Source organism: Haliotis rufescens, unplaced genomic scaffold (assembly GCF_023055435.1).
Source record: "Haliotis rufescens isolate VD_foot unplaced genomic scaffold, xgHalRufe1.0.p SCAF_7, whole genome shotgun sequence".
Taxonomy (NCBI): Eukaryota; Metazoa; Mollusca; class Gastropoda; order Lepetellida; family Haliotidae; genus Haliotis; species Haliotis rufescens.
In genome coordinates this window covers 21,002,492-21,074,580 of record NW_025964361.1, presented here as the reverse complement: position 1 = coordinate 21,074,580, position 72,089 = coordinate 21,002,492, and the positions used below count along the sequence as shown (strand labels likewise).

Below are 72,089 nucleotides of genomic sequence, written 5' to 3'. Positions count from 1 at the left end.
AAAGGCAGATGACATAATTGTTTGTTTTTTTAAATGTTAAGGGCTTACACAGCATTGTATCGATGCAGGAGACGGTAAATTGTGGTTATGTTAACGTTGAAATGACGGGCAACATCTTGGACAGACTTCAGCTTCCAAACGTCCGATAGCCTGGTTTCTCTGCATTTGAGTTAGGCGTGGCATTGTTGACCAAGGAGTGGTAGGTCCAAGAATCGGCCACAGTTTTATACCCACTACAGTTCGTGGCAGTTCGTGCATTTTCGATTTCGCGAGAAATGGGTGCATGATACCCACATATTCATTGAAATGGTGCGTTTTGGCGATTCGTTTTTTATGTTGCGTTTTTACTCGGGGCTTCCAAAATGCAACCAAAACTATTGATAACACCATCAGGCTTCACTACATGCTAAAACTCGTATCAATTTATGGTTCCGTGTTTGTTACCTATTTGCTTCAACCACTTGCGTTTCTTTTGCGTGTGAGTATACATCATATTCTGTTTCACTCATGGGGTACGATTGAGATCGTTGTGCCCAAACACCGTTCCCAACAAAGTTCTATTGCATGTGACCGTTATTAAGTAGGATTTATTTTCAAAATATTATAGCAAAATGTCTCCTTGTCTTATAAGATCAGCCTTGACACAAGCGAGTACAAAAAAAATGTTTCAACTCCGATGAAAGTCCCATTCGCTGTCTTGGCTGCGTATAGAGTGGGCAAGGGCCCTGAACTGATGACGGGCCTAACCAGCCCTGACTGCCAGGATCACACAGACCCTCTTTGCTGCATTTTTTTATTTTAATCTGTACATCATCATCATCATCATCATCGTCGTCGTCGTCGTCGTCGTCATAATAATAATAATAATAATAATAATAATAATAATAAACCGTCAATATGTGATTTTGCACCAAAATTTAGATGTGAAATGTAGAATATGCAATGAATTTAATGAGACTGTCCAACACATTGTCAGTGGATGCCCAGCTTAGGCGCACAAACACAGTATCTTAAGCGACATGATAGAGTGGCTCGATCATTTTATTTACCGTCTTCGCAATGCTTGTGGTTTTACATGTCCACTTTACAAATTCCAATATTTCAGAACAACATATATTTTTTCATGGGTATGAAAGTTTCCTCTTTTTATGACTTCACTGGAGCATTGGTTATCTGGGTCTGTTAAATACAATCAAATTTGTAAAAATCGACAATGGCCAAATATATATCCCATTTCTGTTATCTGTATTCATTGCGGTGTGAAACTGACAATCTTCAATTTACAACAAACGCATATTGCCAAAATTAACTTAAATATGCAGTATTATTGATCGAAGTACTCATATCCTGACGCGCATTCTGATTGGCTTGCGTCGTTTCGACGCATGGCGGCCTTCGAGAGGGGTCAAGAGCCTTGAGGTAGGTTACGGAAACATGCGAGTGGTGACGAATGCCGAAGTTCTCTGTCACTGGTTATCGTTGAGGTGTTCTCGGTCTTAAAAGCTGCAGCTTATGTTTCAACCACTAATGTTAGCATAATGCAACAACCGCAAGCCTTAAAATCGAGCGGGATGCACTATATCTACTGAAACCGACGAGTTGCGGCGGGAAATGGCGTCACCGTTGCTTAAATATGGCAACAGTGACCGTTTTGTTTGACTGCGGTATGTTGTTAAAAGTCGTATGCTGAGCAACAGGTGTACATGTGGTCAAAAAGATGTTCGAGGACTGTTCACTCCGTGGTCAGAGACATATATAATTCATAGAGCACCAACGCCCGCCTCGAACAACGTTTTAGTTTATAGCATGCTTTTCGCTTTCGCATTTTAGAATTTGATTTGCGAAGTTTATAACACAGCCAACCGTACTGTCCGAAACACTCCTACAATGTGTCAAGGGAGTCTGAGGTATTGACTTTCACAAATATTCGTTAATAGCATATGTTGAGACAGTCTAATAATATACTGAGGTCACTGTCAGGTTGTGCAAGTCGTACTATACCTCCAGTGTAGACTAGTATGCCAACTATTTCTCGTTGATGGTGACACCTATATAGGTGATAAAAGTCGCTCATATAAAAGGCCGCCGTGCTTGAATCATCTCTTTAGATCAAGCATATACATGTACCCTTTTACGTTCGCTTCCAGCAGTTAAGTCAAAATCTTTCACCGTCGATCACTGCAGCTGTACGCTTTTCAAAATCAACGAATTCAGAACCTGTTAGTAGCATTTTTAAGAGACATTCGTGTTTCTGTAAATGATACAATAACTGCAATATGTTCTGTTGTTGGTCGTCCTTTTCTAAGTACGATTTTGATTACTAAATTCCACATCTCACGTACCTGGGCAGTCTCTCATTTAGGACACTGCAATATGTTTGGTATGGAAAACTTGGAGATAATTCCTGTGTAAGGTAGTACAGACTTGCGACATGGGTTTCCAGTCGTATGGTTCACTGGGATACACCTGATATTAAACCATATCGGGAATATATTTGGACATATTTTATGGGTGTTATTTGTTATATACCAAGTCATGAATAGATATGTTATTAGTCTTTATGCAATAAATAATTATAAATTTCTTCCGCAAAGTTTGCCCCAGTTTGCATTGTGACGGATTATGAATTACTTAATTATCAATATGTGGTCTTTAAATATTAAGATGGATACCAGTGTAAAACTAGCTCCCAAAGTTCAATGCCGACAAACGTAAATCCCATGATAATCTGAGAATGAAATGTCTAGATCGAAACCGCAAATAAACGCTTTCGAAAATATCACTTCAAAATGAAATATAATAGTTTAGCTTCTTTCACGTTCATTTCTTGGTTAGTTAGTTGCCGGGCTGCTTGTTTCCTTGTGTAAACTTAGAGACCCTGACTTTAAAAAAACAAAACCATTAAAAACTCGTTCTTCAACCGTACGTACAATATGTTGTCTTCCGTAGTTGACGGTGGTATTAGACATGTGTTCTATATTTACTCCTTGCACATAACGCCACCTACGCGTTAACATGTCCTGTTTGAAACCAGATTAGCATTCATAACAATGGAGCTGTGCCTCACATAGCAGGAAAACATAGTCAAACTCATACGTGTCGCACAGAAGGGTGTGTGTTGCCCACTGAATAGCCCTGTATGAGTGAGAACCCCTTGTCTCGGGTAGTGTATGATAATGTATACAAGAAGTTTATTTTAACTTGCTGATCTGTGCGATTATTTGATTAGGAAGATGATATTAGTGAAAAGCAAGCTCCAAAGGTTGAGAGTTAACAAATCATATGATAACGGACAATGGAGGGAACAAATCCTATGATACGGACAATGGAGGGAACAAATCCTATGATAACGGACAATGGAGGGAACAAATCCTGTGATAACGGACAATGGAGGGAACAAATCCTATGATAACGGACAATGGAGGGAACAAATCCTGTGATAACGGACAATGGAGGGAACAAATCCTGTGATAACGGACAATGGAGGGAACAAATCCTATGATAACGGACAATGGAGGGAACAAATCCTGTGATAACGGACAATGGAGGGAACAAATCCTATGATAACGGACAATGGAGGGAACAAATCCTGTGATAACGGACAATGGAGGGAACAAATCCTGTGATAACGGACAATGGAGGGAACAAATCCTATGATAACGGACAATGGAGGGAACAAATCCTATGATAACGGACAATGGAGGGAACAAATCCTATGATAGCGGACAATGGAGGGAACAAATCCTGTGATAACGGACAATGGAGGGAACAAATCCTATGATAACGGACAATGGAGGGAACAAATCCTGTGATAACGGACAATGGAGGGAACAAATCCTGTGATAACGGACAATGGAGAGACAAATCCTATGATAACGGACAATGGAGGGAACACATCCTATGATAACGGACAATAGAGGGAACAAATCGAAACCGAAAATAAGCGTTCATGTCAGTCAATTCAGGTTAATACGTGTATATTGAATTATGATATATTGTTCCTGGGTTTCTTTGAAATGATAGATAGAAATGTATCGGTGAACATGTACATAATGATGTTAACAGTTAATGTTTTGTTCATTGTGTACTAAGAACAGTATTGTAAGCTACCAACAGGATCTATCTCGCCTACCTGTTTGTTACACTGTTGACAAGTGAAGGATACATGGTACAGGAGTATACACTGTAGTTACAACTTGTAATAACAAGATCAACGTACATGTGTCAATACTCAGCTGTCTGCTCCCTGCCTGTTTCCTTGCAAATAAGTTAGCTCATATGACCTACAACTTACTTGTGTTCCGTGTGTTTCTACTATTTATGGCGCTGTAATCAGGAGATTTAAAACGGGAGATAACCCGTGCCTCTAGTGAGATTTCCAACCTCCATTATTGAAGATACATAAATGTGTTATCGTTGCATGTTCTTTATGCGTGAGTGATACGAGATCATTTTATTAAGAGCAAAATATGCTAACGGAAAAAAGTAACTGTGCTTCACATAAGGTGGTGTAAATGTTGTGTTATTGGAAAGAACAACGTGATATTTGGTCATTTGTCTGAATTCATTCAATTCAAATTCATTGACAAAACCCATACCTGGTAAAAGGAGACAGAGGGCATTGCCTAAAAGTCGGGCCGGGCCGGGCCAAGACGGGCCAAAGTGTTATTGGCTAATTACTTCATTATCGGCCATCATACCTACATATAATTGATGCAACATACACACATGACATTAATGAACAATCACCAAACAAAAAAGCGCACAATAATTAAGTAATTCGGAGTAAATCACTTTAAAACAAGAAAGTGGAGCTGAGTGTAAGCGTCGCTGATCTAGGTAACATGTAAAAGAGCAATCGTTAAGCGAAATAAGATCAAATACTTCTAGCTATCGTGATACAAATTTCCATCTATCGGCATACCGTTTCTATTTATTGGAACGTACTATATCTAAGTAAATACCACGTTAGACCGTGTAGATATAGTACGTTCCAATAAATAGAAACGGTATGCCGATAGATGGAAATTTGTATCACGATAGCTAGAAGTATTTGATCTTATTTCGTTTAACGATTGCTCTTTTACATGTTACCTAGATCAGCGACGCTTACACTCAGCTCCACTTTCTTGTTTTAAAGTGATGTACTCCGAATTACTTAATTGTGGTGCGCTTTTTTGTTTGGTGATTATTCATTAATGTCATGTGTGTATGTTGCATCAATTATATGTAGATATGATGGCCGATAATGAAGTAATTAGCCAATAACACTTTGGCCCGTCTTGGCCCGGCCCGGCCCGACTTTTAGGCAATGCCGTAAAGTCACAACTTCACAACAGAGCAATGCGCTTCTTCCTGGGTGTCGACAGAACAGAACAGAACTTTATTACGCTCAGGCCGAGACCCTCGGCATATGAGGTGCAAAATGACAGTGAAATACACATTATAATAGCGGATATGTGGTTAGCCGGAAGATTTTACAATTTGCATTACATATTTACATAATTTACTAAGGTTTTTTTAATACAGATATCTCTTTACAAGTGATAAGGTCTTTGAAATTTAATCATATTAGGTCTTTTAGAATATGTAGGTGGGATATACAAAATTCTTTCTTTAGTAAAATATGGACATTTAAAAGTATAGTGAAATTCATCTCCAATATCATCAATTGGTAAGTGGTGGCATGAAGTACGAAATAAAACTAGAGGGGTAGCTTTATTTAGGGGTAGGGACGTCAGATAATTTTCTAATTCAAATTGTGGTTTCAAGAGAGAATAGACTACACTCTTTTTTTAATTTTCCACCTCAGAGCTCCAGGTTTGTTTAGCATGATCAGTTAAAATAGAGTGAGCCGTTGCTTTGAGCCAGAAAGATGACACAGGAGACTGTGACAACCATACATAACTTAAACCAATATTGTTTAGAACATTTTGAATACATGAAATCCAGTCATAGTTGTAAAAACCTGTATTATGGATGTTATATACAATGGAGTAAATGATTGAAGATATTTTGCTGGATTTATCTGTAAGTAATTTCTACCAAAAGGTTAACATACGGGTTTTAACATCAACAGATAACGGAACTCTACCTAGTTCACGGTAAAGCATGCATAAAGGGGTACACTTTTTTAACAGGTAATAATTTTCTTATGAAACAAATATGTACATTTTCAGTTTGTTTTAGATTAACAAAACCCCATAATTCACAACCATATAATAAGGTTATACCATTGTGTCAAAAAGATAGAATTGGCATTGAATTGATAAATTAAGGTTTCGGCCTTTACGTAGTACGAAATACATGGATTTTGTAGCCTGTTGACATAGATTAGCAATGGATGCTTTAAAAGAACTCTTTTTATCAAATATAACACCAAGATATTTGTATTCAGTGACATATTCTAAAGGAACACCATGGAGATAAATATCTTTACTCATATCATTTTTATTACCACCAAATATTAGAACTTTAGTTTTATCAATATTGATAGTTAATTTCCAAATTTTGCAATATGATTCAAAATGCTTGATAGCTTTTTGGAGATTCGTTATTTGGGAAGCGAGAAGGACAGTGTCATCGGCATATAAAAGAGCAAACAATGTGTGTGTGTGTGTTTGTGTGTGTTGTGAAATCAGATGCTTATATAAAGCATACGCACCCGCACTCCTCACACACACACACACACACACACACACACACATACACAGACACACACACACACACACACATACACATGTGTATGCACGTCGCTACACAAGAGTAGACTGAAAAGTAAGCTCTGAGCTTAACTATGATGGACTGCGTTGATGGAGGTGGTTGCTAATTATGTTTCAAAGTAATCATCTCCCTCCCCAAGGGCCACACACTTCTGGCAATGACGCTTGAATGTCTAAATTCTACTGGTGTAGAAGGCGTACTCCTGGCAGTGAAACAACTTCTCTAGAGTAGAAATTTGGATAATTCTTGTCGGACAGTTTTTTTTGGGGGGAAACGGGGAAATCTAACGGTGTTAACTCTGATCAATATACGGAGGATGTTCAATGAGTTTCACAGCCAGTCATGTAATACAGCCATGGCGACAACGGTCTAGTGCACACGTTAATTGTCCTGGTGAAGCAACACACCTTTGGTGTTTTTTTCACGACGTTTATCATTCATATTCTCGCGCACTTGCCTAAGCAAATTAGCATCATAATGGCCATTATGGCCAGAAGGATTCTTTTGGAATCCCAGACAACCGGAGCCATCACCTTTCCAGATTATGGAACAGACCTCGGAGGAAGAGACGTTTGTCTTTTGGCTACTGTTCAGTTTCTGATAGCAGTGAACCAAAATTTCATCCATTGCTATAAATCACTCTACAAAATCAGCTTGATCTGCATCAAAACTATAGTCAAACACCGTTGTGTCGAACCTACGGTTGTTTCGAGGTAAAATATTGGTCCCTGTGTATTCCTTTATTATTCATCATCTTTGGTTGTGTCGAACCTCGGATAACTCGAAGTATGTACGCAGGTCTCTTCAACTTCGACACAGCGGTGTTTGACTGTACGTAAATTCTCAGGAGCGATGATGAACCTGGACTGTTTCTGATTTGGAGTCAAACGCCTTGGAGTTCTTAAACCATTGCCATGCCAAGTTCATTCCTCAGAATGTTCTCAACTCTCTCATGAGAGAGGGCAGCTGTGTTAGCTATGTGACGTATGGCGACTCGTCGATAATCCATGCGCATATGATATATGTTATCAATATTTGTCTTAGTGGTGGCAGTAGAATGTCTTCCTGATCTTGGGTCATCATGTCCGAATGGATGACTGTTGGAGTTGGAGATACTTGATGACAGCGCAATAGCAAGCCTACTGGCCGCCTGATGACTGAAACGTCTTACTGATGTTTGTCTTTTTGTTTGTTTGTTTGTTTGTTTGTTTGTTTGTTGTTTAACGCCGCAATATTCCAGCTACATGACAGCGTCTGTAAATAATCGAATCTGGATCAGACAATCCAGTGATTGACATCATGAGCATCGATCCACGCAACTGGGATACGAGAACTGAGATGAGAGTCAGCGAGCCTGATCACCCGATCCCGTTAGTCGCCTCTTTCGACAAGCATATTCACTTTTTACAGCAGCCATTGGTTGCTGAGCACCTTTTCTAACCCAGATCTTTACGGGTCGACTCCATATGACATGTACGTTATATTGTATCATACAATTTAAGGTAGGGATTGTAAAATTATAGCATTATTTGTCAGAACAAATGTAAGGAAGGCCATTGATATATGCAGTATGCCTAGAGAACTAGTTTCAGTGATGAAAACAAACATTACGGTTGACTACAGCTGTATTATATGGCCTCAAATCAATCAAAGAAGTAAACTCCTATAAACAATGTCATTAGGCCAGTTAAAGAATGGTGTCATCGGTGCAAAATATTCATATGCCCATAGCAGGGCGTACATAAATATCTTCAAGAATGACATCGTTAATTTAGAATAAATCAATAATGTAATTATCACTTCTGGCTGTTTGGAGCAGTCTTGAATTATTTAGGGTGAAACATTTTAATAACCTCACTTTCCATTTTCTGCCCAATTAAGTCGTGTCGGTGTACGGGTTGGAAGTTCGTATATATCTATTTTCTATTTTTGTCATAACCTCAAATAAATTAGGAGGCCGAATTAAATATTCAATAACATCGATCATTTCCATACTGTTGTGGCTTGTGGGTGAACCTTCCACAGTTTGCATCAGTCCTTGATACTTACATATACTAGCCTTAACATTATACAATGTAGAGTGAGTTCATTTAAGTATTTAATTAATGACTGTAGTAAACAATTGAGTATCTTCATCACTTGAGGAGTGATTGTGGCCGTGTTTACCAGGTGTGAACTTCTCATCTTATTGTTTAATGTGTTATTCTTCTTTCTGACGCCACTGAGGATTTCTGTGTTTCCTGTAATATAAGATTTAAAGTTTATTTAGGTCAAGCAATTATTAGCATAACGTTCAGATATATCAATCTTTAATTTATCAATTATGATCATCATTTATGATTACACATTCACAATGGATCAATTCGTTTACCTTAACTACATATGTGTATCCAACCGAGTCAACGAGTGTTTTCTTCCCTTGCTGTGACCCAACATCTACAATGGTCCATTTTGGAGGCTCATTTGTGTCGACTGAATCGGCAATGGTATCATCAGCAAGTGATCTAAAATAAAATAAATACATTTATTAACAACATTATTCGTTATCCGTCTCCTGACCCTCAGAGTTTTATATATACTTCGCATTTTATCTGGCTTCAATTAATTTACCTTGATCTTTATTCAGAAATATTTTTATCCTTTATTAATTGAGATCTCATCTTGATTACCTCTTTTCATAAAACAAGTATTTACACATTGATTGGAAACCATGTTTGAAGTGAGTCTTTTTCGATAATCCTACTTAATTTAATCTCTTAAAACAACATTAAAACAACATCAAAGCGAGTGTACAAATCATTAAGTGTCATATAATTCACTTTATGTTATCATGCTAAGTAAGGGTGACCAGAGGACGTTTTCTCTAAACATATCGGACGTTTTCTCTAAGTACAAAGGACTTTTTCTCCAACGCGGCGGCCGTTCTCTCTCATTGACCAGCGGCCGTTTTCTCCAGTTCCCTTTTAAACTTACACAGGATCAACAAGTGCGAAAGTTTGATAATAACCGATCCAGTCGTTATCCGGAGCAATGGTTGTGTAAACATTTGTCACTGGAAGAATGGTTTTCTGGTTGCGTTAAGGTGAAGACACCACGTTCATGGAGTGTGTTCAATGGTTATCACCAATTATTGGCGTGAAAACTGAAGCAAAACACACACGGTCTGCTGATTTATAATCGAATATTGATTTGATATCTTCAAGCTCACTGAAACACCAGCCAGTCACCACAGTTGAGACAGAACACGGATAAAGACTAAACACTGTTACACCGAGCCAGTCACCACAGTTGAAGTTGAGGCAGAACACGGATAGAGACTAAACACTGTTACACCGAGCCAGTCACCACAGTTAAAGTTGAGACAGAACACGGATTAAGACTAAACACTGTTACACCGAGTCAGTCACCACAGTTGAGACAGAACACGGATAAAGACAAAACACTGTTACACCGAGCCAATCACCACAGCTGAGACACACCAAGGATAAAGACTAAACATTGTTATACCGAGCCAGTCACCACAGCTGAGACACACCAAGGATAAAGACTAAACACTGTTAAACCGAGCCAGTCACCTCAGTTGAGACACACCACGGAAAAAGACTAAACACTGTTACACCGTGCCAGTCACCACAGTTGAAGTTGAGGCAGAACACGGATAAAGACTAAACACTGTTACACCGAGCCAGTCACGATAGTTGAGACACACCAAGGATAAAGACTAAACGCTGTTATACCAAGCCAGTCACCACAGTTGAAGTTGAGGCAGAACACGGATAAAGACTAAACACTGTTACACCGAGCCAGTCACCACAGTTGAGACACACCAAGGATAAAGACTAAACACTGTTATACCGAGCCAGTCACCACAGTTGAGACACACCACGGATAAAGACTAAACACTGTTACACCGTGCCAGTCACCACAGCTGAGACACACCACGGATAAAGACTAAACACAGTTATACCGAGCCAGTCACCACAGCTGAGACACACCAAGGATAAAGACTAAACACTGTTAAACCGAGCCAGTCACCACAGTTGAGACACACCACGGAAAAAGACTAAACACTGTTACACCGTGCCAGTCACCACAGTTGAAGTTGAGGCAGAACACGGATAAAGACTAAACACTGTTACACCGAGCCAGTCACCACAGTTGAGACACTCCACGGATAAAGACTAAACACTGTTATACCGAGCCAGTCACCACAGCTGAGACACACCACGGATAAAGACTAAACACAGTTACACCGAGCCAGTCACCACAGCTGAGACACACCAAGGATAAAGACTAAACACTGTTAAACCGAGCCAGTCACCACAGTTGAGACACACCACGGAAAAAGACTAAACACTGTTACACCGTGCCAGTCACCACAGTTGAAGTTGAGGCAGAACACGGATAAAGACTAAACACTGTTACACCGAGCCAGTCACCACAGTTGAGACACACCAGGGATAAAGACTAAACACTGTTATACCGAGCCAGTCACCACAGTTGAGACACACCACGGATAAAGACTAAACACTGTTACACCGAGCCAGTCACCACAGTTGAAGTTGAGACAGAACACGGATAAAGACTAAACACTGTTATACCGAGCCAGTCACCACAGTTGAGACACACACGGATAAAGACTAAACACTGTTACACCGAGCCAGTCACCACAGTTGAGACACACCACGGATAAAGACTAAACACTGTTATACCGAGCCAGTCACCACAGTTGAGACAGAACACGGATAAAGACTAAACACTGTTACACCGAGCCAGTCACCACAGCTGAGACACACCACGGATAAAGACTAAACACTGTTATACCGAGCCAGTCACCACAGTTGAGACAGAACACGGATAAAGACAAAACACTGTTAAACCGAGCCAGTCACCACAGTTGAGACACACCACGGATAAAGACTAAACACTGTTACACCGAGCCAGTCACCACAGTTGAGACACACCACGGAAAAAGACTAAACACTGTTATACCGAGCCAGTCACCACAGTTGAGACAGAACACGGATAAAGACTAAACACTGTTATACCGAGCCAGTCACCACAGTTGAGACACACCACGGATAAAGACTAAACACTGTTACACCGAGCCAGTCACCACAGTTGAGACACTCCACGGATAAAGACTAAACACTGTTATACCGAGCCAATCACCACAGCTGAGACACACCAAGGATAAAGACTAAACACAGTTATACCGAGCCAGTCACCACAGCTGAGACACACCACGGATAAAGACTAAACACTTATACCGAGCCAGTCACCACAGTTGAGACACACCAAGGATAAAGACTAAACACTGTTAAACCGAGCCAATCACCACAGCTGAGACACACCACGGATAAAGACTAAACACTGTTACACCGAGCCAGTCACCACAGCTGAGACACACCAAGGATAAAGACTAAACACTGTTAAACCGAGCCAATCACCACAGCTGAGACACACCAAAGATAAAGACTAAACACTGTTACACCGAGCCAGTCACCACAGCTGAGACACACCAAGGATAAAGACTAAACACTGTTAAACCGAGCCAGTCACCACAGTTGAGACACACCAGGGATAAAGACTAAACACTGTTACACCGAGCCAGTCACCACAGTTGAGACACAACACGGATAAAGACTAAACACTGTTACACCGTGCCAGTCACCACAGTTGAGACACACCACGGATAAAGACTAAACACTGTTACACCGAGCCAGTCACCACAGTTGAGACACACCACGGATAAAGACTAAACACTGTTACACCGAGCCAGTCACCACTGCTGAGACACACCACGGATAAAGACTAAACACTGTTATACCGAGCCAGTCACCACAGTTGAGACACACCACGGATAAAGACTAAACACTGTTACACCGAGCCAGTCACCACAGTTGAGACACACCACGGAAGAAGACCCAGCTGGTGGCAAGATGGCCTCAGGACCAGCACACGGAGTTCTCTTGGCCGCCCTCTTGTTGCTGGTACACAAACACCTGTGTAAGTATGTTCAGTGTATTCATTTGTTTGCACTCAGCAATATGCCAGCTATATCACGGCAGTCTGTACATACTAGTAATCGAGTCTGTACCAAACAAAGTAGTGCTTGACATGATGAGCAACGAACCAGGACACAACTGTACGATGACACGCAATCAACCAAATCACCGAGCCTGACAACCTGACCCATTTCTACATATATTCTAACACGGTACCATTGGGGTACCAGAGGAAGGTCGGGGGCCGCGTCATGCCAAAAGACGTTGAAAGATGGTACTTGTTGTTACCTGCCTGGCGCTCGGCTTTAAGAGGTTAAAACAAGGACTGGTCGGCCCGGAGTCAGTATACTGTGTCTGAGTGGGGCATTCGTGTTAAATTCTCTCTCTCTCTCTCTCTCTCTCTCTCTCTCTCTCTCTCTCTGCCTCTCTCTCTCTCTCTCTCACTCTCTCCCTCCCTCTCTCTCTCTCTCTCTCTCTCTCTCTCTCTCTCTCTCTCTCTCTTTCTTGATGTCGTAATGTGCCTTAGCATTACGACGTCGTTGGCGTTTGATTACTTTGACATGATGCCGTCCTATCACATCCAGCTGAACATGTAACACAGATAAATAACAGCCACATCTTGACAACATACTACATTCAGCACACTTTGAATACATCCAGTGAGCGATGATTCCTTGCCTTGGCACTGTTTTCTTTCGTTTTGTCATGTTCTGACGGAATGACGTGTGTCATCGCTAATTTTCAGATCCGGGGTAGAATAGGTCTTCAGAAACCAATGCTTGCCGTAAAAGACGACTATGTTTGTCGTAAGAGGCGACTAACGGGATCGGGTGGTTGATGCATGTCATCGTATCCCTATTGCGTGGAACGATGCTCATGATGTCAATCACTGGATTGTCAGATCCAGACTCGATTATTTACAGACCGCCGTCATATAGCTGGAAAAATGAGTTGAACAACAAACAAACAAACTAATTTTCAGTGGCCCATTCATATAGTTTTCGCAGCTATTTTGCCGTTTACGCCCAAATGAATATGTTTCGGCGGACAATAAAGATTTGTTATTCCCTTCTATTGACGTTTTGTATTTCCTTCTAGCCTCCTCCTCATCCTCGCTTTATGCTGTAACCTGGCACAGATACATGTGGAGACGTGGTCTGAAGACGTGTCACCAGAATGGGATGAAATACCTCGACACCCGCTCCCCAAAGGCTGTTGAGAACATAAGGCAGTACTTGGGAAAATTCACGTGAGTTGCTCGCAGGGGACACTGGGGAAACGCTCGTCCATTCAATACTGGCATTTGCATGCGCCACATAAGACATTATACAAAACAATTCGGGTCTCTCATATCTCGTAAACGAATTATGTTTCATAAAATCTTATTTCATATCATTCTCTACAAATTTAATTAACGTATTATATTCTCGAAAAATGAATTAGGGGATATTTGTACATATCAGAAAATTTAAAGAGGTATCTAGTGATGATAATGTAGGAATGAGAAAAAAAGGACAGAACATGTTGGCGGTGTGTTAGAAAAGGTGCAAACAACTAAGAAAGACGATGCCCGTTTGAGATGAATTGGACAATAAAGGGTCATGCCCCCAACGATTGGTCAAACATTCGTATATATAGCATTTCCCAGTGACAATTTGAGGGAGTCTGGCCCAGTTCGGCTACGGATTGCCTTTGACGTCGGCGTACACTTCTCCCGATCATGCCATAGACCTGCCCTGTGGGGGAAAGGTCGGGAATCAGGGCTGACCATTGCATTCTGGTGCTGACTTACTGCTGGAAGTAGGCAGTTACTAACGTCTCAAAATACAAAACGTGGACCAGTATGGCTCGTGAATGGCACAACTACTGGCGCTAGTATGTTGTCTCGGTAGTGACCCTTCCACGGATAGTATCCAGTGGCGCTGTGACCGATATCACTGCAAGCCGACCCCTAATTTGTTGGTATGACGTCCGGGAGGACGCGTCTAGACAAATCCATGCCTATCTAGAAAGTCAAGAGTGACTCTTGATTCTTCTGGAATTATTACACGAGACCATCAGCGATTTCTCCAGTTTCTACTGATACGTGTTCATTCCAAATTTGAAACGCGAAGGTGAACCCAAACGTCGGGACGTACAGAACTGAATGGTGAAATCAGTAAATAACCACACAAGATCCATAAACAATCAACAAATTATTTTGAAATATACAGGATTTGGATTAAAATCACAAAAGGCAAAACAATGGGTTAAAATATGTGTCAGCAGCAATAAATAATAGGCCCTGTTACAAAATACAGCACGACAAAAACCTTTCCATATTCATAAGAAACATCTGCTAAAAACAGCGTCCATTCACGTTTCCGAAGCAAGTGCACTGACGAATGTCCATTATTTGTGATAACTGAATACTTTGAATGAAGCACGTACTCCGTTCTCAGTCAATGAATTGCATTCGGGACAATCCGAATAGCGACACGTGCACCAGGCTGCTCGTGCCCCTCTCAGGGCCATTTTTGCGACCGTGTTCCGTCTTAGCGCAAACGGGCATGCATAAAACAATTGTCAACTCGTTGCGTAATGGTTCACATATATTTCCCCATATATTGTATATATTTCAGATGCAATTTAAGCACATCGGGACATGCGAAATTATACAGTATGATTAAACGCATTCAACTGTGTCTTGGGTATATTTTTAGATACAAGACATTTGTAAAATCAAAAACTTTTTCTGATGGATTCTTTGACGAAGAATTACGCGCATTCTGATTGATTTGTCGTATTTTCGCAAAAAACATTCACCGATAGGGGGACGAGTCTTCTTGCATGTTACGGAAAGGGGCGTGTGGTGACGAATGAATGAATTGGTGTTGGAAACAGGCAGAAACAATATGTGTTTTCGGAGAATTATCCCGGGCAAGTTCATGAGGCTCAAGTCAAGTCGTATAAAAAGAAGGCATCGCCCTTGCCTGCACTTATATGGGTACAACCAGCATTCTCGAACATGCCTGGATGCGCCGCGAATAATGTCGTGTTTTCCGGAAGTGAATAAACAATAAACAAGTAAATCCCACACAACGAACCTCTCTAAACCGAGAGTAAGCACTGAGACGGAGTCTGCACAATCAGCAACCAAGGGAGGTCACTTGTACCCCAACTCAACGTTATACGAGCGATGCAAACAAATAGCTGCCACAATAATCATTTATCACCTGGAATACGTTTACTACATACACTGCCTCATAAGAATGCACTCTAAACACTTTATGGTTCTAACTAGAATATGTCAATTTGTTAATGATGGTGCAACACGTGCATGGTCACCAAGCATGCAGAGGATTTCCAATTTCCAACCTGGTGGGCTGTCGAAAGTGAACATCGATTTGATTGGCTATTTGGATTCGTTTTCATAAAGAATGGTTTCTGATTAATCTATTCTGGACTTATGTCCTCATTTGATGTCCTCAGAAACCTGTTCAAATGTCTGCTACTCACAAAGTGAGACACATTGAATTTGAATATATTAGCAACCTGTCGCTGACTTCTACCCGTTAGAAGCATGCCCTCCGGCGTTTACCACGTTGTAGACGACGCATTCCCAATCTGATCTCAAATAGTGCATTACAGCAAGAGTAGGGAGCCTACGTGTCGCTGTGGATAATGATAATCAACAATACAAATGGCTCAGAGCGATTTAACGACCTTCCCAAATGATAATGACCCCAAAGCTCACGTGTATGAAGTAAGTTTATGGTCCGCGTGCAATGTTTCGGTGTGTTGTGTCGTTACGTTTTGGTTCCGAAACCGTTCGATTTCTTGCGGTCAGTTTCGAAACTTGTGAAGACCGATGACTACATTAAGTAAGACATTATCGACGAGTGGGAGATGTATATCGTATTGTAAAACACCGCAGGGAGAATATACCGTGATGGGCGCAGCCCCGAGTGGTTTATTTTCCCTGCAGTGTTTTATGATTCGACAAACAACGACTCTGACTCGTTTGTATCTTATATGAGTCATCAACATTATGCACAGTCTCTTTAAGGACGTTAATAAAATGTGCAAGCTTTACTCCTTGAATACAATCCGACCACGGCAATGTCTAGCATATCCAATCTAAGGAGAGGGGGGTTACGTTTGATATTTCTCGGATATTCTCACAATTTGATTATTACGATTATCTGTACCTTTTGCACAATACAGATTATCACATGTCTCTCACTTTATGGTGCGATGGTTCGACTACTGCGTTCATCTGCGTTGCCCAGCTACGTCGAACTCACAATACACTTCCCTCTCAAAAATAATGTCGGCCAGTTTACGACGTCCTCAAGTTGAGAGCGCATTTTCGAATCTCCAGAAATGACGTCATAATAGAACAATGTTTTATCGTGAAATAAACCTAGGTTCGTTCTTCATTTGTTCTTTGCGATTTATCTCGTAGCTATCTTATATATTTAATTATTTCCAACATTTTGGGGGAAAGTTTACATGCGATCAATTCGTAAGTAAGCATGCAGAGGTTTTACATATTAGCTATATCCCAAACACCTGGTTTCAAATACTCGCTATATCCCAAGCACCTGGTTTCACATACTCGCTATATCCCAAGGACTGGTTTCATATACTCGCTATATCCCAAGCACTGGTTTGAAATACTCGCTTTATCCCAAGCACTCTTTTTACATACTTCCTATATCCCAAGGACTGGTTTCACAAACTCGCTATATCACAAGCACTGGTTTCACATACTCGCTTTATCCCAAGCACTGGTTTCACATACTCGCTTTATCCCAAGCACTGGTTTCACATACTTGCTATATTTTAAGGACCGGTTTCACATACTTGCTATATCCCAAACACTGGTTTCACTTGCTTGCTATATCCAAAGCACCTGGTTTCACATACTTGCTATATCCCATGCATCTGGTTCACGTGCTCGCTTTATCCCAAGCACTGGTTTCACATACTCGCTATACCCCAAGCACTGGTTTCATATACTTGCTATATCCCAAGGACTGGTTTCATATACTCACTATATCCCAAGGACTGGTTTCATATACTCACTATATCCCAAGGACTGGTTTCACATATTTGCTATATCCAAAGGACTGGTTTCACATATTTGCTATATCCCAAGCACTGGTTTCATATACTCGCTATATCCCAAGGACTGGCTTCACATACTCGCTATATCCCAAGGACTGGTTTCATATACTCACTATATCCCAAGGACTTGTTTCATATACCCTCTATATCCCAAGCACTGGTTTCACATACTTGCTATATCCCAAGGACTGGTCTCCCATACCCAAGGACTGGTTTCACATGCTTCCTATATCCCAAGCACCTGGTTTCACATACTCGCTATATCCCAAGAACTGGTTTCACATACTTGCTATATTCCAAGCACTGGTTTCACATACTTGCTATATCCCAATGACTGGTTTCACATACTTGCTATATCCCAAGCACCTGGTTTCCTATACTCACTATATCCCAAGGACTGGTTTCACATACTTCCTATATTCCAAGCACTGGTTTCATATACTCGCTATATCCCAAGGACTGGTTTCACATACTCGCTATATCCCAAGGACTGGTTGCACATATTCGCTATATCCCAAGGACTGGTTTCATATACTCGCTATATCCCAAGAACTGGTTTCACATACTTGCTATATTCCAAGCACTGGTGCACATACTCGCTATATCCCAAGCAGCTCGTTTCACATACTTGCTATATCCCAAGGACTGGTTTCACATATTCGCTATATCCCAAGCACCTGGTTTCACATACTTGTTATATCCCAAGGACTGGTTGCACATACTCTCTATATCCCAAGCACTGGGTTCACACACTCTCTATATCCCAAGCACTGGGTTCACACACTCTCTATATCCCAAGCACTGGGTTCACACACTCTCTATATCCCAAGCATTGGGGTTCACATACTCTCTATATCCCAAGCACTGGGTTCACACACTCTCTATATCCCAAGCACTGGGTTCACACACTCTCTATATCCCAAGCACTGGGTTCACATACTCTCTATATCCCAAGCACTGGGTTCACATACTCTCTATAACCCAAGCACTGGGTTCACACACATACACAGCATGCAGTTGACACACAATTTATCAGGCATTTAGTTTAAACAACCACAACAAATCAATGATGTATGTCACATATTCAGTATATGTATCAAGCACTGGGTCCACGCACTCGCTATAGATCAAGCATTTACCTAACGCATTCACTATAAATCAATCACTGGGTTCACACACTCGCTATTGATCAAGCATTTACCTCACGCATTCACTATAAATCAATCACTGGGTGGGGCGGTCGGGTAGCCTAGTGGTTAAAGCGTTCGCTCGTCACGCCGAAGACCCGGGTTCGATTCCCGACATGGGTACAATGTGTGAAGCCCATTTCTGGTGTCCCCCGCCGTGATATTGCTGGAATATTGCTAAAAGCGGCGTAAAACCATACTCACTCACTCACTCACTCACTCAATCACTGGGTCCACGCACTCGCTATATATGAAGCATTTTTCTCACGCATTCACTATAAATCATGGGTTCATACACCGATGGAACCCTTCAAAAGACCGTCAATTGTTCACCTAAAAATACACGGGAACACGATGGTCAAAATAGGAATTGCACCAGACATCACTGTTGTCCCTAATGTGTCAAATAATTCGAACAAATAACTTTGTTATAAACTATGTTAGAACCGTGAGACTTTCAGGTTTATACTTCTCATGCTGCAGAAAGTGGTTTAAGAAACCAATACAATTCTATTAAGTTTATAAACTTACCTAGAACTATGGGTGTATCTGGTTGAAGTAAAAATAACCAATGCTGTAAACATGTGTTCTTCCGAAAACGGAAGTGCATAATATTATTTTAAACAAATGTTTTGTGTATAGTTTGTCTGGTTCTAAGTGCACTGACAGGAGGTATTTGTTGACTTGACGTGCTTAGGCTCTATGTCTAAGCTAGCTGAAACGAAAAGGAGCACTCACTGGTTCATTGCTTTTGTTTTCTGAGTAATCTAATGTGAACCCTGCGAGTAATGGTAAGGCGGTGTTTGGTGTCCCTGCTTGCAGGGTATTGTCTGGTTGTTGGTTGTTCAAAACACACGTTCAAATTCCATGTCTCCATGGATTATATATCAGTGCGTAATTCTTCAATTCATTTGCCTTTATTAGGACACGGCAGTTCTGGTCAAGTCTGCGTTACGACATTAGAGAAGCTTCGTTCTGGTGGGAGGGATGGGGAGGGACTGTCAACGTTACTGAACTTCAGTGGGCGATCGGCCAGCCAGATCTCTCCTCCAAGTACGAGTGTGTCACCCTGACTCTTGCGGGAGATGTCGCTGTGTATGAAATGTCAAGCTGTTCAAACTTCTCGACCGTGCTTTGTGAAGGAGACGGTAGGCCTATTGCATCATGATTAGATGTTTTGCCTCGTAGATGGCAAGACAAACAGCAGATGGCATTCTGTAATAGCATGTCAATTTCCTTTACCGAAAGTAGATATTTTAAGGATGGTAATTATTGTTATTAATAATGAATCAGTGCATCTATTTTTGTTATGGCTTCCCAATAAGAGAGTACATTATGTGACGTTATTTCTAGTAGTAGTACAGGTTCCGTGTGAACTTGAGCCACGGGGAAAAGGTCTATTTGCGCCCAATTCTTTGACAGATACCAACAGGCTGTAAGAACATTCGTAAAACGTTAAATTACTTTATAAAGAATATATAGTATTTTTAAACAAAGAGCATAATCTATTATATATGATCCACTCAAAGAGTCAATAAAACAGCCGCTATAAAACAGTTCATGCGTGCGTGCGTGCGTGCGTGCGTGCGTGCGTGTCCCGTGTGTGTCGTGTCTGTGTGCTGCGCGTGTCTGTTTCTGACTGTCTGTCTGTCTGTCTGTCATTCACATTCATTAAAAGAGAATTTGATCCTCAAAGAGCATTAAAATCCTTTGAAATATATAGTTTATAATACATCTATTATTCCACAATTTGGCATCTCTATGGGCCGACCAATACATGTGACTTGGCCAATAATTGCAGCAAGACAAAATGTAACTTGTTTCTCCAATGCTTCACTTCTTAGATTTTGTCTGAAATGATTGTGTGCAGGGCATTCAATACAAATAGTGTTATACAGTTTCCGGAATCTTATCACTACCATGATGGAAAAGATGTTGTGGACAATACTTCGGTACGCGTTTATCCCACAGTGCCCTCCCTTCTCTTCCATTGCCGAACTTTGGACAGACTTTCTTGGCCTAGTTCTTCCTGATAAAATTGCTCGATCAGCAGCCATTGAATCAATAAATGTTATAGCATCCTGGTTATATATATTTACACATCGCTGTGCCTCCAGGGCGGTACTTACTCGGCTGCAAATATTGAAAGGTTATCATGGAGATGGAAAACTTATGCTGTTGGGATCGCAGGTCTCCCCAAAGGTTCCGCAAATCCCATTGTTCAAGATAACCTCAGTGAAAAATGTGTGTTTTCAGAAGTAAAGTCATTGGCTTTAATCGCATTTGGGTTCATGAATTGTTAGCAATGCTGTTAGGTTCTGCGCGTTATAGAGAAGATTTAAGTTAGGAAGCTGCTTCCACAAGATTAACATGAAGAAAGCCAAGTGTGTCTGCTGGTCGATCCTATGTGGGAAAGGATTTTACAATTCGACTAGTCACAAATAGGATATTCAACACAATGATTCAATACAATAGCTGATTGAATTGTTTGATAGTTGATTGGATACAATTTGCAGATATAGGTTTGAGCTAATATAGCAAGATAGCAACCGACGGTGGAAACATAAAGGTATTATGTCACATGTAATTTGCAGAGATAAAACTGGAGTTGTTGGAAATTGAATGGATTGACTGGACAACGTCAGATCTTAATAAACGACGCTTTGAATGACATTTAATGGCTGTGCCTGCGGTGAGTTAGACCTTGTAATTAAGTTTTTACGTTGATTTACTTCTCTGCAGAACTACCACAACCTGCATCCGAGAAAAGCAGTTTCAGGAGTTTTTCAAAAGGAAACAGACAGAATGGATTTTGTGAACCTAATCAGAGTAAGAGTTCCGTGTAATATATATATATATATATATATCACCCCCACAAAATCAGAAAACAAAGCAGAATGTTACAGAATGTTCGTGTGGTCATAAATACTCACTGCAGATAACTTGAGTAAGGAATTTCCAGAATAGACATCTGCCGATTCATAGGGTCAGTATAAATAGAAGCCACAGTATCTTATCTTTGATTATTGAGTTTCGGAATATTCAGAAGACAGATAATAAATGTTAATAAACACTGAGGCATTTTATGAATCCAGATTTATACGATGGTTTATAATAATAGGTACACTGCAGATGGCATATGACTTATTGTCTTTCTTTAATAGTATCACTGCACTATGTTGACAAGACATTAGCCACCTATGTTGAAGATCCAGTATACTGTATAGAGTGGCGTCTGTGTTTTTCAGCAGGCACTCCAGTGTGCACCTTCTACCACAGCCTAGAGGAGGAGGTCCAACTCCTGGAAATGTGCCGAGTTGACGTGGAGGAAGACTGCTTACTCATGTGTCTGGGGATGTCTCAGTGTGTCCACGTTGTCCACATCAGGAGCTCCACCCACCCCGGAACATGTCTCATCCACGGGAAACTAATCCCATAAGACCATAGTGTTCCGATCTCACCATGTGTTAAATCTGCTGCACGCATGGCATCCCTAGCTTGCAGTCATTAAAGCATCGCGTGAAACATGTGAAATACGTAACAACCGTTCTTAATGTTAATGTAATTGTAGTGTTGATTATACTTCCTTTTATTTCACACGTGATATAAACTTTCAACTTCTGTATTATTTGTAAATCCACGTGTCTTAATCTGCATCTTCTCTAGCTTTCTACAAGAACATACCCAACACACAGTTACCTCCACCTTTCATACTATAGAGGAAGGTTTCATGTCAAGGATTCATGTCAAGGATGTAGTTTTCAACATATTTGCTATTGGGGGCTTTGTTATTAATGAGCTTATTATTCATTGTTTATTTATTTGTATTGTTTATTAAATTGGATTTTTTTCCTTTGGAGCGTTGTTTTACGTCAATGAGTAACTTCGTCATTGTCAGTTCATCACACTAGACACGGTTGTGTACATTGAAATGACTTGAAGGCAAGCTAATACGTCGATTTTGAGATGAATGGGAAAAAAACAACTTTGTAATATCATCTTAACCTATGTTAATTACGACTCGCCATGCCATCTGATTACTGTATTTACTAGTAAAGTTACATGTTCCAGAGAGTTTATTCATCGTGAAAATACTGGGTTTTTCCTGTTGACGGATATTTAGAGATGTTTCAGCAATCTGAAGTCTTTCGCTGAATCAGTTTCAGAAATGTCTTGGCATCATTAATGTTTAGTGAAACCTATCAAAGTATCAAATTTACAAAATCGTAACAATAAATTATTTTCGGTTGTAGTTAATTTATTTGATTTCGAAAAACTTTTACACTCACAAATGAAATTGTTGGCTATTACCACACTTGGATGCTATCTTGATGCATGTAAACGCTAAAGAAAGAATGTCAGTAATACCTTACACTGGCACCCCCCTCTTTTCCATAATACCTTACTCTTGCACTCCCCTCTTATCCGTAATACCTTACACTGGCACCCCCCTCTTTTCCCTAATACCTTACACTGGCACCCCTCTCTTATCCATAATACCTTACACTGGCACCCCCCTCTTATCCGTAATACCTTACACTGGCACCCCCCTCTTTTCCCTAATACCTTACACTGGCACCCCCCTCTTATCCGTAATACCTTACACTGGAACCCCTCTCTTATCCGTAATACCTTACACTGGCACCCCCCTCTTATCCGTAATACCTTACACTGGCACCCCTCTCTTATCCGTAATACCTTACACTGGCATCCCCCTCTTATCCGTAATACCTTACACTGGCACCCCCTCTTATCCGTAATACCTTACACTGGCACTACCCTCTTATCCGTAATACCTTACACTGGCATCCCCCTCTTATCCGTAATACCTTACACTGGCACCCCCTCTTATCCGTAATACCTTACACTGGCACCCCCCTCTTATCCGTAATACCTTACACTGGCACTCCCCTCTTATACGTAATACCTTACACTGGCACTCCCCTCTTATCCGTAATACCTTACACTGGCATCCCCCTCTTATCCGTAATACCTTACACTGGCACCCCCCTCTTATCCGTAATACCTTACACTGGCACTCCGCTCTTATCCGTAATACCTCACACTGTTCCTTCAGTAATACCTTACACTGGCACCCCTCTCTTATCCGTAATACCTTACACTGGCACTACCCTCTTATCCGTAATACCTTACACTGGCACCCCCCTCTTATCCGTAATACCTTACACTGGCACCCCTCTCTTATCCGTAATACCTTACACTGGCATCCCCCTCTTATCCGTAATACCTTACACTGGCACCCCCTCTTATCCGTAATACCTTACACTGGCACTACCCTCTTATCCGTAATACCTTACACTGGCATCCCCCTCTTATCCGTAATACCTTACACTGGCACCCCCTCTTATCCGTAATACCTTACACTGGCACCCCCCTCTTATCCGTAATACCTTACACTGGCACTCCCCTCTTATACGTAATACCTTACACTGGCACTCCCCTCTTATCCGTAATACCTTACACTGGCATCCCCCTCTTATCCGTAATACCTTACACTGGCACCCCCCTCTTATCCGTAATACCTTACACTGGCACTCCGCTCTTATCCGTAATACCTCACACTGTTCCTTCAGTAATACCTTACACTGGCACCCCTCTCTTATCCGTAATACCTTACACTGGCACTACCCTCTTATCCGTAATACCTTACACTGGCACCCCCCTCTTATCCGTAATACCTTACACTGGCATCCCCCTCTTATCCGTAATACCTTACACTGGCACCCCTCTCTTATCCGTAATACCTTACACTGGCACCCCCCTCTTATCCGTAATACCTTACACTGGCACCCCCCTCTTATCCGTAATACCTTACACTGGCACTCCCCTCTTATCCGTAATACCTCACACTGTTCTTTCAGTAATACCTTACACTGGCACCCCCCTCTTATCCGTAATACCTTACACTGGCACACCCCTCTTATCCGTAATAGCTTACACTGGCACCCCCCTCTTTTCCCTAATACTGTACAATGGCACCCCTCTCTAATCCATAATACCTCACACTGTTCTTTCAGTAATACCTTACACTGGCATCATTGTTATTTCAGTAATACCTTACACTGGCATCGTTGTTATTTCAGTAATACCTTACACTGACATCATTGTTATTTCAGTTATACCTTACACTGGGATCCCTGTCCTTTCAGTAATACCTTACACTGGCATCATTGTTATTTCAGTTATACCTTACACTGGGATCCCTGTCCTTTCAGTAATACCTTACACTGGCATCGTTGTTATTTCAGTAATACCTTACACGGGCATCATTGTTATTTCAGTTATACCTTACACTGGGATCCCTGTCCTTTCAGTAATACCTTACACTGGCATCATTGTTATTTCAGTTATACCTTACACTGGGATCCCTGTCCATTCAGTAATACCTTACACTGGCATCGTTGTTATTTCAGTAATACCTTACACTGGCATCATTGTTATTTCAGTTATACCTTACACTGGGATCCCTGTCCTTTCAGTCATACCTTACACTGGGATACCTGCCCTATTAGTAATACCTTACACTGGGATCCCTGCCCTTTCAGTAATACCTTACACTGGCATCATTGTTATTTCAGTAATACCTTACACTGGCATCGTTGTTATTTCAGTAATACCTTACACTGGCATCATTGTTATTTCAGTAATACCTTACACTGGCATCATTGTTATTTCAGTAATACCTTACACTGGCATCGTTGTTATTTCAGTAATACCTTACACTGGCATCATTGTTATTACACTGGGATCCCTGCCCTTTCAGTAATACCTTACACTGGGATCCCTGCCCTTTCAGTAATACCTTACACTGGGATCCCTGTCCTTTCAGTAATACTTTACACTGGCATCGTTGTTATTTCAGTAATACCTTACACTGGCATCATTGTTATTTCAGTAATACCTTACACTGGCATTGTTGTTATTTCAGTAATACCTTACACGGGCATCATTGTTATTTCAGTTATACCTTACACTGGCATCGTTATTTCAGTAATACTTTACACTGGCATCATTGTTATTTCAGTTATACCTTACACTGGGATCCCTGTCCTTTCAGTCATACCTTACACTGGGATCCCTGCCCTTTCAGTAATACCTTACACTGGGATCCCTGCCCTTTCAGTAATACCTTACACTGGCATCATTGTTATTTCAGTAATACCTTACACTGGGATCCCTGCCCTTTCAGTAATACCTTACACTGGCATCATTGTTATTTCAGTAATACCTTACACTGGCATCGTTGTTATTTCAGTAATACCTTACACTGGCATGATTGTTATTTCAGTTATACCTTACACTGGGATCCCTGTCCTTTCAGTAATACCTTACACTGGCATCGTTGTTATTTCAGTAATACCTTACACGGGCATCGTTGTTATTTCAGTTATACCTTACACTGGGATCCCTGTCCTTTCAGTAATACCTTACACTGGCATCGTTGTTATTTCAGTAATACCTTACACTGGCATCATTGTTATTTCAGTTATACCTTACACTGGGATCCCTGTCCTTTCAGTAATACCTTACACTGGCATCATTGTTATTTCAGTTATACCTTACACTGGGATCCCTGTCCTTTCAGTAATACCTTACACTGGCATCATTGTTATTTCAGTTATACCTTACACTGGGATCCCTGTCCTTTCAGTAATACCTTACACTGGCATCGTTGTTATTTCAGTAATACCTTACACGGGCATCATTGTTATTTCAGTTATACCTTACACTGGGATCCCTGTCCTTTCAGTAATACCTTACACTGGCATCATTGTTATTTCAGTAATACCTTACACTGGGATCCCTGCCCTTTCAGTAATACCTTACACTGGCATCATTGTTATTTCAGTAATACCTTACACTGGCATCATTGTTATTTCAGTAATACCTTACACTGGCATCGTTGTTATTTCAGTAATACCTTACACTGGCATCATTGTTATTTCAGTTATACCTTACACTGGGATCCCTGTCCTTTCAGTAATACCTTACACTGGCATCGTTGTTATTTCAGTAATACCTTACACTGGCATCGTTGTTATTTCAATAATACCTTACACTGGCATCATTGTTATTTCAGTTATACCTTACACTGGGATCCCTGTCCTTTCAGTAATACCTTACACTGGCATCGTTGTTATTTCAGTAATACCTTACACTGGCATCGTTGTTATTTCAGTAATACCTTACACTGGCATCATTGTTATTTCAGTTATACCTTACACTGGGATCCCTGTCCTTTCAGTAATACCTTACACTAGGATCCCTGTCCTTTCAGTAATACCTTACACTGGGATCCCTGCCCTTTCAGTTATACCTTACACTGGGATCCCTGTCCTTTCAGTAATACCTTACACTGGGATCCCTGTCCTTTCAGTAATACCTTACACTGGGATCCCTGCCCTTTCAGTTATACCTTACACTGGGATCCCTGTCCTTTCAGTAATACATTACACTGGGATCCCTGTCCTTTCAGTAATACCTTACACTGGGATCCCTGCCCTTTCAGTAATACTTTACACTGGGATCCCTGTCCTTTCAGTAATACCTTACACTGGCATCATTGTTATTTCAGTAATACCTTACACTGGGATCCCTGCCCTTTCAGTAATACTTACACTGGGATCCCTGTCCTTTCAGTAATACCTTACACTGGCATCCTTGTCCTTTAAGATGCCTTCCTCTAAACAGACAACTAAGCTACTCTATTCAAAAATGAACCCTGAATTTGGAACATTGATTTGGTCCTTTCTTTATGCAACTATGTGAAATACTCTCATTGACAAAACAAATTGGGGGCTGTTAAACCATCAGCGCTATTGGTTTATAAGTATGATAAATCATTGAGTTTATCCAGGCTTGACTATCATTGCCAGGGTCTGATGTCTGCTGCAAATTGTCATCTTCCTAAAACTGATCACATTATCAGAGGCTTATCGAATATGCATGACTGTGGCAACTATAAGAGGTCTAAGGCTCAGAAATGTTACTGAATCAAGTTGTAGACTCATGTCTCAAATACTATCTCAAAATGAGGGTTAAAAACAAATACCATTAAACTGATGTTGCAGTTGATGACAGAATGCCATAGGTGTTTGTTCTCGTGGCAAAGTCCCTTTAGTTTGGGTGTTCAGAAACTTGCTTCACAGCATGAAGTTTCAAATAGTAACCAAGTTGATTCCTCTTCACTTAGGGATACTTCTGCGGCTTTTCTCTTCTTGGAAACCTGGACTTTGGTATGATCTGAATTCTGATCATAGTCAACAAAAGATTGACCCAAATGTTATAAAAGCTGTTTACTTATTCGTCAAGGGATTCAATGTTCAGGTATGATGACTCCATCTCAGTTTCTGCAGCTGAAATGTTAAGATGGGTAAATGCATGTGACCACCTGCAAATAGCAGCAGTAGAATCTGGTACCAAAGGATGAAGAAACAACATTGAAAGAGAGCTCTTAAAGCTGGACACATATCTGAACTAAAAGCATATTACAAGGATTCCATCGCATGTTGGACTACTGGGAATAAAATTGTAGCTCAGTTTGCAAAATCTGGCTCAATAATTCCTGAACAATATCCAAATTTAAACCCATACTAAAGGGTGAAGAGACTCCCAAGAGGGTAAAACATTATTTAACTGAATGCCTAGGCCACACAAGAAGTACAATTCTTGAGAAAGAAAACACATTCTTGTGGTTCTTGTGGTTCAATTCAGAAGAGAAATTAGTCTGAATCAGGCAAAGTTCATACAATACAGATGGCCAGTATATATTAATGTTACTTTTTAACTATTCTGACAGTCTAATCTGATTTTTTAAGGAATGATTTCTCACTTTTCTGAAATGAGTTGTGTCTACTACGGTTCTGTATGCATAAATTTATTTATGAATCAGAGCAGTCGATCAGCACCTTTTTCAACCACCACCAGTACACACAAAATCACAACTAAAATCAATGTAATCTCATTAAAACTGTACAATTGATCAGGCTAAACATTAGCTCTACAAGCTAGTAACCAAAGTATCAATAGTAAAATGTAGAAATATGAAATCAAGTTGAAGGTACATTTATATAAGATGGTTTCCATGCTTCATTAAATATTTTGTTGAACTGAGCAATTTCACATTTCAATGATTGGTGCAGCAACGCATTTAACTTATCATATATATATAACACAACAACATATAAAAACAATAAACCATGGCAATATATATTCTCCACAATATCTTTATTATTGCTCACGCTGTCAACCAGTGATTTCTCTAGTCCTGCCCAACCTAGCAATAGTTACTGCAGCATGGTGGTTATATTGCCCACTCGCAATATTAATTAACGTCATAAAATTATTGTGAAAATATTATTCAAATATAGTTATGTGATCGTTAAAAGATTTGTTAATGCTACCACAAAACGATCAGTAGTTCATGACATGCAGGATTTCATTGCCCTATGCTTTTCCTCAAGCCTCTTCTTTACTGAAATACTGTTCAAAGTGGTTGACCCAGTTCACTCATATATGTCACTACAACAGCGCACAGTTCCCATCACACCAAGGCAGCATCAGTCCACACTCTTCATACATGCGATGTGTTGGTCTGTCAGTCTCTCCAGCCTGAGGATGTTGTCTGTCAACACCCTGGCATCCCCTACAGACACACCGGTGTCGACACATCTGTGTACAGCAGCCTGCTCTTCACGGAACCTGTGCTGGAAGTCAGTTAGTTGGTCCTGCTGCATATCACCAGCCACCGAGGCACTTGAACTCATCAATGCCTTCACAGCCTGGTTGCTGTCTTCCAACAGTGTCTTCACCATCATGGAGAGTGCCTTCACCTCCTGACTCAGGCTGGACACAGTATCATTGACAGCATATTGAAGGCCTGCATCCTCGCTGTGTGAGATGATGACATCGTCAGGGAGGTGTGATGAGAGGTAGTCCACAAGCAGCTCCAGTTGGTTACAGTCTCTGAAAGAAAGTCATCAGGATGAAGAAACAGTTGGAGAATGTCTTACAGAATGATGGTGGAAGGACGGACAGTTACCTGTATAAACATAATTAAATACATCAATTACATCACACAGAAAAAGAAAAAGAAATAAAGTGACAGCACACACACATCCTGACATACTGTAGAGGAGGACACCTGACACATCACACCTACCTTGTCCAGACACAAAGATGGACTTTAGTCTGTGACAGCACACACACAGAGGTGATCCGACATACTGTAGAGGACAGCTGACACATCACACCTACCTTGTCCACACACAAAGATGGACTTAAGTCTGTGACAGCACACACACAGAGGTGATCCGACATACTGTAGAGGACAGCTGACACATCACACCTACCTTGTCCAGACACAAAGATGGACTTTAGTCTGTGACAGCACACAGACAGAGGTGATCCGACATACTGTAGAGAACAGCTGACCCATCACACCTACCTTGTCCAGACACAAAGATGGACTTTAGTCTGTGACAGCACACACACAGAGGTGATCCAATATACTGTAGAGGACAGCTGACACATCACACCTACCTTGTCCACACACAAAGATGGACTTTAGTCTGTGACAGCACACACACAGAGGTGATCCGACATACTGTAGAGGACAGCTGACACATCACACCTACCTTGTCCAGACACAAAGATGGACTTTAGTCTGTGACAGCACACACACAGAGGTGATCCGACATACTGTAGAGGACAGCTGACGCATCACACCTACCTTGTCCACACACAAAGATGGACTTAAGTCTGTGACAGCACACACACAGAGGTGATCCGATATACTGTAGAGGACAGCTGACACATCACACCTACCTTGTCCAGACACAAAGATGGACTTTAGTCTGTGACAGCACACACACACAGAGGTGATCCGACATACTGTAGGGGACAGCTGACACATCACACCTACCTTGTCCAGACACAAAGATGGACTTTAGTCTGTGACAGCACACACACAGAGGTGATCCGGATACAGTGCAGAGGACAGTTAACACATCACACCTACCTTGTCCACACACAAAGATGGACTTTAGTCTGTGACAGCACACACACAGAGGTGATCCGGACATACTGTAGAGGAGGACAGTTGACACATCACACCCACCTTGTCCACACACAAAGATGGACTTTAGTCTGTGACAGCACACACACAGAGGTGATCCGGACATACTGTAGAGGAGGACAGTTGACACATCACACCTACTTATCCAGACACAAAGATGGACTTTAGTCTGTGACAGCACACACACAGAGGTGATCCGGACATACTGTAGAGGAGGACAGTTGACACATCACACCTACCTTGTCCAGACACAAAGATGGACTTTAGTCTGTGACAGCACACACACAGAGGTGATCCGGACATACTGTAGAGGAGCACAGTTGACACATCACACCTACCTTGTCCACACACAAAGATGGACTTTAGTCTGTGACAGCACACACACAGAGGTGATCCGGACATACTGTAGAGGAGCACAGTTGACACATCACACCTACCTTGTCCACACACAAAGATGGACTTTAGTCTGTGACAGCACACACACAGAGGTGATCCGACATACTGTAGAGGAGGACAGTTGACACATCACACCTACCTTGTCCACACACAAAGATGGACTTTAGTCTGTGACAGCACACACACAGAGGTGATCCGACATACTGTAGAGGAGGACAGTTGACACATCACACCTACCTTGTCCAGACACAAAGATGGACTTTAGTCTGTGACAGCACACACACAGATGTGATCCGGACATACTGTAGAGGACAGTTGACACATCACACCTACCTTGTCCACACACAAAGATGGACTTTAGTCTGTGACAGCACACACACAGAGGTGATCCGGACATACTGTAGAGGAGGACAGTTGACACATCACACCTACCTTGTCCACACACAAAGATGGACTTTAGTCTGTGACAGCACACACACAGAGGTGATCCGACATACTGTAGATGACAGTTTACACATCACACCTACCTTGTCCAGACACAAAGATGGACTTTAGTCTGTGACAGCACACACACAGAGGTGATCCGGACATACTGTAGAGGAGGACAGTTGACACATCACACCTACCTTGTCCACACACAAAGATGGACTTTAGTCTGTGACAGCACACACACAGAGGTGATCCGGACATACTGTAGAGGAGCACAGTTGACACATCACACCTACCTTGTCCAGACACAAAGATGGACTTTAGTCTGTGACAGCACACACACAGAGGTGATCCGACATACTGTAGAGGAGGACAGTTGACACATCACACCTACCTTGTCCACACACAAAGATGGACTTTAGTCTGTGACAGCACACACACAGAGGTATTCCGACATACTGTAGAGGAGGACAGTTGACACATCACACCTACCTTGTCCACACACAAAGATGGACTTTAGTCTGTGACAGCACACACACAGAGGTGATCCGGACATACTGTAGAGGACAGTTGAAACATCACACCTACCTTGTCCAGACACAAAGATGGACTTTAGTCTGTGACAGCACACACACAGAGGTGATCCGACATACTGTAGAGGACAGTTTACACATCACACCTACCTTGTCCACACACAAAGATGGACTTTAGTCTGTGACAGCACACACACAGAGGTGATCCGGACATACTGTAGAGGAGGACAGTTGACACATCACACCTACTTATCCAGACAGAAAGATGGACTTTAGTCTGTGACAGCACACACACAGAGGTGATCCGACATACTGTAGAGGAGGACAGTTGACACATCACACCTACCTTGTCCACACACAAAGATGGACTTTAGTCTGTGACAGCACACACACAGAGGTGATCCGGACATACTGTAGAGGACAGTTGACACATCACACCTACCTTGTCCACACACAAAGATGGACTTTAGTCTGTGACAGCACACACACAGAGGTGATCCGGACATACTGTAGAGGACAGCTGACACATCACACCTACTTATCCAGACAGAAAGATGGACTTTAGTCTGTGACAGCACACACACAGAGGTGATCCGACATACTGTAGAGGAGGACAGTTGACACATCACACCTACCTTGTCCACACACAAAGATGGACTTTAGTCTGTGACAGCACACACACAGAGGTGATCCGGACATACTGTAGAGGACAGTTGACACATCACACCTACCTTGTCCACACACAAAGATGGACTTTAGTCTGTGACAGCACACACACAGAGGTGATCCGGACATACTGTAGAGGAGGACAGTTGACAGGACACAGACAGCCTAGTGAGACAGCAAGCTGAAAGTCTGTCTGAGCCTCAATGATGCCTGCAGTATGGGTGAGGTCTGTGAAGACTGATGTCAGCAGCAGAGTGGTGCAGGTCTGGACAGCTGACAATGATGCCTGTATTATGTCAGGATCTGAAACATCAGAGCAACTGCATGAATGACAAAGCATGTTTCTCTCTTAGTCATGTGAATCAAATTCATCCACAAAATAAATAATTTCAAGTGGTGCAGCTGAATAACCTTGGTACTCCAGAGTGGCCTTCAGTAACTTTCACTGCTTTTGAGAAATATGTTCTCAAATTGAACAAACTACAAGCAGGCCAGTGTTCAAGAGATCGCTGGTGGCTATTCACAAAGATACCAGCCCAAGCAGATAATCTTCATCAATACTTGCAGCTTTAAGAACTGACCTCCGAGACTAGCATCTCCATCTCGGAGGCAGTGCAGTTAGCCTTGCGGGGCTTCTTTTTTTGTGTGTCCTCAAATACGTCTTCCATTTCCTTGTTTGTCGTCTGCAGCTGGGAAATCTCTGTGACATCTCTGGGAAACACCCTGCTTTTCTATCTCCAACACAAACAAGTTCTGTGTCAGAGTTACGATAGGTTTCATAGCTCTGTTTGATCTGCGACAGGTTTATGATAGTTTCAAAAATGTATCTTATCTTAAACTTAAGATAACTTATCTGTGAACGTAAGTGTTAAGAATAATCTCAGCTGAGATCTTTTCGAAAATCTAGACCCAGTTTTAATGCAAGCCCACTCCCCGATCTACAACAATGACACTAAGATGAGCTGCCACAACCACACAAGGTTGGTACAGAAGGTAATTTAAGGTAAAGTATACTTCCTCCTGCTCCTGCAGCCACTATACACAGGGCTGGCCAGTGATACAGATCATATGGTGAAAATATGTTTACAGGGAGCAAGAAGTATCATCAGACACTGACAGTGATAGTCACAGATCAAGTTTAGAGTAAGTACTATGCCAGTGTCAACTAATACTGCCCAAAGAACAAGCCATCTGCTACTGATAAAATATCATCCATCTTTTTGTCCATACAACTTTTAGTTCTGATATGATCGGTGTTTTTATGCTCTATAATCTACTTACAGCTCAATATGAAGTGTCAATATGTATTCATCACTATTGGTTAATTTCTGTCATGTGACTGACATACACAAAAATCTGGTGACAGACAGGAATCTACCCTTTAATCATTGTTTATCTTGTCTTTATTTTGACAAACATTTTTATATTCATTTCAGTTTCTTGTTTTTTGTATTTTTTTCCGCCTCCATCCATCCAATTTGGTTCAAAGAATCCGTAATACAAGAAAAAGAAACATGTGTCTGGCCTTAGCATGTTCTGTAAACAAACATTTATCATAGTGCCTAATAAAGGACAAACAATTTCATGTCCAACCAAACGTACATCAGTTTCAGTTGCTTTTCTCTATTTTTAGTATACTGGGACTGCATGTTTTTAAGCCTTGGGATCAATTATGGATTTTGCCTATTGAAGTTGAGTAACATTTTATCCAAATTTAAACCAAGGGCTTAAAAACAAAAATGGACGAATGAATATCCAATGTGTAATGAAACACTACTCTCAAATGGAATGAGAGAGCAACACTTTAACATAAGAAAGGATTTTCTTTTTCAACTAGAAAATTATGAGTCAAGAACACCTATGATACCTGTCAAATATGTAACAACAAACCAAAATCTCAGTTATGCATGTCTGCCATATGTGTTTAAAATGTCCCACTGAATATCCAATAAATCACCTTGATTACGGAGCAAATGTTCCTTGTAAACGTGGAAACCTCGAACAGTGCTTAAGGTGCAATATTGATGCAAAATGGCCATATAGAAGTGTGCAACAACACTTGTTATCTGGTATGGGAGATCAATCACTTTTTCAATTTAATTTAAGCCCATGGGCTTACAATTGTTTTATTTTCCCGTTTGAAAGTGCAAGGGCTAAATAGGAAGGGGCTTAAATATGCACAGCCCAAGTACCCTAGATGGTTTAGACAAAAATTCATTTTCCTGAGTCCTTGTGTCACAGTTGATGTTACCTCTCACACTGCCACTTGTCAAATCAGGTGCAATTGAATATGTCCCCTTGAGATAATCCTTTGTTGTCATGGACACAGATCCACAACAAATGGTCCGTTCTCTATGACTTCCCTCCATCACCTGATCTCCAGACTCCGGACCAGTAGGACCATGTTCCAAGGTGGTCAGGAACACCCACAGCTTCCAGCCATCTTGTACCCCAGCCTGCTCTCCATCAAAGCTGACTGTTAAAGTCTTTTTGTCACCTGGTCTCAGTGGCTGTCCCTTCTGCTGCATGATAGGCAGAGTTAAAAGCGGGCTGAGTCTCAGCCTCTTAGATGCATGTTTTTCAGGTGTTCTTTTCTCATCTGTCTGCTCAAAAGACTCATGTGGCAGCCATTTTGATTGTGATGACATACTTCTGGTTTCAGTCATTGTTGAATGTTGAACCAGTGACAAAGTGCAGCAACTCAGAGTTCTGCAACAGGGTAAAAGGCAAAATGATTATGAAGCAAAAATGTCATGTGTAAAACTGTGAACATGGTCAATGAGGAATGACATAGTCAGTTTCTGCAAAATACTTTGACATGTATATCCCTGCCACAGTTTTGAGAAATAATTGATTGTGACAATAGTATTCAAAGATTGATAGAGTGAAAACTTCAAAGACAAATGGAACAAGAGTTTGCCACTAATGTGGCTATATCCTCTGCCCCTGTTACAGAATTTATGACGTAATCAAATCTAAACAAACCCTAACCTTTTTTAACCAAGGTGGAACTTGTCATGGAAATTGTTAAAAAAAGAAGAGTTTGGAACCTAAGTTTATCTTGTTGCCATGGAAACGTAAAAAATAAAAATTTCTTAAATTTCTAAATAGCAAAAGGTACCAGTTCAGCATGTACCTGACAGACCTGCAAAGTTTCATGAAAAAATATTGGTTTATGACGGTTTATGAGTTATGCTCCGGAAACGAAAAGTGACGGACGGACGGACGGACCCCGTTTCTATATCCCCCCAGGCCACAAAGTTAAAAAAAATTCAAAGGAGCCACTTGGCTCCTAAATTATTTTTTCAAGGAGCCAAATAGAATTTCAAGGAGCCAAGACAAAATGTAAGGAGCCAAAAGTAATGACTTGTAATTTAACTGCATAACAAAAAAAAAAAATCCATTAGTTTGAATAATCAGTTTTAAATCATGAACAACAACTGTTGACGTGTTGTTGAAGCTTTTGAGTTTTTCAGACAAACAAGCTTTAGAACATTGTGTCAGTAACATCATCTGACAGTTTACCGGTGCCAGTTGCAGGTTTTGGTTCATCGAACGTGTCGATAGACGACGAAACTTCCGTGTCAGCTTCGCCATTCAAAGCATTCCGTATTATCTTGAGTATACTGCGCATTTAGTTCCAAAAAAACACAGCTGTGTAGAAGGGGGTGCGCATTATACACGAAATAATGAGTTTTGATGTTTTTCCCCCCATGGAAAGACATTACCGTGAGAACGTAACACCGGAAATACCATGTCAACAAATCCATACTGAAGTACGCAAACAAATCATGTAATTACACTGTCTGACTATAAAAAGTGTTCTTTGTATATCTGGACTTATGTTAGTAACTTATTTCATTAATTTTATTCAAAATTACTTTTAATATTGTTTTAATTTATTTCGGCGAAATCGTGTGTGAAGCGATCGGAAGATCTAACAAACGGTTATTAAGAGAAACCACGGTCAGATTACCGCTATTGATGCCTTGAAACGAACTTTCGTTGACAGAGAATGGATACATTTGTCATAAATGCCATACTTTGACTCGTTAAAGGTCATATTTGTTTTTGTTGGACGATTCTATGTCAACACGTAATTCACGCGATCACGTGCACGGGAGCCTTGACGGTGACTGGTCAGACTGTGTGTTCCATGTAAAACCATGTAATACCCGGTAATATATAGCAATCAGCTGCTTCGCTTACGCTTAGGGTTATTATTATTTCAAATATGTTTGGTAAAAGCTGCATCTAAATTAACAAGATATTGGAATATATTATTCCTGATAAAAAGAAGAAGATTCAGATACATTTTTTGCCGATCCTTGCATTAAAACCCTGTAAAGTTATATCATTGGGTGTGACTTGACTGAATCACCGGTAAATTCCAAGAAATTGTGTGTACAGCTGATTGCTGTGTCCGGCTTAGTTTACGAGAAGATACACATGGTAATCTTAATCCCTGGATATAAAACAATGCCTAGCAGAACAAAAAAATACAATTTAAACGGTAAATCAACATGTCTGGTGATTTTTTTATCTATGTGTTTATCCCTTTCAACACCGTAGGCCGGTTTTCCGGCCAAGCCGTAGTCACGTCAAAATAGTTTATATTTGTATGGACCTACCTATAATATCATTCATTTATTAAATCTATTACATTTCACAATGTCTGAAATACGTATTCCATATCAATTTATCATTTTTTTATCAATAAATAAAAAAATTATTCACTATTTCCCGCGATGTTATTGAAAATATAATTCTCGGACACACATTTCAACAACGGGTCCACATCGAACATGTCAAAGAGCAAAATAAAGACGTTTTAAGCAAATCTTTGATATATTATACAAAGTAATAAATAAATTCAACAAAAATATATCTAAAAGTAATCAAACTTACATCTAAGTTATTATTTCCATCTTTTCGTGCGATCGCATGTAATGTAAGTCAAATGACATCTCAGCTTTCGTCGCCTTAAATTCTCGGCTCGGACACGATGTTTAATGCAAAAATATATGCATGAAAAATCTGTCACAGCTCGTAACCTAGCACGATAGATTCACGAAGTTCCATATTTTTAATATATATATATCGTGATTTCCTGCCTTTTAGTTCAGAATAACATGATTTAACAAAAATCTTTCGCCAACTTCTGAAATTTATCAAACACGAGCTTGGTATCACCGCTGAAATTTGATTGGCTGCCTGCCTTACAAGTAGTTAGAAATGTAGACAGTGATAGTAATTTCCAATATTACTTGCCTCCGGACAAGTTTAAGTAAGTGATTTTGTTGCCCAACCTCGTATTTCTACTTTCCCCGAGAGTCGGGAAATGGCAAATTTCCACCCCTGTTTCCCCCCCCCCCCCCCCCCCCAAAAAAAATAAAAATAAATACTGAATCTGCTAGAGAGGGGTGCGCACTATACTAAAGAAAATACGGTATTCATCATTTGCCGATTGACAACGATTTGTTGTTGTTTTGACTTGCGCAAATATAGAAAAATACTTCGTGTTTTTGAACGGCGAAACGACCGCCTTAGCTGTCACCTGGGCGGATGTCGTACAGCGCATGCGTGGGTACTAAACTCTTAACATCGTTAGTGCATTACTTAATAACGGAAAGTGCTTCCTTCATTCCAGGTATGGAGCTTCATATCGAAAGCGAAAACAGAACACATGGCCAACAGTGATCTTGTCGATGTTATTATGTTCTGATATCGAATTTTTTCACAAGTTACGCACTTATATTAAAAACGATCTTTTTTAATATCTTATGACAAGAGATATTTAGTCGCCAAACTTAATTAAAGACAAGGAGCCAGTTGGCGACTGACATGAAAATACCAGTCGCAAAATACAAAACTAGATCGCCATGGCGACCAATTTAGTCGCAACTTTGTGGCCTGCCCCCGCCAACTTTGTTGGGCGGGGGATAAAAACATTATCATAAATCTAAATCTGAAACCTTTGAAGCAATATAGTGAATGGACCTTGCTACAGATCCTTTGGACATGGTGCTCAGGTAATTTTATAACTGAAAAGAAACACTGCATGTTCCTTATACTTTGCCTTTGCATGTGTTTGTGACAGGTGCCACCAACAGGACAGTGATTCATAAACCCATGCTCATGATATAGTCAGAATCGTACAATCGACTCTGGTTTTTATGCAGAGATTTGTATTTGATATGGAAACAATGACTAACCTGTTGGAGGTATTGTGTACATCAACTCCGATGACACGATGGCAGCCCACAGATGTCTGCCAGCTGACTGTAGTCTTTATGCCTGGAGGCTTCTTGCCTGTCATGTTGGCTGTCAATGAACCATCGTCTTTCAAGGTGGTTAGTGGAACCTATGGGATAAACAACATCCTTTTCAGCAGGGCTTTATGAAGGCTGTCCTTGTAACCAATATTTGACTGTGACCAAGTCACCAAGTCTGACACACAATCAACCAAGTCACCAAGTCTGACACACAATCAACCAAGTCACCAAGTCTGACACACAATCAACCAAGTCACCAAGTCTGACACACAATCAACCAAGTCACCAAGTCTGACACACAATCAACCAAGAGATTTTGACACACAATGTAGCCCATCCTGCCCATGAGCGTCTTCCACGTCTTATGTGTACAGCCCACCCTGCCCATGAGTGTCTCCCACGTCTCATGTGTACAGCCCACCCTGCCCATGAGTGTCTCCCACGTCTCATGTGTACAGCCCACCCTGCCCACGAGTGTCTCCCACGTCTCATGTGTACAGCCCACCCTGCCCATGAGTGTCTCCCACGTCTCATGTGTACAGCCCACTCACCCCACGAGTGTCTCCCACGTCTCATGTGTACAGCCCACCCTGCCAATGAGTGTCTTCCACGTCTTATGTGTACAGCCCACCCTGCCCATGAGTGTCTCCCACGTCTCACGTGTACAGCCCACCCTGCCCATGAGTGTCTCCCACGTCTCATGTGTACAGCCCACCCTGCCCATGAGTGTCTCCCACGTCTCATGTGTACAGCCCACCCTGCCCATGAGTGTCTCCCACGTCTCATGTGTACAGCCCACTCACCCCACAAGTGTCTCCCACGTCTCATGTGTACAGCCCACCCTGCCCATGAGTGTCTCCCACGTCTCATGTGTACAGCCCACTCACCCCACGAGTGTCTCCCACGTCTCATGTGTACAGCCCACCCTGCCAATGAGTGTCTTCCACGTCTTATGTGTACAGCCCACCCTGCCCATGAGTGTCTCCCATGTCTCATGTGTACAGCCCACCCTGCCAATGAGTGTCTTCCATGTCTCATGTGTACAGCCCACCCTGCCCATGAGTGTCCGCCATGTCTCATGTGTACACCCCACCCTGCCAATGAGTGTCTTCCATGTCTCATGTGTACAGCCCACCCTGCCAATGAGTGTCCGCCATGTCTCATGTGTACAGCCCACCCTGCCCATGAGTGTCCGCCATGTCTCATGTGTACAGCCCACCCTGCCAATGAGTGTCTTCCATGTCTCATGTGTACACCCCACCCTGCCAATGAGTGTCCGCCATGTCTCATGTGTACAGCCCACCCTGCCAATGAGTGTCTTCCATGTCTCATGTGTACACCCCACCCTGCCCATTAGCGTCTCCCACGTCTCATGTGTACAGCCCACCCTGCCCATGAGTGTCCGCCATGTCTCATGTGTACAGCCCACCCTGCCCATGAGTGTCTCCCAAGTCTCATGTGTACAGCCCACCCTGCCCATGAGTGTCCGCCATGTCTCATGTGTACACCCCACCCTGCCCATGAGTGTCTCCCAAGTCTCATGTGTACAGCCCACCCTGCCCATGAGTGTCTTCCACGTCTCATGTGTACAGCCCACCCTGCCAATGAGTGTCTCAGCTGTCTCAAGCGTACAGAAATTAGACATGCTCTACATAATGATACATACACGCAAACATTATCCATTTGATATGCATCTGTACATAGTATCATCGACCCGTAAAGATTTGGGGTAGAATAGGTCTTCAGAAACCCATGCTTGCCGTAAAAGGCAACTGACGGGATCGGGTGGTCAGGCTTGCTGACTTGGTTGATGCATGTCATCGTATCCCAGTTGCATGGATCAATGCTCATCATGCATGATATCAATCACTGGATTTTTGGTCCAGACTTGATTATTAACAGACCGTTGTCATATAGCTGGAATATTGCTGAATGCGGCCTTAAACAACAAACAATCAAACAAACAAAACAAAACATACTATCACCAATATCATCAGTCTTCAAATCCCTGCAGACTTTGAATTGTATGCCCGCTCTTAGAAACTACTGCGGTGGATACTGTGATGCCTATCATGTGAGGGGGCCTAAACTTTATTTCCAAATTTAGCCCTATAACAAGATATATGGCCAACCTACCTCTGGCTGGGGAAGAGTTGTCTCCCCTCCTCCACTCAGGTGCTGCAGATGTGCCCAGGTGCTGTGCAGGAACTTGACCTTGTTGGACAGATGCTGCTCAGCACTGCACAGGTTTGTTGTTGAACTCTGACTTGTCAACATCAACAGAATGATAAATTACTTCATTTTCATAACAAACCTACCAATTCATGTTCATATCAAATATAATTATTTTTAGGAAAATATATCAAACATTTTAGCAATTGGCTATTCACCAAGGCTGATGATAATCATGATAATAATCTAAGAGACTGTGATACAAAATTTGTGAGCATGATCAGTTTAGGGTATGCACAAAATCACCATACAGCGGTAAACATACATATATCACGCAGTACATCCGTGCATGTGGATTAATGCCTCCTTCAATATTGCATCTATCTCTGATAACTAGTGATGCCATCGTATATCATGATATTAATGTAATTACATACACAAACATTAAGTGATACATCAATTCATTACCCACAGCTTTAGAAACAACAGAATTCATAAAATTTGTGCGTGCGCTTGTGCTAAATATCACTTCATGCGCACCAGTGTATTGTTTACGTGATCTGGATGACATTGACGATGTGATGCGAATCTTATTTTGACGTAAGGGTGGAATGACATCACACTAGAAACGACTTCATACCTGAAGATTGCTGACGTCATTCAACAATTGTGGTTTTCTAAGACTGTTGTCATAATCAGTGCATTTTCCTAAAAGGGGAGATCAAAAGGATTTGATTTCACAAAACTTGTGAAAGAATTCATGTACTACCCACACACTCTCAAGGGAAATACAAGAATTCTGACACTCATTCCGTAAAATCAGTATGACACACATACTCGTATAGTAAGCTGTATATATCATGATCCTTTTGAGTCACTATCATGACTATAGCAATGCTAAAATTTCCAATCAAAGACACCCTTACTGAAAACTGAATTTAAAGCAGATAATCATTTCTTTATTCTGATGTCAATACCTATCACTTATATAAAATATTGTTTTTGTATTTATTAACTGTAAAATTATCCAGAATGTAACCACCTGAAGATTGTTAGACAGTGCCTTGAGAGCTGATGCTTTTCCTTTACTACAGCTGTCATCACTGTGGTCAACTTCCATCCCAGATGCCCATCGACTGGAGTCTATATCACACATAGCTAGATCTGTCAACATCCAGGAGCTGCCTTCATCATCTGATGATTCCTCAGTGAAGGTGACCAGTATCTGATGATGTCCGTACTGGAGGAAGTCCCCAATCATGATGTTAGACACTTCTGACCATGTCTTTGTGACCTGTAACCAAATACAACAATTTTTTATCTGGTTGTTCATGACATCATTCATGATTGATTTAGTCAGTTTTATTAAGTCTGAATGTTACTGAGATGAGCTTCAAACTATTCACTAACAAAAAATCATTCTACTGCTTAAACATATGACTAGAACATGTGTCTTCTTAAAATTATAATATGGTGACATCAAAATGAATTTAAATTTTCTTGATGAAAAATGTCATGGCTTTCATAACTAGTCTCAACTGATTAGAAGAAGAAGTCTTTATTTGTACTAAGGCCACTGGCCCATATACAATACATATATTTGATATAGTGGTACATGAAAAAAAGGTATGGTCAGGTACAAATTTACAAATTTACAGGCTTTTCATAATTACGTCTTCTTTCATAGCTGTAATACAGGTATTTACATAGCTTTCCAAGTAATTGTTTACATGAAGATGACAGGAGCGTTTTAAATTTATGCATATTTGGATTATGGCAAAAAGTTGTTGGTAAATACAGTTGTCTAATATCGTTGTAATATTCACATTCTAAAGTAAAATGATATTCATTCTCTATACTTGTTTCACATATGGGGCAGAGTTGTAAACGTAAATCAATATCAGCCCATCTACCTTCGTTTACCTTAAGTCTTAGTAGCCCGGCTCTAAGCCTTATCATAACATTTCGATACATTATTTCAGTAATAATGAAGGTATTTTTCTGGTTCCAGAAGACTTTTAAACTCTTTATACAGAATGTACCTAGAACTAGCCTTGATAGTACTATTCCATGATTGGTAGAACATATTTATCAAAAAGTTTTTAAAACTATTCATGAACGATGGTTTGTCGCCAACAGCTTGACTGAGCCAAACTACTTCAAATCCGTGAGAAAATAATATGGAACGAATAGAAGAAGCATAGTTATGATGACCACACTTGTCGTTATATACAAGCATATTATAAGATTTTCTTGGTATCCTATCTTCGTCCATTTCAATCACTTTTAGCCAATACTTTACAGAACGACACATAGCATTTACATGTAGTGGGTACCGACCACATTACCCATACACAATAGCATTTGGAGTTTGCAAACAAACGTTAAGAAACTTCTTACCAGCCATAATATGCACTTGTTCTATTTTTTCAAATCTGTCTACACCCCATATTTCCGCACCATATAAAAGAATAGGTTGAATCTGAGTATCAAATATTTAAAAAAAAACTGAAGTGTCAACAAAACCAATCTTCCGTAGATTGCGAAATATTTCCATTAAAGCTTGTTTACCCCTTGATGCTAGATCTGAAACACATTAGTTCATCTTTGATGTATATGAGAATACAAACCCAAGATATCTGTAGGAGTTGGCGGTTGAAACACGTTTGCCTTTATAAACCATTTCTCATGAACAGATAACCGCCCTCCTCTTCTAAATACAACAACACTCGTTTTATCTAAATTTACCGTTAATCCATGTGAATCTGCAAACTTTTCAAGAATATTAAGTTGGTTCCGTAAACCAGTTATTGTGTCAGAGACAAGAATAACATCATCGGCAAACAATAATAATATTTCAAACAAGTCTGGAAATAATTGTACGCCGTGTTTCTCATGTGATGAAACATCGTTTGACAGTTCATTGATGAAAAAGGAAAATAATAGAGGGCTTAATATACAGCCTTGTTTAACTCCGTTAGGACAATCAAAATATTCTGTATAAATGTTATCATTACATCTCACACACGCTTTCACGGAGGCATAGATTCCCTTAAGTGTTCTCATCATCTTTCCACCCAAGCCTACATCGTGCAGACACTCCCATAGTTTAAGATGATTAACTGAATCAAACGCTTTTTAAAAATCCACAAAAGCAACGTATAATTTCCCTTTTCTTTACCTTCCCGCTCCCATAATCCACTACAATCACTTCGGATTGAGACGTCTTTATCACAACAGTCGTTGAATCAAATACACCAACAAAATTCCATTCTTGGAAACTTGTTAAAGAGGTGTTCACATGGCAACAGTTCATCAGACATCCATTTGCAAGTGTTACAATATATCCTCCATCCAATAACAACACAACATCACTCAAGGGCTGTTCATCTCCATTTGACAAATTGTTTGATTTTATCTTCACCTTACAATCTACCACTGTACATGCATACTGTTGTGGTAAAAAGCATGAGGAATCTAGTTTTCTCTGTGTCCATGTGTTATTATCTGTATTTGGCTTTATTGACCAAACCTCAAATGCAATGTCGTCTCCTTCGTGCCCTTGGAATAAATCTTCTTCCTCACTCTGTTGCTGTTTACATGAATATTTGATGAACATTAAAATTTCATCATTAGTTAATACTGTTGAGATTACAGTGAAATTTGCACGACTTTTATCTAAATCTAAAACTGGAAATGACTTTTTCTCAAAAGTTGTTTGCTCTTGTTTCGTAGTAAATCCTATATTGACCTTTTCATCACACGTCCAAACAATCAGAGGACCATCAAAAACTTTTATCATACTTACTAACTCTTCCTTCTTAAATAACAATGAACGTATGGCTGAGAGTGTGTTCTTAGGAGATGTGTTTGTGTCACCTGGAATGTTTGTAACGGCTAATATGTAATGAGTTTGAGACATAGCATCACGAACAAGTATAAACGGTTTCTGCATTCCACTGTTTGAATCTATAAAAGTCCCAACTTCTTGAATGATGAGATCTTTTCCTTTCGACATATACACGAAGTTTTCACGGAATGTCAATCCAGCTGGTGAAGTCCTGCTCCTGGTCACGTAATAAACATTTATGTTTACTCGCGATTTCTCGTCAATAAAGGCTTCATACAATTCGCCATTACAACAGAACGCGTGTGGTCCCCTAATATACATATTCACTGTGTTATTATATTTCGATCACCTCAGGATGACTGAAAAAAATGCCTTCTATAATTCACATCAAATCGAAACACAACTCATGGCCACCATGTTGAATATTCCGCGAAAGGGTCAGCCAATCAACTAACGTGAAACATCAGATCAACCAATCAAATTTTTGATGACAAAGTAGCCAAGATGAGATAACTCTGAAGCATCAGATGCTTCTTGCGTGGATTCTGACACGGAAATACATTCAAGCTAATACTCAAGTTCGAATCCCTGATTTTTCTATATCACTATTTGTTTCAACTTTACAAAAAAGAATGCCAATGGAACCGATCTTTTTCTTTTGCCTCAAAAAAGACAAATGGTTTAAAAAGAATAAACTCAATAATATTTTATTAAGGTACTGTACATACCCTAGTGTTCTTTTGTGACCAATTTTCTCTGTTAAATACCCTTTAATTTATCATAAAGAGTAGTAGTAGAGTAGATAGGCGTGTACATCGTTTAAGACATGCAAATTGAAAGTTTTTTCTCTGTGTATACCTTAGATTTACTGGAATATAGAAGTTACCATAAGACCATAATCAAATAGTGGGTACAACTCTCCTAAACAGCAAAGAATGTTAACCGGAAGAAGGCAGGGAAGTTTCCGAAGACTACTACCCCGTTCACGCGCGCCTCTGCACATATACATGTGTGTGTATGTGTGCAGACGTGTGTAGAAATACATACGTGAGTGTACTTGTCATGTGAGCGTTTACTCATGTGTCTATTTTTACACAAGGAGCAAATTTGCATAATGTCTGGAGCAGGTGCAAATGTAAATGTCAATTTGCACTGTGTGTATATGTTGCAACGTGAACGTTTATGTCAACGTAAGAGGATGATCTAATTAATATCTGTTCTTTTGACAACATCAAACAAATTGTCAACAGTTGCCAACTTTTATGTGTGTATTCAGAGTTGAGCGGACGGTGTTTTCTTTTGGTTTCAAGGCGTCAAAACTTTGTGTACAAATTAAATCAAACACGTGTTGCTTTTCGGTGAAGTAACTCTCTTCTCATTCAACTTTGATTGGAAAACAACCTGTTTTGTGTTGAAAGTCGTGAACAGACTGACGAATATGAGTGCCTTACACAATTTACATACTTTCTTTACACACCTAAGATGCTTTTCACGTGAACGCATAGTAAATTTACATATACGCACGTATGTATAGTTACACATGTGTTAAATTACAATATGTTAGTAAATGTTGTGCATGTGAACGGGGCATAAGACTTCAAACTTTGTAATTTAATTGGGGACAGTTAAGAAAACATATTTTAAAAAGCCCCAAAATTATTTGTTATAGAAGTATCATATCAATTTATATTTGCAAGGAAGATGACACAATTACCATAGTAGTAAACATAGCAAGGAATTGAAGCAATAAACAAAACAAGTTATTGCGTATGTACTTGTATGTTATTGTGCCTGACCACGGTGTTGCTGTATATATTTAAGTCTGTTTCTTCATATGCAATAAAGCTGAAATTCTAAGGACTATTATTTTTAATACTTGGTTTACGGATACGATGATCCAGATTTAAAATTTTAAAAAGAATGTTGTCTTTTGCTGCCTAATAGCTAATTTCAGTAAAGGAAGACATTTAACATTAGGAAGTAAATGTTGTTTTTTAAGAATCATTTTTTTTATTATTACTGCATGCAGCGGAAAAATCCTTTCAGATATCATTTTAAAAACATGTTTGACTTTCCATTTTTTTCACGTCGACGGTCAACTCTACGTTTATCAAGTAATTAAGAAAATTTGAAAAATGCAGTAAATGCGGTGTGTGTTTGAGAAGGGGGAGTGGGTGTCACAATGCCAGCTGTCAGACGGAGCAGAAGACAACCCATGAGGTGCGGTTCCCTTGGGGTGCAGCCTCCGAGTGACGTCATCGTCAAAGTTAATTAGTATCATATATCAATTTGGTCATAAACAAAACTAAATAATTATAATTAACTAGGTATTGATAGTAAATATGTATTCTGTTTGGAAATTTAATTTTCGATTATTGATGTAAATACTTTAGAATCAATCATGCAACTTTGATGATGATTTTGTATCTCTGTTTCATGGTCTACGAGATATTGTGAATAATTTTGTCGTTTAACATGCAGTGAATAGAAAAGGTATCATGGCAGCTTTGTACAGCAACAAAAAACACCTGTGATGTTATAGCAATATACATGACTTTTGTGTGTCTCATTGCAGCCATTGTGTGCTACATATATACGGTTGTGTTGCATACATTGTATGTACCGCCCTAAGTTGTCCTTGATGAACACTGGATATCTCAGGCTGAATCTAGTCAACCTCGGTTGCCAGAAATGTGGTAACCTCACTGGATTCATTTTTGTAACAATCGAAATCTCGTACTGTTTCTGAGGAATGGAAGGCGGTTGAAGCGCCCCACAAATATTATTGAGAATTCGTTGTTTGTATATCAGGTCCGATATACGTATTTCATTCGTATCATGTCGGTGCACTTTTAATGTGAGAGTAAACCTAAGTTTCAACATGGGGATGGCCATAGTCGTGTAGCGCTCTGATGAAGCACGGCTATGTGGCTGACGCACACCAAGGTTCTCACATTGGGGAAAATCTAAGATTCGAACCTACAAGCCGCAGATCCTGGCTCAATTTGCACTAACGTGTGTGTGGCTTGATACCAGCTGTAAGTAATGATCGCTTTGAAAGATGCCAGACGTATCGTAATCACATTCTAATACCTCGTGTTGACTTTCCCACAGACGCTATATATGATATATTCTATATTTATTTTTGTTGTTCTACTTATTTCTTTCGTATAGATGATTGCGATCCAATAAGATGTGCGTCCACACAATCAGGTGATATTAACTTGCTAACTTTCTCATCTGCGCAGGCTGATATATAGTGGTTATTCGTGATTATCGGGATTAAAGGAGGGTATGTGTCGCTTAGCTAGTTAGTGACATGAGGGTAGAGTGCCACGTAGACGACACGTGTCCCACGTTTGACACTAAAGCTACAGCTGCTGTTGTTTGCAGACCCAGTGGGGCCAACGGTTCTTACTTCGCGCACCTCTATCTCGATGTGCCGTGACAGCGAACAGTGGCTTTTCGCTGTAGACGACCTTTATCTGTGATGACATCAGATTGCCCTATGTCATACATCGGTATTACGCAAAGTGTCTTATTCAGCTGTAGTTGAGTTGCCCATTCCTTTGACATTAGAGTTTGTGAGGTAACCAAACAGCGCTGGAGCCTTTATGCTAAAGGTGTGGGTTCGATTCCCTTCATGGGTACACTATGTGAGGCCCATTCTTAGTGTCCCCGGTTGGCTGTGACTAGGATATTGCTTAAATCGGAGGAACACTCGGTCACTTACTTACGTGGTCCCAGACTGCTGCAATGCTGAGATCATGTCGCTTTCAGGGAGATCTACGTTGTCTGAAGCGTCAGTAAAATCCCCAGAGACAGCTTGTCCAGTGTACAATCTCTGTTCTCCAGGCTGCTATACCAGGATTCATCTCTTGTCTTCATGATGTTGCGTTATGATTAATCATAGTTTACTTTGTCATAGCACATTCTCCATCTCTGCACCACTGTTGAATGACTGAGTGTCTTGTGTGGTGATTGGTAGGTGTTGTAACGTGTGTACAAGCTATAGTCCCAGCAGCGTGTCTCACCGCGGACCAGGTGCCTGTGTTTCACTATAGGGGCATCAAATGTGTCTGACTGTAGATGCATTGGTTGTATCTGACCATGGTGGCATTGGCTGTGTCTCACTATGGAGGCATAGGTTGTGTCTCACTATGGAGGCATTGGATGTGTCTCACTATGGAGGCATTGGCTGTGTCTCACTATGGAGGCATTGGCTGTGTCTCACTATGGAGGCATTGGCTGTGTCTCACTATGGAGGCATTGGCTGTGTCTCACTATGGAGGCATAGGATGTGTCTCACTATGGAGGCATAGGATGTGTCTCACTATGGAGGCATAGGATGTGTCTCACTATGGAGGCATAGGATGTGTCTCACTATGGAGGCATAGGATGTGTCTCGCTATGAAGGAATAGGTTGTGTCTCACTATGAAGGCATAGGATGTGTCTCACTATGAAGGCATAGGATGTGTCTCACTATGGAGGCATAGGTTGTGTCTCACTATGAAGGCATAGGATGTGTCTCACTATGGAGGCATAGGATGTGTCTCACTATGGAGGCATAGGATGTGTCTCACTATGGAGGCATAGGTTGTGTCTCACTATGGAGGCATAGGATGTGTCTCACTATGGAGGCATAGGTTGTGTCTCACTATGGAGGCATTAGTTGTGTCTCACAATGGTGGCATTGGCTGTGTCTCACTGTGGATTTATTGGTTGTCTCTCACTATTGAGGCATACGTTGTGTCTGGCTATGGATCCATTGGTTGTGTCTCACTATGAAGGAATAGGTTGTGTCTCACTATAGAGGCATTGGTTGTGTCTCACTATGAAGGAATAGGTTGTGTCTCACTATAGAGGCATTGGTTGTGTCTCACTATGAAGGAATAGGTTGTGTCTCACTATGGAGGCATTGGTTGTGTCTCACTATGAAGGAATAGGTTGTGTCTCACTATGGAGGCATTGGTTGTGTCTCACTATGGAGTAATAGGTTGTGTCTCACTATAAAAACATTGGTTCTGTTTCACTATAAAAACATTGGTTCTGTTTCACTATGGAATAATAGGTTGTGTTACAGTATAAAGGCATTGGTTGTGTTTCACAGTAGAGGCGTAGGTTGTGCCTCGCTGTTGATGCATTTGGTTGTGTCTAACTACAGATTCATTGATTGTCTCTCATTATGGAGGCATAGGCTGTGTCTGACTATGGAGGCATTGGTTGTGTCTGACTATGGAGGCATTGATTGTGTCTCATTGTGTCTTTGGTTTGGTTTGGTTTGTTGTTTAACGCCGCACTCAGCAATATTCCAGCTATATGACGGCGGCCTGTTAATAATCGAGTCTGGACCAGACAATCCAGTGATTGATATCGTGAGCATCGATCCACGCAATTAGGATCGATGACATGCATCAACCAAGTCAGCGAGCCTGACCACCTGACCTATTCTACCCCGGAATGTTCACGGGTCTCATTGCGGAGTCATTGGTTATGTCTCACAATGGAGTCATTGGTTGTGCATCACTATGAAGTAATAGGCCGTTGGAATCATTGGTTATGTCTCACAATGGAGTCATTGGTTGTGCATCACTATGAAGTAATAGGCCGCTGGAGCCATTGGTTATGTCTCACTATAAAGGCATTGGTTGTGTCTCACTATGGAGTAATAGGTTGTGTCTGACTATAGAGGCATTGATTGTGTCTCACTATGGAGAAATAGGTTGTGTCTCACTATAAAGGCATTGATTGTGTCTCACTATGGAGAAATAGGTTGTGTCTCACTATAAAGGCATTGGTTGTGTCTCACTATGAAGGAATAGGTTGTGTCTCACTATAAAGGCATTGGTTGTGTCTCACTATGGAGTAATAGGTTGTGTCTGACTATAGAGGCATTGATTGTGTCTCACTATGGAGAAATAGATTGTGTCTGACTATAGAGGCATTGATTGTGTCTCACTATGGAGAAATAGGTTGTGTCTCACTATAAAGGCATTGATTGTGTCTCACTATGGAGAAATAGGTTGTGTCTCACTATAAAGGCATTGGTTGTGTCTCACTATGGAGAAATAGATTGTGTCTGGCTATAGAGGCATTGATTGTGTCTCACTATGGAGAAATAGATTGTGTCTGACTATAGAGGCATTGATTGTGTCTCACTATGGAGAAATAGGTTGTGTCTCACTATAAAGGCATTGATTGTGTCTCACTATGGAGAAATAGATTGTGTCTCACTATAAAGGCATTGGTTGTGTCTCACTATGGAGAAATAGGTTGTGTCTGACTATAGAGGCATTGATTGTGTCTCACTATGGAGAAATAGGTTGTGTCTGACTATAGAGGCATTGATTGTGTCTCACTATGGAGAAATAGGTTGTGTCTGACTATAGAGGCGTTGGTTGTGTCTCACTATGGAGTAATAGGTTGTGTCTCACTATAAAGGCATTGGTTGTGTCTCACTATGGAGTAATAGGTTGTGTCTGACTATAGAGGCATTGATTGTGTCTCACTATGGAGAAATAGATTGTGTCTCACTATAAAGGCATTGGTTGTGTCTCACTATGGAGAAATAGGTTGTGTCTGACTATAGAGGCATTGATTGTGTCTCACTATGGAGAAATAGGTTGTGTCTGACTATAGAGGCATTGATTGTGTCTCACTATGGAGAAATAGGTTGTGTCTGACTATAGAGGCGTTGGTTGTGTCTCACTATGGAGTAATAGGTTGTGTCTCACTATAAAGGCATTGGTTGTGTCTCACTATGGAGTAATAGGTTGTGTCTGACTATAGAGGCATTGGTTGTGTCTCACTATGGAGAAATAGGTTGTGTCTGACTATAGAGGCATTGGTTGTGTCTCACTATGGAGTAATAGGTTTTATCTTAATATACAGGCATTGGTTGTGTTTCACTATAGATGCATAGGTTGTGCTTGGCTTTAGATGCATTTGGTTGTGTCTAACTACAGATGCATTTGGTTGTGTCCCACTATAGAGGCATTGGTTGTGTCTGACCATGGAGGCACTGGTTGTCTCTCACTATGGAGGCATTGGTTGTGTCTGGAGGCATTGGTTGTGTATGATCATGGAGGCATTTGATTGTGTCTCACTATAGAGACAATCAGTTGTTTCTCGCTGTTGGCCAATTCATTGTTTCTCACTGTCGACTCGTGTTTGTGTCTCACTATAGAGGGTTTGGTTGGTTCTCGCTGTAGACGCGTTTTGTTGTGTCTAACTCTGGATGTAGTTGGTTGTGTCTCACTATAGAGGCATTTGCTTGTTTCTCGCTATAGGCTTACTGATGGTTTCTCGCTACCGACTTATCTTTGTGCCTCACTACAGAGGCCTTTGTTGTGTCTCACTATAGGGGCTTTTGTTGTGTCTCACTATAGCGGCATTTGGTTGTGTCCGACTATAGAGGCATTTGGTTGTGTTTCAGTATAAAGGCATAGGTTGTGTCTTAGTATAGAGACATTTGATTGTGTCTCACTATATAGCAGCATTTGATTGTATCTAGCTTTAGAGGCATTTGCTTGTTTCTCGCTGTAGGCTAGCTGATCGTATCGACTCATCGCTGTCTCACTGTAGCGGCGTCATTTGGTTGAGGCACTGACGATGTCTGACAATGACAATCACTCCCAATGGTTAACTATTGTGTTGTCTGCGCTGGTTGTTCAGTCAAGTATAAATTCCTACCGTAGAGACACTCATAGAGGATGCAACACTCCACATGTCTGCTGGGGATACACCATCTATTTAATTATTTCATTGACTACATACGCAAGCCTTCTACATCTCTGCCACCTCCGGTGAGGTACACAGGGGAGACAACTTGTGTCCACAACAACAAACAGCGCCCCTTCCTTAACCACTTGTCATTCAAGTCGCTTTCAGAAAACAAACAAACTTTGCCCGTCGAAAGAACAGCAGGCGTGTCGAAAATTGAAACTAAGCCTTCCAATATTGACACAAGTTTGTGTGCGCAAACAATCACAAAGCATCTTTTATTCCCCTCGTTTGCCTAGCGCTCATCCGACACTACTGGTGTAACAATTAGAACCACGTGCGAGGTTTTGCCAAAAGAGGCGCCAAAATTTAGACACGAAGATAGTTTCAGGTGGAGTTTAAGATCCACTTCTTTGACATTTTCTGTCAACAGTGTATTCTGGTCGACCCGGCAAAGTTTGTCACTGTTTCAAAATCGCATTTACAATGTGGCGGTCACGTTTCACACGAATGTTCCGAAAGTTACAAGTAGCTGGAGGTGACTCCATGTTGAAAGTAACAATGTGAGACCGGGTATAACACCCAACTTTATAACTTTATAACATACTGATCTTTAACTGAAGGAATGTTACATTACACACGCTGAAATACGTGGAAATTCCGAATATGCACACATAGTTGAATGATGATCAAGCATTATTATGGCCCTGTCTGAAATAACAATTTTGTATTATTTTGCCACTGAATGTCTTTGAAAAACTTCCACTGATATCATAGCTTTCAAACAAATCAACTGCCCTGGTAAGATAATTACAATATATGATACGAAGGGAATGTACTTTCCATCTATGACAATATGTGTACACACGCATACATATATGAAATAGGTCTTATACACATACATCACAATTATATATTTACTTTGTGAACTTTTATTTTTAATTTGTATACCAGTTTATTCAAATACAATTTCGTTGTTCATTGGTATAGTGTTATTTGACATGATTGTTGGGATCTGTTTGTTAGATGTGGTATTGTCGGGGTGTGTGGTGTCAATACTTTGGTTAGAGGTAGTATTGACGGGGAACGTGGTATCAATACTTGGGGAAGGGGTGGTATTGACGGGGAACGTGGTATCAGTACTTGGGGAATGGGTGGTATTGGCGGGGAGCATGGTATCAATACTTGGGGAAGGGGTGGTATTGGCGGGGAGCGTGGTATCAAGACTTGGGGAAGGGGTGGTATTGGCGGGGAGCGTGGTATCAAGACTTGGGGAAGGGGTGGTATTGGCGGGGAGCGTGGTACCAAGACTTGGGGAAGGGGTGGTATTGGCGGGGAACGTGGTATCAATACTTGGGGAAGGGGTGGTATTGTCGGGGTGTGTGATGTCAATACTTTGGTTAGAGGTAGTATTGGCGGGGAGCGTGGTATCAAGACTTGGGGAAGGGGTGGTATTGGCGGGGAGCGTGGTATCAAGACTTGGGGAAGGGGTGGTATTGGCCGGGAGCGTGGTATCAATACTTGGGGAAGGGGTGGTATTGTCGGGGTGTGTGGTGTCAATACTTTGGTTAGAGGTAGTATTGACGGGGAACGTGGTATCAATACTTGGGGAAGGGGTGGTATTGGCGGGGAGCATGGTATCAATACTTGGGTTAGAGGTGGTATTGGCGGGGAACGTGGTATCAATACTTGGGGAAGGGGTGGTTTTGGCGGGGAGCATGGTATCAATACTTGGGGAAGGGGTGGTATTGTCGGGGAGCATGGTATCAATACTTGGGGAGGGGGTGGTATTGGCGGGGAGCATGGTATCAATACTTGGGGTAGGGATGGTATTGACGGGGAGCATGGTATCAATACTTGGGTTGGAGGTGGTATTGGCGGGGAGCATGGTATCAATACTTGGGGAAGGGGTGGTATTGGCGGGGAGCGTGGTATCAAGACTTCGGGTATGTGTAGTTTTGTCGGGGAGCGGTGATATCAATACTTTGGTTAGAGGTGGTAATGGCGTGGAACGTGGTATCAATACTTGGGGAAGGGGTGGTATTGACAGGGAGCATGGTATCAATACTTGGGGAAGGGGTGGTATTGGCGGGGAGCATGGTATCAATACTTGGGGAGGGGGTGGTATTGGCGGGGAGCATGGTATCAATACTTGGGGTAGGGGTGGTATTGACGGGAAGCATGGTATCAATACTTGGGTTGGAGGTGGTATTGGCGGGGAGCATGGTATCAATACTTGGGGAAGGGGGTGGTATTGGCGGGGAGCATGGTATCAATACTTGGGGAAGGGGTGGTATTGGCGGGGAGCGTGGTATCAAGACTTCGGGTATGTGTAGTTTTGTCGGGGAGCGGTGATATCAATACTTTGGTTAGAGGTGGTAATGGCGTGGAACGTGGTATCAATACTTGGGGAAGGGTTGGTATTGTCGGGGAGCGGTGATATCAATACTTTGGTTAGAGGTGGTAATGGCGTGGAACGTGGTATCAATACTTGGGGAAGGGTTGGTATTGTCGGGGAGCGGTGATATCAATACTTTGGTTAGAGGTGGTAACGGCGTGGAACGTGGTATCAATACTTGGGGAAGGGGTGGTATTGACAGGGAGCATGGTATCAATACTTGGGTTAGAGGTGGTATTGGCGGGGTGCACATGTGTTGTGTAAGTACTTGGGGTGGAGGTGGTACTGGCAGGTGAACGTTTCTTGATCTACAGTTGCTAGATATCAACCTAAATTAGAAAGTTATTTCGCAGTTTGAATATTTTTATTTACCTGGTTTCACAACGCACATATACATTCCCGTATTAACTAAAGCTTCAGATATGTGTGTTTGATAACTGATGTACGTGATTGTCTGGTAGTAGTCACAATATACACACATCTGCGTAAAACATATCTACTATCTGATCTAATCGCTGCCGATTAAATTGTCAGTTTTTATTACACTGACAAATATTTTAAAAGAAAATTGCAAATTGAACGTTTCTTGTCTTTTGCCGGGGAATATAGGGAAAAGGGTTGATTTTCTTCATTAATTCATGTCGCTTTGCTATTGAATGCACTATGTAAAACTGCACGTCCCTTGTCGTTTAGTGTTAACTTATGCCAGACCGTGGATTCGTAAAAACGCCGTACTTTCATATCACGTGTGGAAAACATTAGTTCAGGGGACAGTGGGACGACAATAGTGACTCTATAGCACCTTGTATGTCCAGGTTGAGACTAACACCTGCCTTTGGCTACTAACAAGGGTGTTCTAGCAGTGAGTGTTGAGGGAACCAGAGACGGAAGCGTCAACAGAGAACGTAAGCTTACCTCAATGTAAACGTAACGTTTAAATATTGCCGTGCGTTAATCAAATGCATAAAGACACTCGCGCTTGTATGATGACGAGAAACAGTGGGAGAAAGTGGGGTAATCTTTTACTTCTATAAAACCGTTGTTCTACAGCGTAAAAAGTCATAGAGCCCTGTTCCCCCAAACGTTGTGCGTGTAACCTCGGGTAACTGTACCTGCTGGACGCGAGTGTTTGCCAGGGTTCGCGTTTCCAGAGTTCGGACGAAGACACTTGATACCCTAGGTTTCACGCCTTCAACTATTGGTTCAGCAAACAGACGTGAAAGGCAAGTTTTGAAATTTGGAGTACGGGATACCGAGGACAATGGCGGTGACAATGTGAAATGTGCGTCTGACCAGGGAATTCATTGCTCTGTTTACCCGTCCTTCAATCAGCAGAACACGACAATTGTCTCGCAGGTTTCATGAAATGCGCACATACACCGTTTACAGTATTTTCCACCGACAGACAAATCACTGATGTTTTATCTGTTGAGATACGGGCTGGGTTTTGGTTAAAGGACAAATGGTCCGGGATGTTTTCTAAATACAGGATACGATGGAGAGGGAGATATGCTGCAATTACCCGTGTGAGCCACCCGACCGTCCACCCGGGACTTGTCTGAGCACACTCAGATGGCCGCGATAGTCTTGAAGATATCTATTATAGTGCACCCATACACCACTGGTATCTGTGTAGGGTTAGAAAATACTTCAAACAGCTTATGTCTTGGTGTGATTTAGTGGTAAAAAATGAAGACATCTTTTAGAAACTTCAGGAAGCGAAATAATGTAAAGATAAGAGGGTGAAAATATTTTTTTGTGTCGAACGTTTCTGCGAAAGGGTTTGCTGTCTTGTACAGTCCTGAATACATCGGAATACACCTGAAACATTACCTACCTGTGCATCAACAAAAGAATAGTTCGGCATTGTTGTTATTTACTATAGCCCGTCTATAAAACATACATTGGGAAATATGCAAACACATTTTCAAAATAGTTTCATATCAACATCGACCGTGAAATATATTAAATGAACTGATACTAGTCTTGTCAACAAGTGTTTCACAACAAAGGTTTCATCATGGCGATAAACAATGAGTGGATAATACTTGCTTTAAGTTTTTTCTTCATCTCGAATACGAAATGCGAAAGTCACAAAGGCACAGAAGTTCTACATATCTACCTTATACATTCTTTCGTAGCATTTCAACATTTCCTGGGTCATCAGACTTTTCTTCAAAGATACCGCTTAAATCTCCTCAGTTAGATTTCAAATCATCGTAGATTAACTTTGCCCCATCAAAATCTAATCAGCGCCGGTCAGTCATGAAAATGATGGGCATAAAATAAATTTCTAATCCCGGAGATTTCAATAACATATTGCCAGTGCATGCCCCGTCCGCGCGATCGATGTTTCCTATTGGAGAGGGCGGGCATTCTGAAGTGGTCGGGTTCTTTATCCGAAAATGAGTTCATTGGGGCCCTTTAGCAACCGCCAGGCAATCTCCTTACGGAAATTATGTGATTTGCACCCTGTGTTTCTGTGTACTGGGAAGTATTCGGGCTTGTACCAAATGTGGGTGAGGGTGCAAGGGTGGGTTTGAACATTTGCACATATAAAATCTTAGCTATTTTGATTTGTGTTTGATTATTGTTATTCACCAGGTGACGAAACTAAATCCTTAAACTACTAATGAAAAGAGTCTTTACTGTTGACGGCCTGTGATATACAGGTGGAGATTCACGGATGTCCGTTTGACCATGAACGAGACTAAGCTGTTTAAATTATCATATACCTTATAGCATACACACGAATACTATATCCACCCAAAAGCCTACCCCCAAAAATCACAAACACAAATATAAACCATTATATATTTTGCTTTAGCAACCAAATCAACATGGTGTCATGGAAGGCAATGTGCAAATAAAATGTCATCAGATCCTCTCTGGATCCCCCACTGCTGGATGTAAAGTAGCCCCGGCTTTGACATAAGTAGAAGAGATTCGCAGACGAATCGATCAAATCTGTTTCGGAGTTAGTCATATTAATGAAGCGAAAGTGTGTCAAAGCTTAAGACAAGAGCTTATTATCTCACTTTAAGTAACATTCAGTGCATATCAATATTGTATAATATTTCTAACTGGGGGCACTAATGTGTCCACTTGGTGTGTCAGGATCCAATGTTCCAGTCAGGATCCAGTCCCGGGTTCGAATCCAAGTTTCTTCCTGGTTTGGTTTGTGCGCACCACATCTGTGCTCATGGGTTTCACAAAAGACGTAAAAGACCCGGCATTTCTCCCACAGTAAGCTGACAAACCGTGATTTAACTGAAACACTGCTCAACGCCCCATCCAACCTACTGTGACGGACATGTACAAACTGTACGGGCGCCCTGCGTCCACCCCGCTAGAGAGCCCCGTCCCGGCGTGGGTCAGTCAGCACATCTAACTCTATAATTACGCCGGTATAAGGTGATTTGCGCCCTTTGAGGGGTTTGCTGGAACAGCCATTGTCAACGATACTTTTCTAGGATTAATATTTTTGCCATAGCCGGTCTGAAGAGAGCATATTAGTCATTGTGTAGATTTACACCATGAAGAGGCATGGCGTCGTTGGCCCCTGTTTGAAGTGAGCACGGTGCGAATGGGTGCGAGCTATAGTGTACTGTACAATGATATATCTTCCACCGGTATGCGTGCAGTGTTGGTGTGTACAATGATGGTGATAAAACCGTATAACTGTTATATGCCTGTCATTCATGCCTTCATATATGTAATTCAACAGATTCTTCCTCTCAACCATCTACGTGTGACATAGGATGTCCGTTCTTCAGCCTTGATGCAGTTCTAACGTTGCCTATTTCAAACAGCCATCATGGAATCCCATATCTGATAATTGTCTCACTTAATGTTTCGCTCAAATGCTATTGATAACATTTAGCGCTATACTTGATGATAACCCATATCGTGATAAGAAGCGATAGATCATCGGAATGCTATTGGAATGATAAAACACGTGGTTTATGAGATTCAAAGCCCACATCAGAGGGATGAAACAGAGAGTTGATAGCCCCGAGGTGTTTACCGACGATGCAGGTTTAAAAACTCCTAAAACCACGAGGTGGAGTATGTTATCTGATTTATAAACCGACATTTGTTCTTTAAAACACCTTAAGATATAACAAATCTATGTATGCTGTGTTGTAAATGCTGAAAGGTCGCCGGAATAAAGCTTACAGGTGTGGGGAGCGTGGTAACACGTGCTGTATGTGCAGGGCGAGAGTTCGCAGACAACGTCAGTTGAATAGACCAAAATGTAAGACGATAATTATTTTACACCACATTTTTATTCCCAGTAATATTTTTCTGGTCTTCTCCAGGCTTGTTACACCCAAAACACAATCAAGGACGAGTTATCTCGCTTAGAAATATAATTGATCAGTAATTGCTTATTGAAATAACTCCACAGACGTTGACACGGCACCTGGTCAGTTTCGCACGTGCGTGGGTATTTCTTTCAAGAATGTTGAAGTTTCGAATCTCAGTAGGGCTGGGTTCACGTTCTATTTCATTACGTCATGCATTGCATAAAGAAAACACATGTCATATTTTCTACCAACTTAAACACACTGCAACTGAATTGTGACGTGTTGAAAATAGCACACGGTGCTGCATCTATTTTGGACGCATGGCGGATTTAATCACAGTGAATCTCCACTCATCCTAACGTGAATACGTGGGGTATGACCTTTCCCCGGGTGTCCCGTGGATCACACATGGAGTGAGTTTGTTGTTGTATTGCTATCTCCTCTACACATGCACGCTGCATTTTAGTTTTAAATATCAATGTACACACGTCAGTGGGATCGGGTGGTCAGACTCGCTGACTTGGTTGATGCATGTCATCGATCCCAATTGCGTGGATCGATGCTCATGATGTCAATTACTGGATTGTCTGGTCCAGACTCGAATATTTCACAGAACGCCGTCATATAGCCTGAATATTGCTGAGTGCGGCGTTAAACAACAAACAAACAAACAAACAAACAAAACACACGTCAGTGCGCGTTTTTTTTAAGACATGTTGTCATACTCCGAGTAGTTCAAACGATTACCTGCGCACAATACAGTATGCAGCAATTAAAATGCCCAATTATTTCATGATGCTAGGCGTGGAGCTACAGAAACCCCATCAACGTTCGTTACGCACACACACACACACACACACACACACACACACACACACACACACACACACACACACACACACACACACACACACACACACACATACCACGTGCACAACCGAAGTATCAGTGTTTAATCAACACTGTATGAAGACACCATGTAAGACACTGGTAATAGATTTGTCTTCTTCTTGTATGACATCGTGTACTCAACAAACTGTAATTGTTCATTCGGTACTTCTTCACTGGACGATGCCAGGTTCCGTGACCCGCTCCTCCGTTCTCAGCCCCGGGTGTACCAGACACCCTCTCTTTACTTTCATTCGCTACTTTTCATTTGCAAGATTATAATTTTCATTTCCTTGTCCATGGTTCCATTGTTCCATGTTTTTGATAACAGCATCATAAGATGGACACATGAACTTTATGCTTAACTGTAAGAACACTGTGTGATTCGCCTCTGTGATGCACGTGAAATATGTTCCCTGATAGTTTCGCGCGTGCTCTTCGCTCACATTTTGTTTACGAAATATTCAATTCCTACAGGATTCAAACATATTCATAAATCAAAGACCTAACATTATTTTGTCTGTGTAGCTAGGATTTGTTTTGCCATAATCCGTCCTGGTCGAGGAAACACTCTGTTTCGATTGTGTGTTCTTTTAATGTTTCGGTTATGTAGATAATAACATACTGAAGCACGTATATTATAGTAAAGAGATAATCTATCAGTCTTGATGGTTGTAAATAATGTATTGTTTATTCCATAACATTTACAAGAGCGGTTCCAGGAACTTTTCCAAGGGGATCCGTATGTTTCGACCTACTGCTTTGTTGGGGCTGAGGTGTGTTTCCCATGTTGTCAGTGAGTCACTGTGTTTCTTCCCCTCATATCCAGCCCCCCCCCCCCCATACCGGACTGGGACCTTCCTCTATACATAACACTATTTGGATTGTTGGAATGGCGTAAAGATAAGTTATAGAGCTGAATGTTGAATGTTCTCTCAAAATACGGTACTACTACCAATCTAACTGTGGTTGGGTGATTTTATAAAATTAGAAATTTGATTTGTATTTGATCAGAACCTGCACACAAATCTATTGGACGATTGAAGTTATTAAGAATTTCAAAAGGGCTTACAAACATCACAATAGACTAATTATGCTAGGATTAGAAACCCAAAAAGTAAAGTAATTTCAGTAAATCGGTGATGAAATAGAGCATAAAAATGTTAGGAATGCGTAATTATGATATAACAAATAGACATATAATTGTAAAATGACTGGAACATTTTAGCATTTTGTAAATATGCCTAAAGTGAAAATGTCAGCCATTTTACACATTGACTGTAACATATATATTCTTATGTGTCGTGGCTGAATATATTCATCATTAGACCACTGTGTCATACATAGGACTAACAGACAACTGTCATGTACACTGGATGTACCTTTCAGGGATAAGATACATGTGTGAAGTGGGGACGCAGCCTGCTGGTCAGTGAGTGGACACTATGGCCTTTGTCCGGTGGCAGATGCGCGCTCAGAATGAATGCGTTTCTCGTCACCTGTAAAAGTTCCGATTGCAATCACGTGACCCACGCTATCTCTCTTGTCAAACGTCATGGTGCCAGGACGGAGAATACAATGCGCGCGATGCGTGATGCATTCACGTGACGCATAGTTTGTGTCTAGTTAGTAGGATACATAATTTTAGTCTGAAGTTAAAATACTACTTTTTCTACACATATTGAACATGGACATGTTTTATGAATACTTTGCGATTAAAGATGATGAAGGAACATGGGAAACATTCATTTGTACTGTTTTATCTGAATTTTGGAACATTCAATAAATATTTTAGAATTACAATGAATGCATTCTACTACGGGTATTGAAATGTCAAGATGTTGGACTGTTTCATATGGCGATCAAGGATACCTAGATTCACATACAATAATGTTACAGATGGCGATCAATGATACCTAGTTACTCGTTCAACATTGTTACGATCAATTATACCCGTGCAGTAATAATAGTTTGCTTTTTTTTAGGACCATTGATACCTTGGCATCCGTGTAGTAACATTACAAATGACAATCAAGGTCCTGGATACCAGTGCAGTAATATTACACATGACGATCAAAGATACCTATATGCCCGTGCAGTAATACTACACATGACGATCAAGGATACCTATATGCCCGTGCAGTAATATTACAAATGACGATCAAGGATACCTAGATACCAGTGCAATAATATTACACATGACGATCAAGGATACCTATATGCCCGTGCAGTAATATTACAAATGACGATCAAGGTTACATATATGCCCGTGCAGTAATGTTACACATGACGATCAAGGATACCTAGATACCAGTGAAGTAATGTTACACATGACGATCAAGGATACCTATATGCCTGTGCAGTAATATTACAAATGACGATCAAGGATACCTAGATACCAGTGCAGTAAATTACACATGACGATCAAGGATACCTATATGCCCGTGCAGTAATGTTACACATGACGATCAAGGTTACCTATATGCCCGTGCAGTAATATTACACATGACGATCAAGGATACCTATATGCCCGTGCAGTAATATTACACATGACGATTAAGGATACCTTTATTCCCGTGCAGTAATATTACACACGACGATCAAGGATACCTATATGCCCGTGTAGTAATGTTACACATGACGATCAAGGATACCTAGATACCAGTGAAGTAATGTTACACATGACGATCAAGGATACCTATATGCCCGTGCAGTAATGTTACACATGACGATCAAGGATACCTAGATACCAGTGAAGTAATGTTACACATGACGATCAAGGATACCTATATGCCTGTGCAGTAATATTACAAATGACGATCAAGGATACCTAGATACCAGTGCAGTAAATTACACATGACGATCAAGGATACCTATATGCCCGTGCAGTAATGTTACACATGACGATCAAGGTTACCTATATGCCCGTGCAGTAATATTACACATGACGATCAAGGATACCTATATGCCCGTGCAGTAATATTACACATGACGATTAAGGATACCTTTATTCCCGTGCAGTAATATTACACACGACGATCAAGGATACCTATATGCCCGTGTAGTAATGTTACACATGACGATCAAGGATACCTAGATACCAGTGAAGTAATGTTACACATGACGATCAAGGATACCTATATGCCCGTGCAGTAATGTTACACATGACGATCAAGGTTACCCATATGCCCGTGCAGTAATATTACACATGACGATCAAGGATACCTATATTCCCGTGCAGTAATATTACACATGACGATTAAGGATACCTTTATTCCCGTGCAGTAATATTACACACGACGATCAAGGATACCTATATTCCCGTGCAGTAATATTACACACGACGATCAAGGATACCTATATGCCCGTGTAGTAATGTTATACATGACGATCGAGGATACCTATATGCTCGTGCAGTAATATTACAAATGACGATCAAGGTTACCTAAATTCCCGTGCAGTAATGTTACACATGACGATCAAGGATACCTATATGCCCGTGCAGTAATATTACACATGACGATCAAGGATACCTATATTCCCGTGCAGTAATATTACACATGACGATCAAGGTTAACTATATGCCCTTGCAGTAATGTTACACATGACGATCAAGGATACCTATATGCCCGTGTAGTAATATTACACATGACGATCAAGGATACCTATATGCCCGTGCAGTAATATTACACATGACGATCAAGGATACCTATATGCCCGTGCAGTAATATTACACATGACGATCAAGGATACCTTGGTACTTAGAAAGTAATGCTACATATGGAGAATATGATACCTAGGTACCCGGATAGTAATGCTACATATTGCAATCTATGATACCTAGCTTCCCGGATAGTACCACTAGGCTGATGCACATGCTGACAGCAGACCACATGGCAGTACTCCAGACAGTGTTTAAGTCGTTAAGCTACGGTCAGAGACACTCGATACTGACATGCAATCCGCATGGCTGCCTTTGCCAACAAATTATCATCTTCATATCATCGTCTGGGCGATTCGTCGCCATCTGTAGTGTGTCAATACTTCCCCTCGGACAAACAAGACAAGGACTCTTTCCTTGTTGATTCTGTATTGGATGCTCAATTAAGGCAACTGATCCTTAAAACTAGCATCCTAAATAAACAAACGCACACAAAATGCTCTAAACACCTTCAAATAACAGTGGGCCTAAGCAGTTTCCCTGTCGCCGACTCTTCTCATATCTTGCTGTTTACTTTAACTACCTAACTTTCTGTCGCCAAAATCAATGTCCCTGAAGCTAAAAAGCATAGCCACTGGACAGAGCCTTTCAAAAACAGCAGTGCATCAATTGTTACAGTGTCAAGTCGGCATTGTCATCACGTCACCTGTGATTGATGTTTACTTTGATGCTTAATCTCCACCTGTGTAGCATCGAGCACCATCGACTATTACCCACGCTGCACGCCCGAAACATCGCGGGCATCTTTCAAGTACATAATCGGGGGATTTAGGCACTGTTTCTTTGTAACTTTCCCGATTTAAATAGACATAAGCCGCGTGGCTGATATAATTTACCTACTGGGGGATGCGCTGGGCGGCTCCTTGGATGTCGGTTAATGCTGTCCACGGTTATGTCAAGTTGCAGCATGCCAATTATACACCTACAGGTAGATAAAGTAGATACATGGGATTGATGATACGTTATCGGCTGAATCGCAGATTAGATGTTGATTTCAATAGGTGTGAATATTTTTATCGTTTAACACTTCCAAAGAAGAGCGGCAATTATAGAAACGTGTCTTGTGTGGGATTATACATCATGGGGTTCCTGGTTGGTAAGCAACCGTTCTGGTCATTGGTTGGTTCTATTGGAGGAAGATGTCACTGGAGGGGGTGGTATGTTAATGGTATACGTAGACATCACGGTTAATGGCAAAGTGATATCTCACTGCAATAACATAATAGTGATAATGATACACAGACATAACTTGTGCAACGAGGGATTTTCGTGAAGTCATTGTAAACAGTGAAAATGAGCCAAACTGACAATGGTTTTGATTAGACTACTCTGTGCACCAATTAAACATTATTCGTTTTTAAGCATAATGAAATATATGGTTATTGTACAATCAGCCTATTTATATCAGCATTATTGTGAATTATTTATCTTTGAACAGCTTCTGCTGCCTCGAAATGAAAAATCACAAACTGTTGGGTAATATTGAACAATGAAGACACTATATCATGTCTTGTTAAACAGCAGTGAAATATATTAGAAAAATAAGACCAACGATAATAATATACACAACTTTCAAAGACATTCTTCTTTTTTGTGTATCACGTACATGAAAGTGACGACCTTACCGTTTCACTAAGTCGGGATGATTTTCATATAGGTCGAACGAATGTGCAAATAACACGTTCATGGCAGGTCGGCAAACACAGGCCTACGATGTCCAGCTATACATGTCATATGTATGTTGTATCAGATAGCAGAGACACGGGACTTACTCAAAGCCAACACTCATACTATTAAACTACACCCTATTTACTCTCTGGTTTTTTTCTATTGACAGTGCACACGGAATCGCGAGGTGGACGACTTGACTATAAATCCAGCTGGACTACGAGCGATCATGTACGACTCGACAGATGATACATAACTGGTTCAAGTTGTTCTATATACTTTAAAGGCACCTGTCTCCCCGGTTGTTGACAGAGAGAGGTTTCTGTGAATGTGCACCGTCTGAAATTCAAACACGCCTATGGCTTTAAGGGGGTGGGGTTGAGGCTCTGCTCGAATCGCTGGTTTAATAAGGACTGTACACCTCACTCTAATATGCCGTGTGATTATCAATAATTACACATATGTTATGTGGCATATCATAAACTGTACTATCTATGAAGGCCGAGTTGGCATGAGTTTCCAATTCTTTATTAAAGCTGTAGTATCAAAAACGAAGGGGTTGACTTATCACATGCCTAATACAGATACAACTAACTTCCTGTACCGAAACATCGCAACGTAACAATGTCAAATAAGTAATAAGTTCAAATGCATATGTCAACTCTGTCGTAATTAAGTATGCATAGGCAATGTATCACATAGTTACACTAACTACCAAATCCAGGCCTACACTGAACATGTGCACAGAACTGTGAGTCATAGTCCCGCGTTTTAATTCATCAGGTATAAACATTAATTTGCCGTGAGTTCGTTCAAAGACATAAAATGTGCCCGACCACCATCGGGGTAATATTGGCAATTGTCGGTAAGCATCTGGAATACTTATTATCAAGTTGAGTTGATATTCTATTCGCTATTGACGTTAAGCATTAGAGAACAGTCTGTCTGAAATTTGGACATTATCTAAAGGTGTTTTCATGTAAAATTAAATTAACTGCCATTTGCAGGATAATATCATCGCAGCAATTATGCCCGAACAATTCTATCTAACATCAAGTCAAAGGAACCGCAGCCAATTTCAAAGATCACACGAAATAAAACAAGCTACAGAGTAGCATCTGTTAAATTAAAAGATGTAAAAGTCACATCAATTCAAATGCATTATTCAAATCAATAGAAACGTCCCATGCTATTAACACTCCAGAACACAATTTTCTAAAATGTAATTTTACGAAGTCGGTCATGATGAAAGGCACTGTGGCACGGTAACAATTTGTGTCAATTTTATACAACATTAAAATTGACGATTCTCAGCTGGAATAAAAAACAGGTCTTGTGAGAGGATCACACGGCAAGTCACGGTCTACAGGAGGTATTGTGATTACTGAGATGCAGGGTCCTTATTATTGTTAAAGAGATACATGGGCTGTACATGTCTCTAAGAAGACAACGTTAAACCACTTACCGCACATATTAGGCACATTAAGTATCACACTGACGTTAACGGAGTCCTATCTGGGCACCGGGTCACACTGCCGTGACAACTGTGTCTTTAAAGCATTACACTGTTATACATGTACATTTATATCAGTACAACTAAGTGTTGTTTTAGAGCAAATAATCATTGCCCGTCCGTTCATACTGGCTAGGTGATCCGTATTGTACGTCCGTATCATTTGTGAATAGTTATACGGATCCCCTTAAATCAATCATATCCTATCCAACTTTGAAGGTTCTATGTCAGCAGACACTTGCAATACTTGGTGAGTGTACACAGGCACGCGACATCACCTCGAACTGGCAGTTTAACGATAAACATGTCAGTAGGCCATTTAACATATTGAAACACCTAGACATGTTTGATAACACGCAATTTTTTATGTTAAAATGAATTATTTACATATTCTCTCACACCATACCTAACCCAAATCGACACCTGGCAAATATATTGTTTCACCATCATATTTATCAGGACAGAGATGGTAGAAAGAAGGGGGAATGATTTCTTCACGAAGGCTTTAATCAGGATGTCTTTAAACACAGAATGCTGATTATTTTCTACATTTGGTGAACATGCAGGTGCAAAAGCTTTTTACATTGAAATAATTTATATAAATTTGTATCTTGCTTTTATTAAGTACTGACTTCAAAAATAAACCGAGACGTTTGTTTATCCCCCTGGCAGTTTTATTTAGGTTGAAAAAGCGGTTTGTACCAAAAGTACCTGTGTTGACTTATGGTTGTTTGAGTGAGATTTATAGTATGTATAGTGAGTATGTATGTATGTATGTATGTATGTATGTATGTATGTATGTATGTATGTATGTATGTATGTATGTATGTATGTATGTATGTATGTATGTATGTATGTATATACATAGAAAGACATATATTCCTAACTAAATTGAAAATAATCCCAATCCTCATTTATTATCCAATCCCCTAAGTGTGAAATATATTAAAACAACTCCTTTAAGATAATTATTACTTACTTTGTTGGTTCAGTTTGTGTGATTTGTATATATTATATTAATTAGATATGAGGGACCTAGCTCCTGATGGGTTTTAACGCTAACTTGACACTATTGTACTATTTCAGGAACCTAGTCTCCGGCGAACGCGCACCACTCTGCCAGTCATGACTTGCAAGCGCCTCAACGACGTAGGAAGCGTTTTCTATAACGCCCTTGTCTGTCATACTATATAATGTGGTAGTATTGATTGTATGGCTTGGTTTATTGTTCGTTGCGATGTTTTGAACTCTTATCAAAGCCTAAATCAAGTTCCCTAAACGAATGCCAGAGACACCTGACGATGGTTACTGCCCCAGAATGCTCCATAAACAACCATACCCCCAGCTACCAGCTGCAGAGTTGATGTCCCGCCCCACCCTCCACCGACACCCCCGAGGAGTTATGTATGTCAGGACTGGGTCAGTATTTACACACATTAAGAGTCCGACCGGTTGCATGGTGTGTTAACATCGATTTGCCTTAAACCCGATCGATGGATAACTGGCCTTGTCTTTCACCCCCTCCATCAGAGAACCGCACCAGAGGACAGGCGCCAGACGTGTGTTGGGCCAGGCATGAGCGGTGGGGCTTGTCACCTGGGGTTGGGTCGGCGGGAAAGTAGCATGTATTCAATTGCGAAAACTCAGCAAAATACGAAAACAGAAAAACATTATGGATAATTTAAAACAATTCAAATAATAGCGAAATGCACATTGTTCGAATATTATTATTTTTCCCTGCTTGGGTCGATATTGTCGTGTGCTCGTCTCAAGATAGTATCTATTAATAAATACATTCTTGTATACAGTTTGCGAATTTTGGGTAATAGCTAAAGTTACTTGTCAAATACAAGTAGACGATACAGTTATGGATAACAACATTTATGTATACTCCCAGGAGAAGCTAGTCACTACCAATGGAGGTCACATGTATACATGGCCAATACTGTACACCCAGACAAGCTAGTCACTACCAATGGAGGTCACCTGTATACATGGCCAATACTGTACACCCAGACAAGCAAGTCTCTACCAATGGAGGTCACCTGTATACATGGCCAATACTGTACACCCAGACAAGCTAGTCACTACCAATGGAGGTCACCTGTATACATGGCCAATACTGTACACGCAGACAAGCTAGTCTCTACCGATGGAGGTCGCCTGTATACATGGCCAATACTGTACACCCAGACAAGCTAGTCACTACCAATGGAGGTCGCCTGTATACATGGCCAATACTGTACACCCAGACAAGCTAGTCACTACCAATGGAGGTCACCTGTATACATGGCCAATACTGTACACCCAGACAAGCTAGTCACTACCAATGGAGGTCACCTGTATACATGGCCAATACTGTACACGCAGACAAGCTAGTCACTATCACTGGAGGTCACTTGTATACATGGCCAATACTGTACACCCAGACAAGCCAGTCACTATCACTGGAGGTCACCTGTATACATGGCCAATACTGTACACCCAGACAAGTTAGTCACTACCAATGGAGGTCACATGTATACATGGCCAATACTGTACACCCAGACAAGCAAGTCACTACCAATGGAGGTCACATGTATACATGGCCAATACTGTACACCCAGACAAGCTAGTCACTACCAATGGAGGTCACCTGTATACATGGCCAATACTGTACACCCAGACAAGCAAGTCTCTACCAATGGAGGTCACCTGTATACATGGCCAATACTGTACACCCAGACAAGCTAGTCACTACCAATGGAGGTCACCTGTATACATGGCCAATACTGTACACGCAGACAAGCTAGTCTCTACCGATGGAGGTCACCTGTATACATGGCCAATACTGTACACCCAGACAAGCTAGTCACTACCAATGGAGGTCGCCTGTATACATGGCCAATACTGTACACCCAGACAAGCCAGTCACTACCAATGGAGGTCACCTGTATACATGGCCAATACTGTACACCCAGACAAGCAAGTCACTACCAATGGAGGTCACCTGTATACATGGCCAATACTGTACACCCAGACAAGCTAGTCACTACCAATGGAGGTCACCTGTATACATGGCCAATACTGTACACCCAGACAAGCAAGTCTCTACCAATGGAGGTCACCTGTATACATGGCCAATACTGTACACCCAGACAAGCAAGTCACTACCAATGGAGGTCACATGTATACATGGCCAATACTGTACACCCAGACAAGCTAGTCACTACCAATGGAGGTCACCTGTATACATGGCCAATACTGTACACCCAGACAAGCAAGTCTCTACCAATGGAGGTCACCTGTATACATGGCCAATACTGTACACCCAGACAAGCTAGTCACTACCAATGGAGGTCACCTGTATACATGGCCAATACTGTACACGCAGACAAGCTAGTCTCTACCGATGGAGGTCGCCTGTATACATGGCCAATACTGTACACCCAGACAAGCTAGTCACTACCAATGGAGGTCACCTGTATACATGGCCAATACTGTACACCCAGACAAGCCAGTCACTATCACTGGAGGTGACCTGTATACATGGCCAATACTGTACACCCAGACAAGCAAGTCACTACCAATGGAGGTCACATGTATACATGGCCAATACTGTTCACCCAGACAAGCAAGTCACTACCAATGGAGGTCACATGTATACATGGCCAATACTGTACACCCAGACAAGCTAGTCACTACCAATGGAGGTCACATGTATACATGGCCAATACTGTACACCCAGACAAGCCAGTCACTACCAATGGAGGTCAACTGTATACATGGCCGATACTGTACACCCAGACAAGCTAGTCACTGCCAATGGAGGTCACCTGTATGCATGGCCAATACTGTACACCCAGACAAGCCAGTCACTACCAATGGAAGTTACCTGTATACATGGCCAATACTGTACACCCAGACAAGCCAGTCACTACCAATGGAAGTTACCTGTATACATGGCCAATACTGTACACCCAGACAAGCTAGTCACTACCAATGGAGGTCACATGTATACATGGCCAATACTGTACACGCAGACAAGCTAGTCACTACCAATGGAGGTCACATGTATACATGGCCAATACTGTACACCCAGACAAGCTAGTCACTACCAATGGAGGTCACCTGTATACATGGCCAATACTGTACACCCAGACAAGCTAGTCACTGCCAATGGAGGTCACTTGTATACATGGCCAATACTGTACACCCAGACAAGCAAGTCACTACCAATGGAGGTCACCTGTATACATGGCCAATACTGTACACCCAGACAAGCTAGTCACTACCAATGGAGGTCACCTGTATGCATGGCCAATACTGTACACCCAGACAAGCCAGTCACTACCAATGGAGGTCACCTGTATGCATGGCCAATACTGTACACCCAGACAAGCCAGTCACTACCAATGGAAGTCACCTGTATACATGGCCA

At 41.2% G+C, this 72,089-nt stretch overlaps 2 protein-coding genes across 6 annotated transcripts; one reads left to right on the top strand and one right to left on the bottom strand.

Moving 5' to 3' along the window:
• Nucleotides 1–19,467: 19,467 nt before the first annotated feature.
• LOC124139857 lies at nt 19,468–23,129 on the top strand. Its single transcript, XM_048388125.1, has 4 exons — nt 19,468–19,478; nt 19,955–20,178; nt 21,773–21,859; nt 22,279–23,129. The coding sequence occupies exons 1-4, from the start codon at nt 19,468–19,470 to the stop codon at nt 22,467–22,469; spliced, it is 513 nt and encodes a 170-aa protein (XP_048244082.1). The 3' UTR covers nt 22,470–23,129.
• A 5,203-nt stretch (nt 23,130–28,332) lies between these two features.
• Nucleotides 28,333–45,892, bottom strand: LOC124139826. 5 transcript variants are annotated; one of them, XM_046507193.2, is made up of 7 exons: nt 44,780–45,892; nt 42,641–42,892; nt 41,563–41,688; nt 39,367–39,515; nt 35,403–35,860; nt 33,217–33,454; nt 28,333–30,016 (listed from the first exon to the last, which is right to left on the bottom strand). In XM_046507193.2, the coding sequence occupies exons 1-7, from the start codon at nt 45,767–45,769 to the stop codon at nt 29,611–29,613; spliced, it is 2,619 nt and encodes an 872-aa protein (XP_046363149.2). In that variant the 5' UTR covers nt 45,770–45,892; the 3' UTR covers nt 28,333–29,610. The 5 variants fall into 5 exon arrangements, 4 of the variants coding, with proteins under 4 accessions (XP_046363149.2, XP_046363150.2, XP_048243571.1 ...); XM_046507194.2 differs by having other exon boundaries at nt 45,407–45,892; XM_048387614.1 differs by having other exon boundaries at nt 45,798–45,886.
• Nucleotides 45,893–72,089: the final 26,197 nt, after the last annotated feature.

Bases quoted from the DNA above. Each gene is read 5' to 3' on its own strand.
- LOC124139857 (XM_048388125.1), top strand. The intron at 20,179-21,772 runs GTAGGCCTATTG...ACTTCTCTGCAG, and splicing joins CGTGCTTTGTGAAGGAGACG to AACTACCACAACCTGCATCC. The intron at 21,860-22,278 runs GTAAGAGTTCCG...TGTGTTTTTCAG, and splicing joins ATTTTGTGAACCTAATCAGA to CAGGCACTCCAGTGTGCACC.
- LOC124139826 (XM_046507193.2), bottom strand. From the start codon at position 45,769: ATGTATATTAGGGGACCACACGCGTTCTGTTGTAATGGCGAATTGTAT. The intron at 39,516-41,562 runs GTAGGTTGGCCA...TTTATCCCATAG, and splicing joins CAACTCTTCCCCAGCCAGAG to GTTCCACTAACCACCTTGAA. The intron at 30,017-33,216 runs GTAGGTGTGATG...ACTTTCTTTCAG, and splicing joins CATCTTTGTGTGTGGACAAG to AGACTGTAACCAACTGGAGC.